At 38.4% G+C, this 66809-nt stretch overlaps 2 protein-coding genes across 4 annotated transcripts; one reads left to right on the top strand and one right to left on the bottom strand.

Moving 5' to 3' along the window:
* Positions 1-6573: 6573 nt before the first annotated feature.
* LOC107807669 (thiosulfate/3-mercaptopyruvate sulfurtransferase 2) lies at positions 6574-22317 on the top strand. Of its 2 annotated transcripts, none has more exons than XM_075219828.1 (12): positions 6574-6829; positions 7769-7954; positions 8543-8602; positions 8781-8843; positions 9080-9204; positions 9287-9449; positions 12511-12570; positions 13217-13275; positions 15104-15185; positions 20794-20857; positions 21818-21885; positions 22011-22317. In XM_075219828.1, the coding sequence occupies exons 1-12, from the start codon at positions 6722-6724 to the stop codon at positions 22104-22106; spliced, it is 1134 nt and encodes a 377-aa protein (XP_075075929.1). In that variant the 5' UTR covers positions 6574-6721; the 3' UTR covers positions 22107-22317. The 2 variants fall into 2 exon arrangements, with proteins under 2 accessions (XP_075075929.1, XP_075075930.1); XM_075219829.1 differs by having other exon boundaries at positions 7769-7958; positions 8550-8602.
* Positions 22318-29767: 7450 nt separating this feature from the next.
* On the bottom strand, positions 29768-33850 carry LOC107818768 (phosphoglycerate kinase, cytosolic-like). 2 transcript variants are annotated; one of them, XM_016644820.2, is made up of 6 exons: positions 33265-33850; positions 31563-31640; positions 31208-31468; positions 30574-30891; positions 30324-30482; positions 29768-30170 (listed from the first exon to the last, which is right to left on the bottom strand). In XM_016644820.2, exons 1-6 carry the CDS (start codon positions 33457-33459, stop codon positions 29976-29978), a joined length of 1206 nt encoding a protein of 401 aa, XP_016500306.1. In that variant the 5' UTR covers positions 33460-33850; the 3' UTR covers positions 29768-29975. The 2 variants fall into 2 exon arrangements, with proteins under 2 accessions (XP_016500306.1, XP_075075928.1); XM_075219827.1 differs by lacking the exon at positions 33265-33850 and adding an exon at positions 31819-31839.
* Between the last annotated feature and the right edge of the window lie 32959 nt (positions 33851-66809).

Genomic DNA, 66809 nt, shown 5'->3' with positions numbered 1-66809 from the left:
TTATAGATATGATCTTTTAGAATATAAATCGATTAATTATAAAAATTAAAATGACTCTTTTATTTCTAGATTACCCTTTCAAGTAAATAAGAACCTCGAAATTTCTTCTAATTCCAACACGTCCAAACACAACTTTTTTTATGCTCGGCAATCTTCATATCAATAATTATCTAAGAAAAGGCAATATTATATATATAGAAAGAAATCTCGATAGAAAATATTTTGATTGGAAAATTATCCATTTTTCTCTTAGACAAAAAGAAGATATTGAGGTCTGGGTTAAGATCGATACCAACAGTAATTGTTCCAGAGCAACTAGAAAGAGATTCTTTAACCAGAAAGAATTCGGTTTAGATGTAGGATACCTATCCAGAAGTTTTCGCAACTCAATCATAGATGATGGAATCATCAAAGATTTGACCTTTTCGAACTCTGTTTGTAACTCACTAGAGGCCCGGGAAACAAAGAGAAGATGTGTACAAACGAGATATCCAACAACAAGAAGAAGGAAAAGGATTGAATAGAGGAACTCCCGAGCATTTGGCGATCTCAGATGTGTCGATATTAATGGTGACTCATTATTTCGATGAATCATTTCTTCGGACATAAGAAGATTATGTAAACACTTACTCGAGATCTCACTTATCATATTCCACTGTGGAAGACACAATTTTTTCTGAAGAATTCGCCATGATATACCTGATCCATGCATAATATCATGAAAAATGGATACAAATTTTTGACTGCTACTTAGTATTGGCAATAGGTCTTAAAAAGGATCTAAAATTATCAAATTTAGATATTTGTACCCTGTCGAAGTAAGGAAGCATGGCATCTATGCCACTTTAGATGAAAAATTGATATTTCTATTCGAATACAAGGCCTTACGTCTTATGGCTTGAGGAGATTAATATAGTTGAGATTTTCTTAGAGAGAAAGATAAGATATCCCGACATATCGGCGTTTTAATACCACCAGGCGATGATCAGTAGCTGGTTCGAGAGGATGATCAATCACATTGGGACTGAGACACGACCTCACCCTCCGTGGACGAACCTTGCGGAGGAACCCTTAGGTTTTCCGAGCATTGGGTTCTCACCAATGTTTGCGTTACTCAAGCCGACATTCTTGCTTCCGCTTCGTCCATCACCGCTCACACGGAGGCTTCTTTCTAAGGCGAAATGCTCCCCTACCGATGTATTTTTACATTCCACAGCTTCGGCAGATCGAACGAGAAGTTCGAAGATGGAGATCAGGTTCGACACAAAATCATAAAGGTTTGAGGACCCGTTGGTGAAAGGAAATGGATAGGAGTACTCCGGGATGTAAACCAGGGCAACAAAAGTGGAGCATATAGTTTAGTGCCAACTCCGCTAGGTATAGGTAGGGAGTCTTCTACAAGTTGCATTACTGGTCGATGACCTAATTTTGGAAGCAGTCGAGTCACATAATAGGTTAAAAAAATCCTTATTAGAAAGAAGACTTAGACAAATCCCCGGTCTTATAGAAGTAGCTAGCAAGTCTAGTCCTCCCCTCTTCTTTGTTGAGTTCATCTCGTAGAGGGGAGCTATAGTTCAATAGTATGGGTATTTATCCTTAGAAGAGGAAGGGCGTGCTAAAGCCATAGGGGTAAGCTCCCACAAGGATTGATAATAAGGACCCTTTAATTTGAGTTGGTATTCACCTTGAGAACCATTTTAGATTCCCACCTCAAGCTCGGTAGGCACTGGGGGAGAAGTTATAGACACCTTTCCATACTTTGTATCTGGAGTACTTCATTTAATTTCTTATGCAGTATTGGGCTTTGGCGGCATTTATCATGCACTTCTGGGACCTGAGACACTTGAAGAATCTTTTCCCTTCTTTGGTTATGTCTGGAAAGATCGAAATAAAATGGCCAATCCCGTAATAAAATCAGTTATTGCTGATACCTTCTTCTCGGTTCCTTCTTCCATAACTTGGGGGAGAAGTTATAGACACCTTTCTATACTTTGTATCTGGAGTACTTTATTTAATTTTTTCTGCAGTATTGGGCTTCGACGACATTTATCATGCACTTTTGGGACCTGAGACACTTGAAGAATCTTTTTCCTTCTCTGGTTATGTCTGGAAAGATCAAATAAAATGACCACAATTTTAGGTATCACTTAATCTTGTTAGGTCTAGGTGTTTTTATTCTAGTATTCAAGGCTCTTTCAGTTGATTTTATTCAACGATTGACCAAAATATTAGTAATTAATAAATAAATTGATCATTTTTATTAATAAATTGCACGAACTTAGATCATTCAAATAATGATATTTCTATACATATGAAATTATTTGGCCTAATCAATTTGTCCATTTAGATTTATGTAGGTGGAATAATAAGAAAAGGTAAGGTTCAAAAGAATTTACAAAAAGGGTTTTTTTTCCTGAATGGGTTTGTTTCATCTTTTTAGGTTTATTCTCTACTCCGGGTAAAGATCCGCCCGATTTGGATTTGTACATATAGGACAAATGCTCTCATTACCATTTCTTTTTGTATTTTTTTCCAATTCATTTTATACAAGTATTTCTTAGAGCCATTATCTGTAACATCTATCCATCCCGCAATTCCAATTAACTGATTCATTGAGTAACTCTTGAGTAAACTATTAAACTAATAAGAGCTGTATCGTCTAACTTCATTCAAAAATGAAACTTGAATTTTTATAGATCTGATTTTCAAATTTGATCATTTCTTAGATTATGTTGAATTGTATCGACTCTTTCGGATTTAGGAAATAACCCTTAGAGATTTTTTTCCTTTGGGAAGATACAAGAGCGAAATAATCAACCTATTGATATTGCGTTCAAAATGATCGGTCCATAAGCGGTCAAATTAGCATATTATCAAATCACTCCCCTATTGCCATAGCTGTAGATATAAGGATTTTGAGAATACGTCTTAATGACCAATGGTTAACAAAGAATATCTTTTACATACCCTCCAAGTTTATCAACTTTTTGGAAAATGATAAAAAGAAGGATACACCTGCTTTGGGATACCTTTTCGAACCGCAGCATAGGGAATGTCCTCTCTCTGTCTAGGCTCTATTGGTCTGAGGATGCCCTTTCTTTACTAGACGAGGAGGAAAGACGCCTATGCCTGTTTGAACAGCCTCGGTTAATCCTGTCTTTCTTTCATCTTTTGTCTAGAACAACAGAATCAAGAGGAGCAGAGAGAACAAAATCTGCTTTGGGGTGTTTCTGCGGGTCTTAGTGTAGCTGGTTTGTCTGGAAATATACATACCCATATTTTTCCACCATGACTTGCATTTCGTGTCATTGCATTTTGTAAATACGTAATTATCTTGAATATATTAACCATTTCTTTATTTTTCGATCGCCTGGAAGGGACAAAAGAAAGATCTTATTGTTTCTTCAACAATTTATGATCCCTAGTGGACCTCTTAGTAGGATTCGAACCCAGATGAAGTTCTGACCATCTATCAAAGAAAAAAGAACGAACGGATCTTGTAGGATTCCCAAGAAATTCGATTAAGGTCTGAATAATCAGGAATCCTATCTTCTTTTTTACCAGAAAAATCCGAACTAAATAATTTCTACCTCGCGTGATCGTTGGTTATTGAGAGGTTAGAAGTATATCTTCGCTTGCCAGAAAGAGAATGCGCATTCATTTGATCCTGATCCTCGTGGATCGAAAGGTAGACTAGACTGGACATGCACACCCAAGTTGTTTATTTCCACAACGAAACACCCTAGCGGGCCTCCCACAGGGGGCTCGCTATGCCAAAAGCGAGAGAAACCCCATCCTTCTCTTTCCTTTTTTCGCCCCCATGTTGCCACATAGTAGGAACATGGAGACGTAAAAAAGGGGGTCCTATCAACTTATTCCAACGGAATGGTGGAATGCTGGAATGCTAACATGCGTCTATTATATTGAATTTACCCAATAATCTCCATTTTGGGAACGTCGCAAAATGCAATCATCTCCAAGAATAAAAAGTGTGTTATGCTTAATATCTTTAGTTTGATCGGTATCTGTCTTAATTCGAACCTTTTTTTCGAGTAGTTTTTTCTTCGGCAAATTGCCCGAGGCCTATGCTTTTTTGAATCCAATCGTAGATTTATGTCAGTCATGCCTCTGTTCTTTTTTCTCTTAGCCTTTGTTTGGCAGCAGCTTGCCAAAGGGAGAGATAATTGTAAATACACTGATAAAGGATGTATGGATTCTCGAGAAGAGAGGAGTCGTGGTGGTCCCTCCCCCGAACCGCCCGATCCCATGAGTGAATCGAAAGTTGGATCTACATTGGATCTCACCCGAATCGCCCCATCTATCCTCCTGAGGAGGAATTTGGTTTCAAATCCCGGTTCGAATAGGAGGAGTACGCCATGCTAACACCAAAGAAAAGTTCGACCCAATGCTTTATTCCTGTCCTAGTTGATCCTGATTCGACATAAGCGGACTCGAACTGCTGACATCCGCCACAGGGTAAACCACCGCCTCTCAGGTCCCCTGACTGATTCTACCATAGAGGCCAACCTTAGATAATAACTCCCCCCGAACACAGCTTACAACTTTCATCGTACTGTGCTCACCTTTAAATTTTAAATGTAAAATAATGTGATTTTCTAGGAAGTATCATTGCTTGGTCAAATTCGGTAAATGGCAGTAAGTAGTGGATAAAAGATAGTAATACTATTCCAATGGTATTTATATGTATGGTAATCTAACATTACGCACCACACCTGGCTCCTCTTGCTCAATATATAACAACACAATAAGCTCACAGGTATTCATATTTGTTTTGTTACTTATAAAATGTGATACACCACATATGAAGTTTTTTTGCTCAATTTTTTGAGATTTCTGTCTCCAGGTTGGAATATTAGAAATAAAAGAAGAAACAAATTTCACAGGCACAAAATAGATTGAACAAGATAAATTCTAAAAAAATATAATAAGTGGATTCTTATAAAAGAAGAAACAAATTTCACAGGCACAAAATAGATTGAACAAGATAAATTCTAAAAAAATATAATAAGTGGATTCTTAAGAAGAAAAACGAAGCTCAACGATAGCCGAACATAAGATAGCTGAACGCAGAAATAGAGGTAGAGGTAATGTAAAGGTTTAAGAAAGAAAGAGTGAAAAGAAATATATGAATTAGGGCTTGGTTTAGAAAGTTACTTTTGGAATATTAAAAAATCATAAGGGATAGAAAAATAATATACTCGGTCAAATATAGATAAGTTAAAAGCTATAAACAATAAGTTGGAGTTACCCAACTTTTAACGTTTAACTTGTTTTAAGCATTTTTTGAACTTTTTAAAACTCTTTTGCAATATTGTCCAACACTGAAAAAACCTTAAAAAGTGCTTAAAAATTGGTTCGACCAGCTCAAAAATCAATCCAAAGCTCAAGTCATGAACAAAAATATGACTCTACGAGTCAACTCACAGCTCCACTTGCCTATTTGGCTTCATATCGCAATCATCACTAATCACCTAATAATTTTAAACTTGTCAAGTTTATTTGGTCGTACATTAATCAAGAAAAATGAATTTTATTCTTCGGGGTGAGATGGATGAAAGGGAGGTTAGCGTCTAGAGTCCTGTGTGACAAGAAGGTGCCACCGAAACTTAAAGGTAAATTCTATAGAATGGTGATTAGACCAACCATGCTGTATGGGACCGAGTGTTGGCCAGTCAAGAATTCTCATGTCCAGAAGATAAAAGTAGCCGAAATGAGGATGTTGAGATGGATGTGGGGGCACACTAGGCTGAATAAGATTAGAAATGAAAAGATTCGGGAGAAGGTGGGCGTGGTTCCCATGGACGGCAAGATGCGGGAAGCGAGGTTTAGATGGTTCGAGCACGTGCGGAGGAGGAGTCTAGATATCCCGGTTAGGAGGTGTGAACGATTGACTTTGACTGGTACAAGGAGAGGTAGAGGGCGGCCTAAGAAATATTGGGGCGAGGTGATAAGGCAAGACATGGCGCAACTTCAGATTTCCGAGGACATGGCCCTGGATAGGGAGGTGTGGAGGTCGAGCATTAGGGTTGTATGTTAGGGTTTAGTTGAGCGTTTTTCTTCGTTGTTCTGGCTAGTCTGATAGTGTTTTATATAGGACTGATAGCGATTATTGTTCCATTGCCCTTTCTATATTTTATTTATTATTTTTACCTTTATTTATATTATATTTATAATTTTTATTATTGCCATAATTATTGTCCTTCCCACTTATTTGTTGTCACTTACGGTGGTGATCTTATTTGTATGGTTTCTGTTGTTGTTACAGATCTTTTGTTTTTGAGCCGAGGGTCTCCCGAAAATAGCCTCTTTACCCTTATGTATAGGGGTAAGGTCTGCGTACACTCTAACCTCCCATACCACACTAGTGAGATTATTACTGGGTGGTTGTTGTTGTTGAACTTTATTCTTAGTAGTTGAAAATTTATTGTTAATATAAATTGAATGTAATAATGAGTAAATCATTTTATCAATTATTTTTTTAATCTTTACATATGTTTATTGTTATAATACTAGAATAAATAAATTAATTTAAAGTCCTTGGCATCATCTATCATCACTTCTAAGAGCTGCAGCTGTTAGATCCTGCAATACGATCCCATCTACCTTTACTCAAACAAATTACTTATCAAACAAAAGTTGAGAAAAATTCCCAAAAAACGGAGCCCCTTTCACTTGGTAATATGTTGTGATATTCATTCCTATGGCTTCAGCCGTTTTATCCAAGAGTCTCTTTGCCAACCGCTTTCTCAAATCCTCCTCCACTTCCTTCCTCTGCCCAAACCCCCGATTTTCGCTCTCTGCCTTCACCGTGAGTTCTCCTATATTCATTCACTACTTGCTATTTGGTTTCCTTTATGTTTTTTGCTTCTAGTTGTATATGCAAATCTGGTTCATTTTGATGATGATGCATTTTCTTCAGTTGGTCATTGTTATCATCGTAGTAGCTATTTACTAAACCGGGTTTTTGTGAGATTATCTATTTAATAATCCCTTCTTGCAAATAAGATGTCAGTTAATTTTTTTTGTTATTGGTTCAGCAGAATCTAGTAGCTTTGGCTCACTCTTGTATAGACGTTAAGAAATCTACTAAATATATATAAATAATAAATTTGAACCCAATAACTTAAATGGTCAGGGTTTTAGTGGAATCCCGAAGTCATAAAATTCAAATCTTGAATCTGCCTAGTTGCAAATCTTCATCTTTATTACTGGAATGATTAAGAGTAATAGCTTGTTTAATCAAGCTTCCAAAATTTGCTTATTTTGAAAAGTATTTTTTTGTTAGAAGTTTTTTTCTGACATAGTACTTTTGGAGAATAGCAGTTTGTGTTTGGCTAATCAATTTGAAAAGTATTTTTGCTAATATTAGAGCATCCATTTGTGTTTGGCCAAGGTTCTAATAGTGCTTTTAGGGAAAAGCAACTTTTCCAATTTTTGAAAAGCAGCTTCTGGCTCTGCCACTACACAAAAGTATTTATTTTTTATTAAAAACTTGGCCAAATACCTCAACTCTCTAAAATAAGCATTTTTTCTTCTTCAAAAATAACCATTTTCGACTTCCTAGAAGCTTGGCCAAACAGGCTACAAGAGTTATTGGATAATTTTAGTTCTTGGGAAAAGTGTGATTTCTTTCATGTCATGTGGAAATTTGTTAGCAGCACAACAACTTTCTGGCTCTTATATATTCTTGTATTTATTTGCCATAAAAAGTTGACAACAGTGTTTATCATTTGCTTAATCCTTGCAGAGGAAACCATTTCATTTGCAAGCAGCTCCAATCTACTACTCTAACAAGGTTATTGATTCTTTTACTCGTATGGCTTCCTCAACTGTTGGGGCACAACCATCATTCTCAACACTAGCAATGTCAACCAATGAATCGGTTGTTTCAGTTGACTGGCTCCATGCAAACCTCAGAGATCCTGACTTAAAGGTGTGTGATTGATGTTTTTAATCTTACTGCAGCGCTAACCAGTCAAACGCTTGGTAAACAATAAAAATGGTGATAGTCTGTGGTGGAGCCATGAATTTATACAAGGGGATTCAAAAATGTCACATTTGGGATCTGAACTTATGACCTAAAGCAATTTGTGAACTCTTTTTGCCACTTATAGAACTTTCCCCTGTGTCAAGGGGATTCAACAACTTATCAATAGCTAACAAAACTAGTTTTACCTATTTGCACAGTATAGTGTTTCGACGAAGGGGCTTGATAAAAAAATGTTTCGACGAAGGAGATTCAATTGAACCCCCTTCCTTCAAGTATGGCTGTTATTACAACGGTCTAACTACATTTTCTGTTCTAAAGAGTAAACCTAAAGTTATGATATTTTTGCACTCAGCCCATGCCTTTCAAATGTACAATGATTTCCTTTTTCTTTTCAAATCTATTTAGCAATGCTTTTGCATGTGTTTTCTTCCCTTTTCAATTAGTTGGGTGAGGAGTGTGGTGCAGGTTGTATTATGTAAGGCATCTGTCATACAGAACTGAAATGTTGTTTCTTTTTCCTTTTTCCTAAAGGTGTTAGATGCATCTTGGTACTTGCCAGACGAGCAGAGAAATCCACTTCAGGAGTATCAGGTGGTGGCTCCTAAGAAATTTTTCTTTGGTGACACTGCTTTATCTTGATTCTTTGATTGCTTTGTAGTAAATATCTTCGTAGACAAGCAATTTTCATTTTCTCATTAGTTTCTTTTATGGTAATTTGTTCAACAGTCCCCTTGTTTCTGTTTTTTCTTTCTAACTTTGCTTTGAACAGGTCGCGCACATTCCTGGAGCACTGTTCTTTGATGTGGATGGAATATCTGATCGAACTACAAATGTGAGACATCTTCCCTGCTAAATTTTTTTCTCCTCTTCAAAGAATGATTTTGCTCTATGTAAAGGCAAGTTACTAACCTTCTCTGGCTTCAGTATTGTACCATCTTTGTTTCATTTTAGTCCCATCTGTTTCTACACTTGTAGTAGATGCTTTAGCTAGTCATCCAACATGCTTTTGAGATGGATGTCATCACCTTTTATGGTATAAAAAACTTCATTAATTGGTTGATTTATCAGTTGCCGCATATGTTGCCATCCGAAGAAGCATTTGCAGCTGCTGTATCTGCTCTTGGTATCAAAAACAAAGATGGTGTCGTCGTATACGATGGCAAGGGCATTTTCAGTGCGGCTCGTGTTTGGTGGTGAGTTATTCATTTGATGATAAAAGACAGATAAGCCCATGTCATCCAAAAGTGACTAATCAATAGCAAAATCGGTAATCAGGACGTTTCGAGCTTTTGGACATGACAAAGTTTGGGTTTTGGATGGTGGCTTGCCAAGATGGCGTGCTTCAGAATATGATGTCGAATCAAGTGCATCTGGCGACGCGATTCTGAAAGCTAGCGCTGCCAGTGAGGCAATAGAGAAAGTATATCGAGGACAGATGGTAAGATAAATATTGTTTCCCATGAGCTTATTGAATATCAGTTAAAAAAAAAGATTTCCGCAAAAAAGTTAATTTTTCTTTAACCATTCTAAAGCATAGCACCTTTTGATGCAATACTGTAATAGGACAATATTCTCTGAGATAGGCTGTATTCTTGGACTTTTGCTGCATCATACCAAATTTTGTTTAAGAATTGTCTTTCTTGGTGCTTCCTGAATATCCGGAGGGCTCAATGGACATGAGGGTGTCTACTTCTGGGTTTCATGTTTAACCTTCGTTATGTAAGGGATGTCAACTTTTGCTTAAAAGTCAAGTCAGACTGTCTTTTTAGATTCTTTTCTCCTTTGCTTTGTGTACAAGAGGTGGACTTAAAAACTCCTACTCTATGCTTAAGAAGTCAATTAAATCCATCATGTTTCCTATCTCCTTAATTCTATTCACTTTGTTTGAAAAATACAAATAGTGAAGATGACGATACTTTACAAATGTTATACATTCGTTTTCTCTTTAGCACCTATGATTCCCTTCTAACCATATAGTCCAGATTATACACAAAGGTATGTAGCACCAAATATGTTTCTTATTCTTTCCAGTCTTTTGTTCTTGTCAACTGTTGAGTGATTGCTTGAAATCTCTTGGCATGTCCCATATAAACCCAACTATAGTTAGAATCTTTTTCCATATCTGCCAGAATTATCTGCAATGAAAAAAGAGATGATTGACTTATTCTAAGGAATTCACACTAAAAGCATCTATTGCACAATGGATATTCTCTCTTCTGTAATTGTTTTTTCACTCTCTTCTGTAAATTGTTTCGAGTCAAGCGAGCAGCATGACTTATATCCACCCAAAGCATCTACTTTTGTGGGGTCTTTAACCTGTCGACAAGAGGGGGTTGCTCCGATGGTCAGCACCCCCCACGTACAACCCCAGGGTCGTGGGTTCGAGTCACCAAAGGAGCAATCAACTGTTGAGTGATTGCTTGAAATCTCTTGGCATGTCCCATATAAACCCAACTATAGTTAGAATCTTTTTCCATATCTGCCAGAATTATCTGCAATGAAAAAAGAGATGATTGACTTATTCTAAGGAATCTTCACACTAAAAGCATCTATTGCACAATGGATATTCTCTCTTCTGTAATTGTTTTTTCACTCTCTTCTGTAAATTGTTTCGAGTCAAGCGAGCAGCATGACTTATATCCACCCAAAGCATGCTACTTTTGTGGGGACTTTAACCTGTCGACAAGAGGGGGTTGCTCCGATGGTCAACACCCCCCACCTACAACCCCAGGGTCGTGGGTTCGAGTCACCAAAGGAGCAATAGCTCCAACAAAGGGGGATCAAAGGGGAATCAAAGGGGAGGGGAATAAAAAAAAAAGAACCTCCAATGTCACTGATTTTCCAGATCTGCCAGACTTGTCTGCAATGTAGAAAGAGATGATGCACTGATTCTAAGGGATCTTCACACGGAAAGCATCTACTGCATAATGGATACTCTCTCTTCTGTAAATTGTCTTGAGACTTCCTCTTCATATTTTGGAATCTTGTCGATACATATTTCAAGTTCTTGACTCCTGCTCCACATCGTTTTTCCATGGTGACCATATGACTAGATCTTTCTCGTCTTCTTAGAATTGCCTTCCTATAGAAAAATTACTTCTTATTTTATTCAATTTCTTTTCGACACTGGAAAGTATAGGCAGTAAGGACATCAAGTAGGTAAGGATGTCATCCAAAACGCTATCGGCCAGTGTAAGTCTTTCCCCTAAAGATAAGTATTGCTTCTTACAGGGAGTTGGCTTCTTCTCACATCTATTAATGAAACTTCACCAAGCACCAAGGTCTTTAAATTTTGCTCCCAAATACTGGGGAAGGTAGACAATAGGGAATGTTTCCACTTCGTAACCTAAAATCACTGCCAAATAGTGTATCACCTGATCAGCATCACGGGAAAAAATACATGCAAGTCATGAAACAAGGTTGGAGATGACATCATGGTCAAACTTAACCGACAACCAAAGCATTAAGAGTCATGGTCATGCCTCATAACTTGATCGGAAGGTACTAGGATCCACTGAGGATGGTCAATCTCATATTCGTGTACCCTCTTTAAGGTGATCCATGGAATGGAATAGGAGATCTCCAGTTAGGTTAGGGATTTGAAGCATGAGGGTTGTGAATTCCTTTACATAGTCTCTCGATGCTGTCAGTTTGCTTCGACTCCTTCAACTTCCGCCAAGCCTCATATATGACATTGACAGGATAGGATTGGTTTTTGAGCTGAGTCTTGAACTGGTCCCCAAGTGCCACTGTGACAAAGACCCTTCTCCATGTCAGCTTTCTTTCTGTGCCACGGGGTAGCAGTGTTGGTCAGATATAGGACTGCGTTACGTACTTTGCCACATATTCAATCGCGAAAGCAAACTGTCCAAGTGGTACAGTGAAAACAGCCGTCTTTGTGCTGAATCATTTATAAAATTTACCTAACCTTCCAAACGAAGGCAAACTGTCACAAGTGCTGCAAGCACGCTTAGTTTAAGACTTAGGCTGTGACAAGGTGGTATCAGAGAACCTTGTATTCCTACATTTGCTCTGACCAATAGATTGAGAGCATATATAGTGTTTCTGTAACATAATGATATCCAACTTTTACGGATTAATTGAATTTTAAAACTCTTGCATTCTATCTCGACATGTAAGTTTAACATCAAGGATTATAAATTGGAGCTTTTGGTAATTTCCTCTATTTACTGCAGTGCCAAAAGTTTCAACTAACTAATGTTGTTTTCCATAGCATGAAGCTTTTCGAAGCAAATGATATGATATTTGACAAGTTTCTATTTTCTTTCAAGCTTTGTCTTCTTGGGGCATGAATATGACGAATCTTTGCAAGTACCTTTTTTCCCGTTGGAATATATGTAAATAGTGTTGAAACATCAGTTTTTCTTGCCTTATAAAACTGTCGGTACATTTTCACTCTCCCTCTCTTTGTAGCTTCTGAAATTGTGCGTTTAATGTATATTGTTTTAATATTTCGGTTAGAATGTTTTTTTGTGCAGGTTGGACCTAATACCTTCGAGATCAAGTTTCAGCCGCATCTTGTCTGGAATCTCGATCAGGTTGGTTTCCTTGTTGTGCTTTCTGCCTATAGCACTTGCTGGGAGCAGCATCTATCCATGTGTCACTGAAGCTGGTGGTAATGGCAAGGAACTTTTCTGGATTATCAAGATCTAGGCTGTATTCAGATTCAAACTGCTTATAATTACATTATTTCTCGTTCCAGCTACAATTTAGAGCTGATGGATGGTAGGTCTAGATAAAAGGTACAACATGAACCGAACTAGTAATAGATTGTGATTAGTGGGTATTAAGCAGCTTGTTGATTCATATTTGTGACCCTTAGTGCAACTTTATTCTGCAAAAACCTGCTCCAGTTTCCTTGAGTGACTGGGAGAGCTCCACTGAGTTTCTGAAGAAAATCTAGGACTATGACCTTTATTGGTTGTTTTCTGCTGAATACTTAGGTCTGTTTCATTGTTTGGAGAAGCTGGTTATTGCCGCTCTTTGTGAATGTCAACAGTTGGATGACTGTATGATAGTCCAATATTGGAAAAAATGCGAACACAATCTTTGTCCTTATTTTTACATCTGTCAACAAGATTGATCTTTCAATATGCTATCCATATTTAACTATATTTTCTGATATTTTGTCATTAATTCTAGCTTAGTTATAGATTTGGAGATATAATTTGTTTATATTCTCAGGTTAAAAGGAACATTGAAGACAAAACATATCAGCATATAGATGCTCGGTCCAAAGCTAGGTACTTCATTATGTCTGCGAACTCATTTTTTTATACGTGATAGACTAATATGCTAAGGTATTTGCTCAACAATACATGTACCAAGATGAGAAAGTTATTTATATATTTTATTTTTGTCCATTAGTTCTTGAAGCAATTATTGCCTTTATGACCATTAGATTTTACTTCTCCCTCCTAATTTATGTGACACATTAAGTTTCAAAATGTTTCACATGTGCTACAAAAAGTAGTGATTTTTTATTGGACCATCCCATACCTCAAAGATTTCAACTTCATTAAAAGCACAAACTTAACTAATGAGGTGATGCTCTCCTTTTCAACAATTAGTTTAATATGCTAGTCAAATAGTTTTTGTGCCTTGCCAAATATGTCGTATGATTAGAGACGTGGGAGTAATATCTTTTGGCATGTCTTGTCATCTATAGGACGTTGCTGGATGCTCTCCTTTTGAATAATTACTTCAATATGCTAGTCAAAGAGTCTTTTGCTTTGTTGTATGATTAGAAAGGCCGGAGTAATATATTTTGGCATGTCTTGTCATCTAGATGGCCTTGATCGAATATATGAAAATTTTTCTTTCTTGCAATACATTATGTTTAGGACATGAGGGCAGAACCTGCTACTCCTGATGTGACTGTTGGCATAGCCAAATTAAACATTTAGCAATGGCTCCAATTAATGTGCCTTAGCTAGTAGGAAAAATCAGATAAACATTATCAGTGGTTACCCTAGGGAAATGGAATCCTGAAGATGTTGCAAATATATCCTTCTTTGATCTGCTCAAATTCGCCATAGTTATGGAGTAAGGAGTTATTAGTGTTATAAGACATCTTACATATCTACGGGTTCATGAATGGACCACTCATTATGTAATGTCTTAAATAGGTAAGGGGTGCTTATATATGTTTTCTTTACGGTTTTAGATTATTATAGCAACTTATTTCTTTAACTGATGTGAAAGGAGCATTCTCACATTGCCCCCGCGGGTTACTCACTTGGCAAAGGTTGAGGAAGTTGTGTCTAGGTCACAGGTTGGAGTCCTGTGCCGAGCAAACTAACTTTAGTTTTTAAGTGGAGAAGGGTAGAGGGGCGGGCCCATTGTCCCCGAGTTCCGAATGTTGCAGTTGGCCAAAGGGTCCGGTCCAAACGTATTTCTCGGTCATAAAAAAAGAGGGAGCATTCTCACATTATCTTTTACAGTAGGATTTCTTCCTTTATTGGCGCCATCACTTTGCTTAAAAATAAAAAAATGTTGATGGCTGCTGTCTTTTAGGTACTGTATCATGATGGTCTCGGAAAAATCATCTTAAGAATAGTTTTTACAGAGTAGGTCATATCCACATTTCAAGTTGTTTTGGTGAAGTTGCTTTCTTAGTCATTTTTATTCTCAAGAATTATTGTTTCTGCATAGTCATATCATGGAAGCTAGGCGCAATATTGCTTGTCCAAGAATAAGTAATTGTGTATATCTTCTCTTTTCATTTAGCTATAATACAGATGCTGCTCTCTTCTGTTTTAAGTTTAAAACAAAGCTACATCAACGTGGTACCCAAATACATACAAACATAAAATATGTTGGTGTGGAGCAATAGTTTATGTTTTTTGGATAATTAAATGTAAATGTTACCTGACATTAGATTAGGAAAGAAGCTTTTATTAAAAGGAGATAATAGAGGCCATAAACTCAAAATCTACTACACTTGACTGAAGCAACTGCAACTGTTTTAATGTGCAAATTTTCTAGAATTCATTTTACGCAAGCTTAATTTTTTCTAGAGTTAATCAATATTTGTTTATTTATCAAGAGTTCTGTTTTGCACCTTTTTAGGTTTGATGGTGTTGCACCAGAGCCTCGAAGAGGAATAAGAAGTGGACATGTACCTGGGAGCAAGTGTATTCCGTTTCCACAGGTGAGGATCGGTTTGTTGAAGAAAAATGATCTTTTCAATATTCTGAGGCAGTTATTCTATTTCATCTCTTGTATGAACCATTTCCTGCTTGAAATTGAGATATGCCGAAGTATTTTCACTTGAATAGGTTAAATTATTTGTATGCTATTTCCAAAATGTATTTGATGCTTTGATACCAAAATAATATCAAAGTAAGAAACAACTAATTAAGTAAGTTAACTTAATTATAGACATGAAAATTTTCGTACAAATGGGCTGGCTTCAACATCCATAGGATTGCTTACCAAGCCACACAAACAGTAAACTTGCTTATAGTCGCAAAAATTTTCTACCAATGGGCTGGCTTCAACATCTCGAGGATGGCTTGTCAAGCTACGCAACTCGGAAACCTTTTGTTTTACAACCAGCTTTAGCTGTTATAACTCAGAAAATGTTCGTACTACAACTAGCTAACTTTCGTAGAATATTCTTAGTCCATTTTCATATAAGGATAAGCCTTTTCATCCATTTCGAAAGAAAGAACAAGAGAGAAATTTAGAAGGAACACATATATAATATATCACAAAGATTTACAAAGGTTACTAGATGATCTTCTTAGTACTACATAGCCTCCTTTATATAGGGGATACGAGGTTATTACAAGACAAAAGTTATTACAAGACAAGCTTATCTACAAGTGGGTCCCCTTCGACATAGTGAAGGACTTTAGCTAAAATAACTATTATACATGACAAAGCTTGTGAAAGTATGTGAAAAAGGGGTAATATACATGTGGAAGCATGTGAAAGGAAGGTAATATATATGACAAAGCATGTGGAAACATGTGGAAGCATGTGAAAGTGGGGCCCAGAGAGTATGGAAATATGAGAATTTTTTTATTGATATGGATTGATGATTTCTAGGATTTTTTGGCCGGTAATGTGGGATTAAGGTGAGAATAGCATGGCTTAAGGTTCAAATCCTCATTATCGGTTGGCGTCGATTCTGCTCTGTATTTGGCCTTGTCTTCTAGGCTTCTTTTCAATTATCTTGTGTAGTACCGCTTGGTGCTTGATGATCTTGTTCTTGTGTTCCTTCTCCTTTGTAGGTGGAATTTGAGATGTAACATCAATTATGTAGTCTCAACCTGGCGACATCATGAGTGATCTTATATCGGATGCCTTCATAAAGTGTCTGGTGTTCCTCTGCTGCTTCTCGGACCCGTTCCCAATGGGGACGAGTGTTGGTATAATTTCAATTTGCCCATTCATTTGGCCATATTTCTCTTGGGATATACTTATTTTGTTGGAAGATAATTCTTTGTGCTTTGATGTGTTCTTCTTCCATGGATAAAATGGAGACGGAAAATTTCCACCAGAATGATATTTTTGCTTGTGCCGGGACCATTCTGTTAATAATCTTCAGCAGTCTATGGAACATAAATATCTTCGCTTTGCAGGAATCTTTGAAATATTTCATCCAATACCTACGAGTCTTGAACCATAATATGAACACTTTAAGAGCAGGTTCATATTTTCATGGAATTTAAGTGCAATGCGTTCAAGGACTTTGACAATTTTTTTTTTCCTTATCAAAAAATGTTGTCAAAGTCCTTGAACGCATTGCACTTGAATTCCATGAAAATATGAAAATATAATACTGGTGACATAAATAACAGAAAAACCATGAAAGTTCTTGGGGAAAATCTCTGGCTTGTGGTATAAATACATGACAAAATGGATATTGTGATCGACCCTAGATGGTTTAAGAATGGATCATCTGTGTTGCAGAAAAGCATGGAGCTCGTAGTAAGTTCTTTCCCTTATGATGGATGGATCAAATGGATTTATGAGGTTGAATAACTCTGGTGGATGATCTATTAGTTTTAATAAACTGGTTTCTGAGACATTTGTAAACACAAAAATCTGGCTGGTGGGCTTTTATTTTGACCTCATCTTCTTTGGTGAAAATCTTTTTGAGATTTTCTATCTCGACCAAAAGAATTCTCAAAAGGATTTTCGCTAGAGAAGAGGAAGTCGAAACATATGGCAACCAGCTAGATCTTTATTTTTACAAATGTACCAGTAACTAGTTTATTAAAATCGATAGATCACCCTCCAGAGTTCACAATGGAAGGAACTTATTCCGAGTTCCAGGCTTTTCGGCAACACAGAAGATCTATTCTTAAACCATATGGGATCAATCCAGAATATCCATTTTGTCACATATTCATAGCACAAGCTAGAGATTTTCCTCAAGAACCTTTATGGTTTTTCTTGTACTTATGTCACCAATATTATATTTTCATGGAATTCAAGTGCAATGCGTAAGGACTTTGACAACATTGAATCTGCTCTTAAAGTGTTTCTATTGTGGTTCAAGCCTCGAAGGTATTGGATGAAATGTTTCAAAGATTCCTGCAAAACGAAGATATTCATGTTCCATAGACCGGTGAAGATTATTAATAGAAAGGTCCAGGCACTAGTAGAAATATCATTCTGGAGGAAATATTTCGTCTCCATTTTATCCATGAAAGAAGAATACAACAAAGCACAGAGAATTATCTTCCAGCAAAATGAGTATATCCAGGAGAAATATGGGCAAGTTGGATTATTAACAGAAAGGTCCAGACACTAGTAGAAATATCATTCTGGTGGAAATATTTCGTCTCCATTTTATCCATGAAAGAAGAATACAACAAAGCACAAAGAATTATCTTCCAGCAAAATAAGTGTATCCAGGAGAAATATGGGCAAGTTGGAATTATACCACACTCATCCCCATTGGGAACGGGTTCGAGAAGCATCATAGGAGTACCAGATACTTTACGAAGTCATCTGATATAAAATCACCCATGACGTCGCCAGGTCGAGACTACATATTACACCTCACATTCCACCAAGAAAGGAGAAGGAACACAACAGGACAAGATCGTCAAACACCAAGTGGTACAACAAAAGATAACTGAAACGAAGACCAGGCCAGATATGAAGCAGAATCGACGCCATCCGATAATGAGAACTTGAATCTTAACCCATGCTATTCTTACCTTAATCCCACATTATCTGCCAAAAACCCTAGAAATCATCTTCCCATACCAAGAATAATTCTCATATTTTCATTCTCCCCGGGCCCCACTTCCACACACTTTGTCATATATATCATCCAACTTTCACATGCTTTGTGATGTATATTACCCCTCATTCACATCCTTTCACAAGTTGTATTTGCCCTGACGATAGATGTGCTGACGCGACACATTCAAAGGGAAGTGTCATGGTGTATGTTATTTGCAGATGACGCAATACTAATTGAAGTAGAAGTAAACGCGAAGCTTGATAGTCAAGTCTAACCCCAAGAGAAATAGTTCCAAGTATCTTGGGTTTTTATCCAAGGTAACGGGGAGATTGACGAGGATCTCACTCATCGTATTGGAGCGGGGTGGATGAAGTGGAGGCTCACATCTGATTTTTGTGGGATAAGAGCGCGCCATTAAGACTTAAAAGGGTAACTTTTACATAGTGTTGGTTTGACCGACTATGTTGTATGGGGCTGAGTATTGGCTAGACAAGAAATCCCATGTTTAGCAGATGGAAGTGGCAGAAATGAGGATGTTGAGATGGATGTGCGAGCATAACAGGAAAGATAATATTAGGAAGGAAGTTATTCGGGATAAGGTGGGAGTGGCCCCTAAGAACAACAAGATGCGGGAATCGAGGCTGAAGTGGTTTGGACATGTGAAGAGGTGTAGCATAGGTGCCCCGGTTAGGAGTTGTGAGAGGTGGACCACGTCGGATCTGAAGAAGGGTAGAGGTACGCCCAAGAAGTACGGGAGATAGGTGATTAGGCAGGACATGACATTGCTTCAACTTTTTGAGGACATGATCCTCGATAGGAAGGTGTGGATGTCGAGAATTAGGGTTGAAGGTTGACAGGTAGTCAAGAGTTTCTTATTCATAGATCTCTATTTCTATCTGCTATATTGTTCGATTCTGTTATCTTATTTCCTTGTTGTTTTTATTCTTTGTTGCTTCCTTTCCAATGTCCCTTGAGCCGAAGGTTCTAGTGGAAACAGCCTCTCTACCTTTACAAGGTAAGGGTAAGGTCTACATACATATTACCCTCCCCAGACCCTACTTGTGGGATTACACTAGGTTTGTCATTGTTGTTGTCATGTATAATAGTTGTTTTACCTAAGGTCTTTCACATGTATAAGGGGACCCACTTGTAGATAAGTTTGTCTTGTAATAACCTCCTAGCTCCTATATAAAGGAGGCTATGTAGTACTTGGAAGATCATCTAGTAATCATTGTAAATCTTTTTAATATATTATATATGAGTTCCTTCTAAATTTTTCTTTTATTCTTTTTTCCGAAATGGATGGAAAGGCCGATGCTTATATGAAAATGGAATAAGAATACTCTAAGAAAGTTAGCTGGTTGTATTACAAACGTTTTCTGAGTTATAACAGCTAACGATGGTTGTAGTGCAAAAGTTTTCCGAGTTGCGTAGCTTGGCAAGCCATCCTTTGGATGTTGAAGTCGGCCCATTGGTAGGAAAACTTTTGTGACTACAAGCAAATTTACTGTTTACGTATCTTGGCAAGTTATCCTCCCAATGTTGAAGCCATCCCATTTGTAGGAAAACTTTCGTATCTGTAATTAATAGCCTGTTTGGCCAAGCTTCTCCAAGTTGAAAAGCACTTATTTTTCAAAAAGTGTTTTTTTTTTTCAAAGTTGAAATGTTTGGCCAAGATTTAGAAAAAAAAAAGTACTTTTGAGGAGAAGCAGAAGCAGTTTTGGAGAAGCAGGAAAAAGTAGCTTCTTCCCAGAAGTACTTCTTTGAGAAAAATACATTTAAAAGTACTTTTTAAAAGCTTGGCCAAATACAAATTGATGCTTAGAAGTACTTTTCAAATTAATTAGCCAAACAGAAACTGCTTTTCACCAAAAGTACTTTTGAAAAAAAGCACTTCTCAAAATAAGCTGATTTTCCAGATTGGCCAAACAGGCTATAAGTTAACTTAGTTGTTTCTTACTTTGTTATTATTTTGACGGAGTATTGACTTTCAAGCATTGGTATCATTTGGATTATCGGGTGCATGACATTGTAGGTTTCTCACATTGACAATAAGGAAAACCATGAGCTTCTAAGTTTGATACATTTTGCTTAAAACCTTTTGAACGGAGTGTTAAAAGAAGAAATTTCAATAGTATGCCTCTCGTGTCAGCCATGAATCATTGTGGGCATATTGGGCTCTTGGATTCTACATTGATGCCCTTGTCTGTCTGCAAAGATTCTTGAAAGATGAGGCCTACCTTCTCTTTGCCCCACTAAGGTGCACCTAACATTGCACCTAATCCCTGGAAAAGCATTGTGTATAGCCACCTCTTCAATTTTCTTGCTTCTTTTCTTCGATGATTTATGTAAAGACCTATCTAGTTGAAGCTCTGAATCAACCTTGGATAGTCTCCAGCACTATGAGAGTTTGAACCAATGAAATGTGAGCTTCACACTGTTTTTGCTTGTAATTCCTTGTTTCCAAAAGCTTAATCCTAATTAATCCTAGACTAGATCAAGTTCTGTAGCTATATGATAAAATCTATCTGTTTGTGGTGATTCTTCTCAGATGCTGGATGGCTCGCAAACACTCTTATCCCATGAAGAGCTCAAGAAAAAATTTGATCAAGAAGGTAGCAATTGGTCTCGTGTTCTTAGCTTAGAGTTTGGGCATGTTTCATTTATGTAGTTTTGCTTTCCTGCTATTTTTAGTCTTATTGAATATTAGATCTCATAAAAACTGTGAGCCATATGTGAAAGAGGGCGTGCTTGTTTGAGGCGGGTTCAAGACCTGAGGCTACCATGAAGCTCAGGTTGGGTGCTTCAGTGTAAGCTCCTCATTGCAAAGGCTTGCCGCTCATTGCCTATAGGCAGTCCGGCACCTCCTTTAAGAGGGCAACACTACAATAAATATAGTCGGCAAAAATGGAACATTTATTGTTAACAACATTTTCCTTGGTTATTAGAAAAAAGATTTGCAAATTTAGTATATAAAACGTAATATTTACGAAAAGAACTTAACATTTACATGTAAATCAGAAAATATGAAATAGTATGTTAACTTAATTGACTTGATTTTTTCTTCATATATTTCTCTTAATTATAGTTTTTTTTTTAAATAATCTATTCTCCATATAACAACTGCGTGTATATTAGTTATTGTTTCTTGCATTAAATACATTTTTCTTTGTTTCTTAGCAATTTTTTCCCACTAAAACCATGCTTTAATTGTATTTTGTGCTTTAAGCCCCCGATATATTTTGGTGTTTTTCTATGCTTTTTGCCTCTAACAGTCATGGCAAAAAAAAAAAAAAAAAAAGCAAAAGAGCTTGGTTTACATATTTAGGTGTTCTTGAGTTTGCTCGTGTTGTTTTCTTCTTCCACTTGCGTTGATGCATTATCTGGCATTGGAGGAGTAAAATGTTATTGCATTTAATGCAATTATGGCACATTGAAAAGGTTCCCCTTTGAAATGAAGAGTTGGCACTTCTTCATTTGGTAATGTGATTTTTCTTTAATCATGGATTGTATATAATTTGGACATGCCGTGCCCTTTAGGTAAATATGCTTCAAATACTTGGTTCTTTTGGCAGGTATCTCTTTGGACAAGCCTGTTGGTACTTCTTGTGGCACCGGTGTAACTGCTTGCATACTTGCATTGGTTAGTTGAACACTCTCTCTCTCTCTCCCCCCCCCCCTCTCCCCCCGCAATATCCCCCCCTCCCCTCTTATGTGGTATTGAAGTCTCAAAAGAGGGGTGATCTCAATGTTTGTTCATCTCTTTAGGGCCTCCACCGATTAGGGAAGACTGACGTTCCAGTCTATGATGGTTCGTGGACAGAATGGGGAGCGCATCCAGATACCCCCGTCTCCACATCTTAAGCATGAAGAAAATGCTCTCAAGAGAGGTGTTCGTAAGGTCTGCTTTGTTTTTATTGGTGAACTTCGATGATTGTGAATCTAGATCCATTTCTTAATTGTTGGTGTAACAAACAGTCATTGTATTGTTGAATGACAGGGATAAGAAATATTCCTCAATTGTACGAACTACGTTAATTTTACCTTGTGTTATATTTTGGAGCAACTTGTCTCGTATTTTTCCCTGATCTTAATGAGGTCAAACGTGGATTGGAGAGCTTTGAGCCCGATCAAAATCTTTGCAATAGTTTAAATTATCCTTCCGTTATACCTCGGTTAAGTTTTTTTTAATCATTAAATCTTTTTGGAAAGTTTTGGAATTTTATCTACAAGTGGGAAACTCATGCATCATCTAGTATATGGCATAGGAGATGACGAGCTTTTGTTCTTAATTTGAAATTTGAATGATCCCCTATCTAGTTAGACGCTAATTAGTACTTGAGGGGGGAAGGTTTTTGTCTTCTTCAAATTGAGTAGTCTTGATTTTTTAATGCAGTGTTATCTAAGGCGCGCTTAAAGCACGCTTAAGCCCTAAAGCGAGGCTCAAAACATGTTGAGCGCGTTGCCTCGCTTAGCTGGCGCTTCAATGTTGTCTTCAAGGCTCTAAGGCATACTTTTCCTTGCCAATGAGCGTAATCCTGAAGAGGCAACACTAAACAATTGATATTTTACTTTATAATTTTTTTTTTTTTAATTTCTTTCTCCATATATTTGGTATTCATGCTTATAGATATTAATCTTAGACTACACATATATATTTGTAGTTTTTCTTCATTTGCGCCTTTCTTTATTAAAGCACACGCTTTATTTGCGATTTGAGCTTAAAGCCTCAATAGACCTTAGAATATTTTTGCGCTTTTCGCCTTTGATAACACTGTTTTAATGAATCCTAATTGTTAGGAGTACCATTTTCTATTATGGAGGTGTATACAAGTAGTTGTGAGTTCGACGCTAATTAGTACTTGAGGGGGTTGCTCTGATGGTACACACCCTCCACTTCCAACGAAGAGGTTGTGAGTTCGAGTCACCCCAAGAACAAGGTGGGGAGTTCTTGGAGGGAAGAATGCCGAGGGTCTATTGGAAATAATATCTCTATCCGAGGGTCTATGTGTAATCTGCGTACACATTACCCTTCCCAGATCCCACACATGTTTCTTTTGAGTTAACGACTGACTCGAGGAGAATGAGAAGACAGCTTTGGCAGAGCTTGAGTAAGTGATTTTGGGGACCAATACCGTAGAAAAAGCCAAGAAGATGAGGCCGTGAAGGCAAAGGAAGCCGATGCAAATGCGAAAGAAATGGATGTGTATGGGGTCTTTGGAAACAAATACATGGACCCCTAAAACCTTCTGAGTAGAAGAAAATCAGAAGGATTGAGGCTACATGTGATAACAAAGGAGATTCAGGAACTTGGCGATTCATTTACTTCAAACATAAATCTGACTACAGAGTACATGCCATATAGCTTCTGGCAGTGCAAGATGTTAGCAACATATTGTTATGGGACTTGACTGTTGGTTTGGAAGGTGAATTACAAAAAGGTAATGAAGGCTCTTACACCATAATTGTGAAGAGGAAAAGGAGATATATAGGTTGGAGGAGATTCTATTCGTAAATCTTATAGTAAGAACAAAGAACCTGGCAAGGGTGTCCTCATTAAGTACTTATACCATAGAGGAGTGGTGACGTGTCATAGTTACTTACGTTGTTTAGGCAGTTATAGAGTGAAATAAATACTGATTCTCTAACTACCTATCCACTTCCTCATTATTGTGTTACTAGTTCCTGTCACATGCAAGTAATATTGAAGGTATGGCATATGAATCATATAAACCTGTAGTGTACTGAGTAGCAGAAAATTTAGAGGGAAAAAATACAAGCTGAAATTAATGAGCAGTCGGCCTATTCTTTATTGAACGAGACAAATGATTTGATATTGTCAGAACCTACAAAATTGAACAGTTAAATTTGGTTAGGTAGGTAAAATATATAAAGATTTATATTTTGATATTATTAGGTGCCAACATGTAATATATTCGAATTCTACATAATACTTCCTACTAGACGATGTTCTTAGTATTCCAATAAAACTAATGCCCCGAGTTACACAAATACCCATTTTCGCGCTTGGAAGAGTAATTGCGTATTGATAAAGAAAGTAAATACAAGGATAAAGAGAAATGATATAAATCCCAATAACTGACCCTTGCATAAAATATAATGTAACAGTTACAGTTGTTATGCGTGACTAGGGCTGTATTTTGTCCCGGGCCCGGGCCTTAGTGGGCCTAACGGGCCGGGCCTCGCGGTCCCGGGCTTCGTGGTCCCGGGCTCTGGCGGTCCCGGGCCTGGCGGTCCCGGTCTTCGTGGGCCTAATGGGTGGAACCGGCCCGTGACGGGCCTAAGCCCACATGGTCCTGTGCTTAACGGGCCGGGCTCGTGGGCTTCGCGGGCCTAGCGGGTTTTTTTTTTTTTTTTAAAGACAATTTCTTGTAGTATCATGGCTATATTAATATGTAGTATATATGTATATCTAATTATTAAAGTGCTTGACGAAAAAGAAAATAACAAAACAATAGTAAAACACTAAATTGTCATGCATAAATATCACTTCTTGATATTATATTGTATCTTATGTATATATATTCTCTTATATATTTTCTTTTAGTATATATATTGTATCTTATGTATATATTGTAGCTTATAAATATATTTTCTTGTAGTATATATATTGTATATTATGTATATATTGTAGCATAATATATTTTCTTGTAGTATATTATATTGTATCTTATGTATATATATTCTCTTATATATTTTCTTGTAGTATATATATTGTATATTATGTATATATTGTAGCATAATATATTTTCTTGTAGTATATATATTGTATCTTATGTATATATATTCTCTTATATATTTTCTTGTAGTATATATATTGTATATTATGTATATATTGTAGCTTATAAATATATTTTCTTGTAGTATATATATTGTATATTATGTATATATTGTAGCATAATATATTTGCTTGTAGTATATTATATTGTATCTTATGTATATATATTCTCTTATATATTTGCTTGTAGTATATTATATTGTATCTTATGTATATATATTCTCTTATATATTTTCTTGTAGTATATATATTGTATCTTATGTATATATTGTAGCTTATAAATATATTTTCTTGTAGTATATATATTGTATATTATGTATATATTGTAGCATAATATATTTTCTTGTAGTATATTATATTGTATCTTATGTATATATATTCTCTTATATATTTTCTTGTAGTATATATATTGTATATTATGTATATATTGTAGCATAATATATTTTCTTGTAGTATATTATATTGTATCTTATGTATATATATTCTCTTATATATTTTCTTGTAGTATATATATTGTATCTTATGTATATATTGTATCTTATAAATATATTTTCTTGTAGTATATATATTGTATATTATGTATATATTGTAGCATATAAATAATTCTAAGTATAGACAAAGAAATATTGCGAAAAGAAGCTCATGGGTAGAAGCAATAAATTTTATTACCAAAAAATGACATATCTTTCTTAGTCATCCTTCCCCCAATGGAATGAGCACAACAAGGTACTAATACCACCATTAGAAGGAAAAAACTAAGGAAGATGTGCCAAAATACAAGTTACATATTATTCTATGTATTATCTCTAACAAATCTCATAAATCCTTCAAGGTTCGGAGGAGGTTGCGTTGGTGGTGGTGGAAAAGAAGCTTGTTCATCACCACTTCCGGGCGAAGCCGAATCCTCCGTAAGTTCCGCTATCATTTCTTCATAAGCTTCATCTATCGCCGGTTGTGCTTCTGCAATTCCAAAGTTTCTTCTTTCCGAGCGGATCCAATCTCTAAACAATACTGATTTTTCCAAGCTATCCCTCATAGACGCTCTATGATCACCTATTTGCAGTCTTGCTTGACTGAAAGCGCTCTCTGATGCAACAGTTGAAGCTTGAATTGATAAAATATCCCGAGCCATCCTTGCAAGAACAGGAAAATGTTTTTCCCTTGCCTTCCACCATTCCAAAAGATCAAAAGAGCCGTCTGGATTCTCCTTTTCAAGTCCCTGAGACAAATAAACTTGAAGCTCATTTAGATGTGAAGTTTCATCATAATTTTCACCTTGAGACCCCTGAACTCCGTCCAAGATTTAAGAGCTTTTAAGCCCGCAACTCTTTTAGAGGATTGTGAGCTAGACGAAGTAGGGGTTGGAATAGTTGGCCTAGCATGCTCTAAGGCAAGTTGATAAGCATTATAAACTGTTTGAGCGTTAATCTTAATTGAAGCTTTTGCATCTGCAAGTGTCGCAATTTCCTCATTTGAAAGATCTAAAGCCTTATAAATATTTGAATACCAAAAATGAGGACCTCCCAATTTCATTGTAGGATTTAGCATTGCAGCAAGACCATAAATAGGAGGGATAGGAAAAAAATATTTTTTAAACTTTTGTTTCATTTCATTTATAGCAAGTTCATAAATATCCCCACCCTCACTAAATTCAACAAACAAATCAGATAGTGCTGCAATATAAACTAAACAGTTTGAAATAGTAGGATAATATTGCCCAGAAAATGCATTTGTTGCAATTTGAAAATGTTCTAAAAAATCTAAAAGAATTTTAACATTAGTCCAATCTTGAGTGGTAAGCATTTCATCATCATCTTCACCACCTACCCGAGAATTAAACGTTGCATTAATTGGGTTTCTATATTCATATGCTACTACTAAACTTTCGTACATACAATTCCATCTAGTCGGGCAAGGTTTAGGAACCTTTCTTTCTCTAAGGCCATATTCATCACATTTTTTAAAATACTCTCTAAGTCTACTTCTACGGTTTGAATAAAAAAGCCAATTAAGAGCCATTCTAACCTTTTCAATTTCTATGTTTAATATTCGCATACCATCACCGACAATTAAATGATAAATATGACAAATACATCTAACATGGAAAATATTAGTAAATGCAGGATTTAGTGTTGTTGTAAGCATGCCTATAGCACTGGTGTTACTAGAAGCATTATCCATTGAAATTGCCATTATTTTATCGCTAAAGCAAAAATATCTACAAATATCTGCAACAGTGTTAGCTATAAATTTACCTGTGTGACGCGAATTAATTATTCTATATGCAATTATGCGTTTTTGCATTATCCATTCTTCATCTATCCAATGACTTGTAACAGTTAGGTAATCACAATCATTACCACTTCTACCAATATCAGTAGTAATAGAAATCCGATTAGGTATATGAGTAAATAAATAACGCAAATATTGTTCATATTCATGTTTGAATTTATAAATATCACTCTTAACTGTTGCGCGAGGCCAACCTTTATAAGTAGGATTAAACACTCTTCTAATATAATGAACCCAATTAGGATTAGAAGCAAAAGTATAAGGTAAGCACATAACAGTAATCATCTTTGCTAATTCTTCACGATCTCTATTTGGATCGTAATATAAAATACCTCCAGTGACAGTGTTAATTCCTGGTTGAACTAGATTTGAACCTGTACTAGGGTTAATCGCAGAATCTACACTTGTCCCCTCTAGATGCGCTTTCATTTGAAAAAATCTAGCCTTATCTCTAGGGTGTGTTTTTATGTGCCTAGTCAAACTACCTGTGCCGCTACGGTCTCCTACATATTTATGCGACATTAATTTCCCACAAGTTTTACACTTAGCCTTATTTTTTTCTCTTACTTGAGTAAAAAAATTCCAAACTAATGATGTTTCTAAGCGTTTAGCAGGTTCTCTATTAAAAGTAGGAGTTTCTACAGGTGGGTCGACCGGTGCATCACTTGGGTTATTAAGAGGACTAGTAGGTGTATCATCTAAATCCGGTGCTTGAGTTTCATCATCATCCTCATTTTCCTCATTATTTTCTAAGATGGTTTCATTAGGATAAAGAGCATTCATAATTTCATCATCTAATCTATCACCTGGTGCAACATTATGATAAAATTCACTATCGGTAAATTGAAAACAAGGGTGATCACTATCAAGAATTACGGAAGGAGGAGGACGTCTAGGTTGGCGACTACTTTCAACTTGCTTATCTTTTCTAGGTCGGGGAGCCGGGGGAAGGGTAGTTGGTTGGCCACTACTTTCACCGGTTTTATCTTTTCCTTTACCAAACATTTTTTTCAAAGTAAATGCCATATTAATTATAATTATGCAAACTAAACCACACAAAAATATATTATAAAAACGTAAGAGTTGAAACGAGTTTACCGGATTGCCGAACAACTTCTTGAAAATTGAAAATCGTTGAACACTTGAAAACTTCAATTCAACAACTTCACAATTTTTCACGAAATTTCAACAATAAATTAAGTAATTGTAGTAGAGAGATTGAGAGAGATTGAGAGATATTGAGAGATATTGATGAATTGGTGAATAAAAATGAAAGAATGAGGGGGTATTTATAGTTGAGAAATGGGGAAAAGTGTAATTATATAAAGTTTGGGGTTAAAATAAAGTTTGAGGGCCAAATGACCATTTTTTTAACTTAAAAAACGGTCATATTTTTAGCCCAAACGGCTAGATTTTAAATATGGCCGTTTGATTTTTTTTTTTTTTTTTTTTTTTTTTTTAAAATAGCCGTTGGGCCCGCCAGGCCCGCCAGGACCGGCCCAGGCCCGCCTGCCGGTCCCGGGCCAAACGGTCCCGGGCTCGTGGGCTCAACCATGGAGACCAGCCCGTGACGGGCTCAGAGGCCCACCAAGACCGGCCCACCCAGGACCGGCCCACCAGGCCCACCAGGCCCGTTAGGACCGCGGGCCCGGTCCGGTCCGGTTCAGGCCCGGCCCACCGAGCAGCATTATGCGTGACCACTGACTGCATCGTTTTAGAATGCCAGGAATCAACTCATTCATTAACCATTAACAAAGCAAACTCTCTGATTATTTCTTTAGTTTTCTTTTGCCAAGAGAGGAGTACTGGGGAAACATAAACACCTAATGGAAGTCAATCCAAAAAATTAGATCAAAGAGAAAGGTAACAATCAATGAAAAAGAATTGACTAAAACAATTTGCACATCCCATTCTTGTAGCATGCACATCCCAAGTTTGAAGTTTTACTTAGCAAAATCAAAATAATAATAATAATAATAATTCTGGAACTTTTAATAAAACCCATTATTATCCAAAGACTAGATTTCAAATACTCACAAGTTAGTCAATTTGCTTGATTATAATAAAGTTGATATTTCTACAATTCATTGTCCGATATGATTAATAACAGTAAAGAGAATTTGGATAAATAAGGGTATGCAGTTTCATGAATACTCATAGGAAGTAACACGGAAAATGAACACTTGTTAATCTGCAGCTTTCCTCCGCATGCCAAAAATTATAAACTTACAAAATGTACGTATAAATTTGAAAAGCCAAGCGTGAAAAAAAGAAAAGAATAAAGATGTTCAAACAAGAAAACTAATTGAAAGGTTCCCCTCGAATACATGATACATGTATTGGAACTTCAAACGTTGATTCTTAAATCTGCAAAGACTATACGTTGCCAACTCCTTCATAACAAACCAGTAATTAATCAGTAACTAAAGCAATAGACATCAACCACTGGAAAGATCTGTATTATTATCAAAAAGCAGAGTACCCTTGCCCTGTACTGCCACAAAATGAGAGCCCAGCATACGCTTATTACAGTTTGATCCACCTCGCTACACCACTCTTTAACACTCATCTTAATCCGCTAGTATCAAAATTCAAACAGAACAATTACAAAAAGCGAAAAGAGGGAAGAGCATAAATATTGCTTAAGCATCATCGAGGGCAAGGACCCCAGGAAGCTGCTTCCCCTCCAAAAGCTCCAAGCTGGCACCCCCTCCAGTTGAAATGTGACTCATCTTGTCTGCAAGTCCCACCTTTTCAACGGCGGCAACAGAATCACCACCCCCTATGATTGTTGTTACTCCTTTTCCACTAAGCTCTGCCAGTTTTTTCGCAATAGCCTGGATTATATATGCCAAAAGAGATTATACATGCAGTCAACATCAATTAACGAAAGGAAGCATTCTACGCTGCCTCAAAACTCTACACCAGAAAAATAATCCTATTGGCACATAACCTCATTGGCACAACTAAACGAGATCTTCGATTTATACCTCTGTTCCAGCAGCAAAATTTTCAAACTCAAATACTCCCATAGGTCCATTCCATATGATAGTTTTGGTGGTATCCAAAGCTTCGCCAAAAGACTTGATAGCATCAGGTCCAATATCTAACCCCATCCAGCCATCAGGAATTTCAGATGCTGGAACAATCTGAAAGGCCAAAGAAAAAAGGATCAGTCATAAACAGTTAAGACAGTGACTATAAGTAGAATAAGATACCATTGCCAAAAAAGCCGTTTACCTTGCTGTTGGCATCAGCAGAAAACTTGTCTGCTATCACTACATCAGCAGGAAGCAATAAAGATACACCTTTTGCCTTTGCCTTTTCAATAAGTGATGTTGCTAGATCAAGCTTGTCCTCCTCCACAAGTGAGGATCCAACAGAGTATCCTTGGGCCTTGTAGAAAGTAAAGATCATACCTCCACCAAGCAATAACACGTTAACCTTCTCCAAAAGTGACTCTATCACGCCAATCTTACTTGAAACCTTTGAACCACCAACAATGGCAGCAAATGGCTTCTGTGGGTTTGATACAGCTCCGACAAGATAGTCGAGTTCCTAAAAGCATCATGATTCGGGGTAAGAAATAAAGATAAAAGAAAATTAAGACACCTACAAAGCAGTAAAAGAGTTCCAGCCTAATACACAAAACTGTGTTAACCACTATTGACTATTCAATATTGTGCTAGAAAGGTCAACATACTGATTTCGATAACTGTTATGTCTTTTATGACTTATTCGTGATACTTCTGTATTTTATAATTAACTGAGCAAGAAAAATATTGTGCTGGACGATTGAGCTAATCTTAGTGCATGCTTGTTCCCGACCTGCCAAATTTTCTTCTTACATTTCACGGTCCAAAGTAATTTGTACCTTTTGCATAAGGAATCCAGCAACTGCCGGTTTCAAGTACTTAGCAACCCCTTCTGTGGAAGCATGTGCTCTGTGTGCAGTCCCAAAGGCATCATTGACATACAAATCTGCAAGAGACGCCAGCTTCTTTGCAAACTCGGGTTCATTCTTCTCCTCTTCTTTATAGAATCTCACATTTTCCAGTAGCAGAACTCCTCCTTCTGGTATTTCGGCAACCAACTTCTCAACTTCTGGACCAATGCAATCATCTGCCATCTTGACCTGTGGGTAAAATTGGAGTACGACAACCTCTTTAGACAGCCCTAGAAGAAACAATTACCAAGAAAGATAACCAGAAACAGAACGTGAAACAGACCTCAAGTCCCAATAGCTCTGACAGTCTTGGTACAAGTGGCTTCAAGCTGTATTTTGGAGTGACACCTTTTGGACGACCCTGGAACCAGCAATTCAATAATCAGAAAACAGATACACGGAGAACTAAAAGATAGAGAAACTTCACTAACAGGAGATGGTAAAAATAATTTACAATAAAAATGCAGAATTATCACAAACAAAGTCCAAATAGAACTTTCAACTACTGAAACGAGCAAAGCTTGGATGTCCTTTTGTACCTCCATATTGGTTAGCTAGACCTTTTATCTACGTTGCGTCCCATTCAAGTGACCTCCAGATTACTTTGTTTCTCTTTTCCCTTGAGATAACATTCTCTTCACGACCTTTTCCTTTCTATCTTCCCACATGATTATAACCTCTTTACCAGCTTTCCTTTAGGCCAAGACTGAGTCCCTCTTTTGCATTCCTTAAATTTTCTCTTGTAGTAACTTTTTTATAAATAGATTTTTATTCTTAGACACTTTTAAGTTGAAGCTTAGAGATAGAAGAAAGGGGAAGGCATGTATACACTGGAAGTGAGCTAAAAACAATTTTAACCAGATGTTGGTATGCCGACAAAAGTAAGACGGTGGGGTTCATTTTATCGTGTTTGATTGCAATTATTTGCTTGAAGCTTTGCCGGTAACGTAAATACTAACCAAACTAATGTAAGACCCCTTTCCTTTTTATCCTTCCAATCCTATCCCAACACCAAATACCCTCTAATCTATTTCTTTCTTTTCTATGCCAAACTAGACATGAGCAAGAGAAAGGCTTTCTCTTTCCTCTTGTTCCATTCTTTCTCTAACCTCCAAACCATAAGACAATGAGGAAACATTTACCAAAGAGAAAAATCTATTAGAAAATACCCATTAACCAACAGGTCCTGATCAAAATATGAAACTCACACATACTATAAACACTCGACATGCATAAGTGACAATACACAAGTAATTACAAAATAAACTTGACAATATAGAGAAAAAGGGAATTTAGAAACCGAAAATCTACTATGGATTTAAGTCATATATACTGACAATATAAAGATTTTTTACACTATTAGTATATTTTTAATCTAAGATAGCAGCCAGCAGGTTAGTTGTCCTTTTAACCATGTTATTAATTAATACTTATCATTTAGATTTATCTGTAGCTACCTAAGAAATGACAATCTTACATAGATTTACCTGTAACTACCTTAAAAGCAATGCAGAGGTAAAACCTTAATTAAAGGGGTTCAAAATAAAGAAATAAACACACGAGGAATCCTAGGTAATTCAACATCTACTATATATAGAAAAAATAATTTTGACCTTGTATATAAAATGCAATTTCCGGAGTTTGGATGAACCCCTTGCACCCCCCCCCTAGTTCCACCCCTTCTTATAAGTGACAATATCATATAATTTACCCGTACCTATCTCATAAAGGACAATCTCATATAGATTAAATGACGTGATCGTGTAAATACTGTTACACCGCCAGTCCATAACTTAAACTCATCTATGACATATATTGACAAATATCAACAATAACATCTCTAAATTGGTACTACTAGAATCGGAGGCTAATGGTAGGAACAGTAGCTCGGATTCTGGTGTCATCAGTAATAAAGCGTAGTAATATTGGAATAATCAAACTAAAAGAAAAGCAAAAGGCATTTGGTTTATAATAGCAAAGCTTACAAGATGAGAGGCAAGAATAACATGAGATCCATGTTGCATCAAATACTTAATGGTAGGAACAGCAGCTCGGATTCTGGTGTCATCAGTAATATTGAAGTTGTCATCCAATGGAACATTCAAATCAACTCTCACGAATACTCTCTTCCCTTTCAGATCTGCTTCTTTCAGTGATCCCACACTCTTCTTCACTGCCATTTCGTGAGAATGAAAAACTCAAAATTATGTGATGTTCGTTCGTCGGAGAAACCGATGTGTTTGTGATCAGGGGGAGGATGGAAAGGCTTTTAAACTGTGGGAAAGCGCAGAAGAGGCGGATAGGCTGCTCAAAAGTAGAGGCGGTGGGCTTGGGTTGGGCCACAAGTTATTGGGTTTCTCGAAGTGATGAGGCGTCCTTCTAGAACCTTCTCCAGTTAGTGCCTCAGTGGTCTCCTGGCAGAAATTCAGAAACAGCCATATTTTGAGCTGGTAATTGGAAATAAGCCACACTTTCAAAATTATAATAAAATCTGTTGGGAAGGAAATAAATAGACATGCATAGCTAAGTAGTAAAGGAGTACTCTATGTGCTGCGGATCGGATCAAGTATAGCAGAGCATCACAAATCTCCAAATATGCTCCTACTCAATTGTTTGGGTACCGCTAGTACCTGCCTCAAAACTTGTACGAAAATATGCAGAAGTGTAGTATGAATACAAATACACTGTACTCAGTAAGCATCAAGTTTAGCCTCAGAGAAGTAGTGGCAAGGGATCGATATCGATACTTACTAACGGTCCAATAATCAGGTGAAAACATAAATAAAATATGAAGCAAAGCATGGTATCATCAAATAGGCATAAAAGTAAGAGACACACTACATAAGGAATTTAAGCACGCTTTTCATATAAAAAAGATCAAATCATTTATCAAATACCACAATACTTGCATAAATGCATGATGTATGTCAACCAACATTTATATAAAATCCACTATATAAGTCAAAATATACAAATATGCATGCTCGGGGATCTCTTCTCAATACCTCACAACACAAATCCATATGCCTAACATAGGCCATGTGTCCAAATCAAGCGCCAAATTCGAGTGTTTACGCTCACAGGTCCCAAAGTAACATAGATAATCACCTGACTCCGGAGGGACAAATCCATATCGAAGCGTCTATCATTTTACAATGAATGATCTTTTAGTGCCAAAATTCCCAACTTTTCTCAATACTCAACTTTCCAACTCATGCATATGTGTATGAAATAATATAATTTAAAAAGTACCGTAAACATGAGAAGATATATGGATAAAAAGCTCACATGGCTAAAAGATTGTTATGAGTAATCACGTAATTTTAATTTATCATAACAATTCAATGAGCAATTTCAACATTGATGTGTCTAATTATAATATTTAACATAAGTAAATTAAGTCATTTAACCACTAAATCATGAGTCAAATAAGAAAAGTGTATGACTATAACGTAAAAAGAAAGTTCAATATGAAACTATAAACATTTATCCCCAATTTAACAAGTCATACCCTTAAACATGCTTCTAAGTCATAATTGTGCCTTATCATGTAGTCAAATATTCAATAAAACATGGATAATAAATTCATATAGTCCAAATAAGGCATAATCATAAGCCAAACTCTACTGATAAAGTCATAACCTAGCTACGCATAAGGGCTCGTCACTTCGCATATAGGTGGCTCCTAAATCAAGCAACAAGTAGCAAATACATCACTATGATGAAAATTTCCTCTTACAAATATAGACAAGAGACTAACCTCAACTGGAGAACACCTTCAACCTTCAAAAATCACTTTCCTTTTAAATCCACCTCCAAACGACTCGACTCTGGTCAAATATTACTTAAATGAGTCATATAGTGCTATAAAAATCAATCTCAAACAATAAAGCTTCATTCTTTAATCAATTTTCAAAAAGTAAACAAAAGTCAATCCCGACCCACATGATCAAAATCTGAGTCTAGGGATAGATCACGACTATCCATAAGCCCACGAGTCCAAATATGTGATTAGATTTCAAAATCGAGTACAAATCGGCCCTCAAATCTCCAAAATATACTCTCTTAAGTTGTAGAGAAAAATTTCAAATTTTTCTTTGAAATTTCAAGTTTTAGGTGTAGAGATCCATGTGGAAGCAAGATATATAATTAAATACAAGTAGGAATTACTTATCCTCAAATATTCCCTCTTCCCATGCTCTAAATCTCAAAACAATGTAAGAATGAGCTAAACTCAAAATATAAGCCTTATTAGGTATCATTGCATCTGCGGAAATATTAACTGGTGGTGCAACATTGCTTATTTCACAAAATAGCACTTCTGCGCACTATCAGCTCAAGGCCCAACCTCGCATTTGTGAACCAAGCTCCGCATATGCGGTCTCGCAGGTGCGATCTTAACCTCGCACCTGTGACCTCCCCATCCTGGCCAACATCATATCCGCGACCCATCTTCCGCAGTTACGGTCTTGCATGTGTGACAACAACTCGCATCTGCGACATCCCCCAGCCTGACCAACATGTGCATCTGCGCAAAATACATCATAATTGCGGACTTCATGGGCCATCTCCTCCATCGCTTATGCGCACCCATCCTTGAAAATGCGATTCCGTAGGTGCGAAGCCCCTGGCCGCAGGTACGAAGCCCCTGGCTACAGATGCGACTGCACCAGATCCCTGCCAAACCGGCCATTCCTCAACAAGTTTCAGATGGTCTAAAACTCACCCAAGTTGCACCCGAGTCCCTCGAACCCCCATTGAACCATACCAACAAGTCCACATACTAATCCAAACTTATCCAACTCTCAAAACACTACATATAATATCAAAACCAAGAATTGAAGTCAAATTCATCTCTTAACTTCTAAACTTTCCAACTTCGCTAAACATGGTTGAATCATACTTAAACATTCTGGATTACAATCGAATTTTGCACACAAGTTCCAAATCACCATAAGGACCTATCCAATGTATCAAAATCACAATTAGAGTATGATAATACCAATTTCAACTTTTGGTCAAACTATGGACTCTTTGATTCTTCAAATTGCTAACTTTTAGCAAATAGAACCAAAATCTTCTAGGAACATTCAAATCGAAATCCGAACATACCCCAAGTCCAAAATTACTATACGAACCTATTGGAATTATCAAATTACAAATTTAAGATCGTCTACTCAAAAGTAAAACCTTGGTTAACTCTTATATCTTAAGCTTCCAAAAATAAACTAAGTGTTCTAATTCACTCTCAAGCCTTCTCGAAACCAAATCATTCATCCCCGCAAGTTAAAAAATATCTAACAAACATATGAAAAGTATCAAATTGGGGAATGAGACTCTAATACACAAAACAAACGGTCGTATCATTATAGTAGGTTTTAGTGCATCATTGGTTCAGGTACTAAAAAAATAGCCCTGGTACGACATCAGAACACGAGTATGCTAAAATCTTAAACTGTGCAACACCACAGGGATAGGGCCTAGGTGAAGGGGCTAGGATCGTTCTTGACCTCTATAAGAATTAGAATTATGTCGGAGTCTTTGGTACTCCGCAGAAAGTAAAAGTGAAAAAAAGAAGAGTTATTTTAAAATAAAATAAAATAAAGAAGGTTGTTTTGAAAAGGAAACATGAGATGTTCTTTTCGATTGTTGATAAGAAGTTTTTATTTAGAATAATACATGATCATATATGTATATTTCTTTTAGTCTTGTTCTAGCTTTAGGGGGAGGAATATTTTGCTTATTAAGTACTGCTGTGGTGTAATGACATTTCAGTATCTTTTTTGGAACTTACATTAGCATATATAAATGTAGGCACGAGTTTTGTCGACGAGTAAGCTATGCGTCAGGACCTCCTCTCATTCCAGCAGATTTTTGGTGAGCTCCATTTCAGGCCATGAAGTTCATTACTTTGATTTCAGTTCTCTATTTTAATTTTATTATTTCCAGTTGAGGATTAGTAGGTTAGTCATGTCTTCGAGCAATCTGCCTAGATTCTTTAAAGGTTTCATAGACATTTCAGAGTCAGAATCAAAGTTAAATGTTATTACATTTATCAGCATTACCGAGGACTTCGTTTTAAAAAAAATACGCCACCTGGGGACTTTACTAGGACTAAATAATAAAAAGCCTAAGACTGGAAGAAGTTTTACATTGAATTTACAAAGAATATTTTCGACGACGTTTGTTCATTTTTAGAAGAAACTAGAGAGATTTTCTTTGTTTAAAATATCTTTACCCACGTGATAGAATAAAAAAAATAGATTAGAAGGTTCGCTCGGCCAAGTTAAAGCAGTATAGGGTAAAATATGATATGACACGTGGTCATCTAAAGGAAAAACACATGGAACCCAAGATGGGGATGGCCGAAGATCGAACACAGCTATTCTGCTTGTCAACGGAAGGGATAACGTTCATAAATGTGTATTAAATGCTTTGCGCCCGGTAGCATTTGATAAAAAATATTATGCAGCATTAAGGACGACGACCCGTTACAAAGAATTTGACATTTATGTTCACCGTTACATCTTCATTAATGACCCTCATAATTGACATTAAATGAGGGCACGATCCTAGGACCTTCTTCCCTAGACACAACTATAAATAGCGAGCCCAGTTATCATTGTAAGGGACACGAATTTTCTAACTAACTTACACTACATTCTATACAAAGCCTAATATAATTTTACTTTCTCTATTTTTGATCTCATCATTTCTATGCCCGGAACCTTGTTTCGGAACTGATATTTCTGCCATTTAATCTACATTCTGAGGCTAAGTATTTCATAGTTTTTCAATTATTTCAGGATCAAATTAGTTCACTTGTCTAGAAACCACGTATAAATTCAACTATACTATTTTATGGGTAAATAGTTTGGCGCCCACCGTGGGGCTTAGACAGTCGTGTAATTAAGTTGATCCTTGCCTTTTTACTAACGTGCTTTCATAATTTTGTCTTAAAGAAAATCATAAGAAATGGCAGATAACACCATTAATAATGCACTGTCGCGCCCCTTTTTCTCGCAAAATCGATTTGACATGTGACAACTCTGTAAAGAAGTGTTAAAAGAGGGAGTCGCCACCTAATGGGTTTAAGGTGCGCTAAGGCACCTATTTGCAGATAACTCTGGTTTAACTAGTTTGCATCACCAAAGATCGGGTAAGGGCTCAAATTACCTCGAAAAGAAGGTGCTAGACACTCTTCGAGGTCCACAACTGTGGGTTCCGATCGAACTTGAATTATATGAATTAGTCAGATAAACAAAGACAAAGTGAAGCAAAAAGTTTGGGCAGTTTTATTATCAAAAGACTTAGATTAAATACAAAAACTTGATTTAAAGACAACATGGAGGGTCCTAAGTATTTTAGCCTAAAGGATCACCCCGTGCAACATAAATAATACTTCGTAACTCCTTCGAGATGGGGTGTTATTCATACTATTCAGCGGGCACAGACTATCATCTCCTGCTACCCGATTACTATCTTTAAGTTTATTATCTAGAGCACACTAATTGATTCTAAATCGTGCCTTATGCATGCACTACCCGTCCCATGCTTATGGCCCAGGAGGCTTTGGACCTACTATTTGGATAGTTCTAGACTTCACTCAGGTTGCTCAAAAATGATAAATCTAAGCGACATTCAAACATGTAGGACTACACATAAGGGCAATAAATGGCTCAAGTTAGCCTCCACATGTACACAACAAATGCACGCCAACAGGTTCGTAGTGAGGCAATAGACAATTCCAGAATCAAGATAAAATAGAGTCTTTAGATCCTAAAGTCATGGCTTCCATGTGATTCTAAATTTTAAGTATGCAAATCCTAGTCCCTAAATGAGAGCTTAAGGCAGAATCAAGATGAAATAGAGTCTAGAATCAACATGTGCTTTCTAATTTTGTTCGCGAAATAAGGCAGTGAATGTGACGGCCCAGCCGGTCGTCTTAAGAATTAACGACCCAATCCCCTATTAACTGCTTTCCCTGTCTTTATTTATGCTATTTTAATTTGTCGGGATGTTCGGTTTTGAGTTTCGGAGAGTTTTGGAATACTTAGTCCCTAAATGAGAGCTTAAATGTTAGAAATTTGACCGTAGTTGGAACAGTGTGAAAACGGGCTCGGAATGAAAATCTGATGGTTCCGTTAGCTCCGTTGGGTGATTTCGGGCTTAGGCATATTCAGATTGTATTTTGGAGGTCCGTAGCTAATTTAGGCTTGAAATGCCGAAAGTTGAATTTTTAAAGTTTCCGATTCAATAGTGAGATTTTGATCCGAGGGTTGGAATGGAATTCTGGAAGTTGGAGTAGCTCCGTAGTGTTTAATGTGACGTGTGTGCAAAATTTCAGGTTATTCGGACGAGGTTTGATAGACTTTTTGATCGAAAGCGTATTTTTAGAGTTTTTGGAATTCTTAGGCTTGAATCCGATGGAAAATAGGTGTTTTGATGTAGTTTTGAGCGTTCCGAAGGTTGGAACAAGTTTGAATGAAGTTATGAGATATGTTGGTAGGTTTGGTTGAGGTCCCAGGGGCCTCAGGATTATTTCGGATGGTTGACGGAAGGATTTTGGAGTTTGAAGTTTGCAGCTTCAGCTGATATCTGTCATAACTGCACCCGCGGTTTGGGTTCCGCAGGTGCGGAGCCGCTGAAGCGGCGGATCAACCACAGAAGCAGAATTAGGGGAGTTCAGCACAGATCGCAGAAGCGGTAGAGTTTCCGCAGGAGCGATACCACATCTGCGGAAGGGGAGTCGCATATGCGGAAGATGGGTTTAAGTGAAGAGTTGCAAATGCGATAAATGTTCCACAAAAGTGGGACCGCAGATGCGGTAACAGCTGGGCAGAAATATGAAATTTCGAGGGTTTGGTTTCAAAAGTTGGAAATTCGATTTGGAGCTCGGGAGAGGGCGATTTTGGGAAGAAATTGAAGAGGAGATCAGTGGGTAGCAATTCTTTAACCCTTTCTAGTTATATCCATCAATCTAAACATGAATTCATCATTTAATTTTGGATTGGAGATGAAAATTTGGGAAAAATTGGAAGAAAGTTCTTAGACCTAGAATTCGACTTTTGATTGGGAATTTTACCTTGGATTTTTGGATAATTTTGGTATGTATGAACTCGTGAGAGCGTAAGGATTCTAAAAATATAAATTTTACCCGATTCCGAGACGTGGGTCCGAGGGGCGTTTTGGTCATTTTACCTAATTTCGCATATTAGCTTAGAATTTCTTTGTAGAATTAGTTACTTGAAGTGTTATTTATATTATGCAATTGAATTGAATAGATTTAGGCCATTTGGAGTCGAGTACTCGTGGCAAGAGCATGATTTCGGGTTGATTTTGAGCCGGTTCGAGGTAAGTGGCTTGTCTAACCTTGTGTGGGGGACCTTCCCCTTTGGATTTGGTATTATTGTTAATTGAAATGCCTTGTACGTGAGGTGACGAGCGAGTACTTATGCTAATTGTTGAAAATCTGGTTTTCACCAAGTAACTACTAGTAGGTTTCCTTTCCTGTTTATATTACTTGCACTTTAAGCCTGTTGTTAGCTTAGGAAAACATGTCTAAGTGATTTAATTGCTTTATTTGCTCAAACTGTTTTACCTGAATTCTGTGCAGTATGCTAGACTAGAATTACCTATTTGCCTTAATATGAAACTAACATTTGCTGAATATATTTCCATGTTGCTGCTGTGTATTTACATTTGGGACTACGGATGTGGGATTCCGGTAGTTCCCCCTTGCCTGTTTATTTGGGACTACGGATGTGGGATTCCGGTAGATCCCCCTTGTCTGTTTATTTGGGTCTACGGATGTGGGATTCCGGTAAATCACCCTGCACAGTTATATGGAACTACGTGATTGCACCCAGTAGATTCCCCCAATACTAGGTATTTACATTTGGGGACTACGGAACGAGATTCCGGTAGATCCCCAGTGCATTATGAGTTGGATTACGGGACGACACCCGGGAGATCCACTGGACATTTACATTTGGGGGCTACAGGACGGTATCTTGGTAGATCCCCGGTTGCTATCTCTGTGTTGACCTGTGTTCCTTCGGTGATTATTTTGCCTCTATTCTAGTTGTTGTTGCCCTTTAGATCTTGTGTTACTTTTATTGCTGTACTTATTTATACTGTCCTGTTCTACACTGTTGAACTTTATATTTTATTTAACCTTAGTAGGGCCCTGACCTTCCTCGTCACTACCCGACCGAGGTTAGGCTTGACACTTACTTTGTACCGCTGTGGTGTACTCATAACCCTTATGTGCATGTTTTTCATGTGCAGATACAGGTACTGCGACTCATCCTATCACCCTTGAGGCGAGGTGACTGTTCTAGCGACTTCGGGGTATATCTGCCGCGTTCGCAGACCGAGGAGTTCCTTTCTATTCTAGCTTTTAAACATTTGCCCTTCTGTATTCTTTTCCTTGTTAGATATTCTGGAATTAGAGTACTGTGTAGTGATCCTTAGCTTGTGATTCATGGGTTTCCAGGTCTTGGAAGTATGTATTGGTTTGAGAGTTAAATATTGTGTATGCCGAGCGGCACTTTTAAACACTATTTTATCACTCTTCATTCTGTTTTAATTTGTTTTTATTCCGCACTTTGGTTATCTTCCGCAATTTTGGCTTACCTAATCGTAGAGGACTAGGTGCCATCACAATGGTTCATGGAGGGCGAACCGGGGTCGTGACAGTGAAGCAGTTTGATAGATCAAATTGCCAGCGTTTGATCTTATCAACACACTTTTTAGGCGAGCAATAGGGTCCTATAGGCAGGATTTCTAATAATTGGCAATTGAAACCGGTTATTTATTCTTTCATTTCTATAGGCACGCTTTCTAGGCGAGCAATACGATAGGAATACCAATAATAGTAGCTAATTTGATTATATTCCTATAGGCATGCTATCTACGTGACTATTGCAGATAATAACGTGAGAGTGGAACATGTGAGATTATTTATGTCCTATAGGCATGTTATCTAACAAACACATAGAAGCAGAGCATGTTGAACAAATTAAACACTCAGATCCTATAGGCAGGATTTCTACCCTTTTATGCAAACATTAGAATAGACCCCAAAGAACCTTAGGCCCTAATGTGTTAGAGTTTACAAGGGTCTCAAAGTGGACCCCGAGTAGTGCTCACACTAGGGAGGTTAATAGAGAAGTTTTAGGGGGCCTTGGCTTTCAGCCGGCCAAGAATTAGAGACTCAGAATAGGGAAGCAACCAATGAAAATAGTAGTAAAGTAATAAGGTTTGGAAAACTGCATTTGCAAACATTACAAAGTGATCACATAATGAACATGGCAACACAGAGGGTGCATAAATTCAAGAAAACAAGTTAATGCTTCAAGATTTCACTTAATATATTGGGGCAGGGTTACATATTAATAAGAAGCGAGGAGCCTGAAGCTTATGGGGTTACAAAGTTAATAGGCAAGGAGCATTAGGCTAGTAAGACAAATAGTTATCACTAATACAACAAGTTCAAAACCTAAAGGATCAAATCATGCTAAACACATGGATTATACAATATAACTTATACTGGCAAGGCAGATAGAATCACATATTATAGGGGAAAACAAGTCAGGAAAGACTAATCTAAGATAATTAGCTGTTAGGGGCAGGGTAAGATCATACTAAGTGACAAATATAGTCATAGGAGTAAATTACAATTAGAGTGAGGGTTTCAATACATATTAGGGCATAAATTAATCACTATAGATATTTAGAATAAAGCAGGAAACAGGATGAAGCCATATAGCCAATGCAAACACTCAAATTATCAATACATTAAGCTAAGCATGCTTCGAACTGTCCAAATTACCTAAGTTAAATACAAATAGATTTTTAGGACCAACAATTTAGCCGTGAGACAATGCTGGAGAAGTTCATGCTATAGGCAGAATCACACTTGAAGAGAGTCAAGGAATTATATCAAGTCATGCAATTTCAGAAAAACACAGATATGCTAATTAGAACATAATGGAATAAACATTTTGAAGGATAAGAACTAACCAGTTATTTCTCAACAAACAAGAAAAGAACAACAATATGACCCAGAATCCCAGATGCGTCAAGTTCCCAAGGGTTTCAAAGAACCTAGGGCATCACTCACACCCAAGGAAGGTCGGAAAACAAGAATTCCGGTGGCCTTGACTTTCAGCCGGCCAAAAGCCAAAATATAACAAGAGAATAAATGAACACAGAGTAAAAACCTTAGTTTTTTAGTAGGAAATTTAGCGATTGAAGTCTGTCTAAAAATGAATGGAGGAGGGGTTTATATAGTAGTAAAATCGAACAGTAAATAGGGGAGGCAGAGTAATTTAAGCAACAACTAAAGTAAATAAACATGCAAATAAGTCTAAAAATCAATTTAAGAGATCTGTAAACCCTAGTTCTTAGGGAAAGTGAAAATCAATAGAATATAAACAAATAATCGAACTTACAGTAGCATAGGACAAATATAGACAGAATAATACTCAAAATCAGGGATTTGAACCAATTTTGGTTCGATTTCGGAATAGATCTACTTCCCATGTTTAGGCAAGCACTTAGGTAATACTATAAGAGAACAGCCGATACCAAAAAGGGGTCGAATATGACAAAAAATAACACTCAAATCCCATATTCAGTGGGATTAGGAGAAGATTTGGGGGGCAGAGGTTTTAGAGTTCTTCAGAGAGGGAGGGGAGGTTGAGAGAATGTGAGGGCAGCGGGTTAGGGGGATAATAGGTTAGGGTTTCTGGGAGGGTAATTAAAAGGGAGAGAATAAACAAGGGCCGTTGATCTTGAGAGATCAATGACCATGATTTAAAAATGAGTGGGGCAGGTCGAGTATAATGGGTACCAATCAGATTTTGGGTTAGGGGTTGTTTTGTTTGGGTTGGGGTTATTGGGCTAGAGTATTGGGAGTTTTGGGCCATTCATTTGATCCGAAATTGTTTAGAAATTAGGTTAGTTCTTAAATACCCATTATTTATCAGAAATCATTTATAAAAATAATTATTAAATAACAAAATATAATTTCTGCACTAAAATAATTAAAAATAATAACTAACATTATAGAAAATATAAAAAATTATTTTGGCACAAGTAATGTAATTATACATGAATATAGGCTATTATTGCAAAAAATATTCAGTTCGCCTAAAAATGTAGATGTATTATGAAAAATGAAGTAAAATATTTAAAATATACATGTTGGTATAAATAATAATTTGAAGGATAATTATTGGATATTTACACAATAAAATGCAGAAAGATAGTAATTTAAAGCTTTTAAAAATTATGAAAAATTATGAAAAATGCTTGTATAGGTTTATAAACTAAATGATGATGCAAATATACTATTTTGAAAGTATATATATACATTTTAAAAAAAATGAGGGAAATATTGGGTATCAATAGCTGCCCCTCTTTACTCGGGAATGATGAAAGAGTTGTCGGGTAAAGAAATGATGACCGATTTTGACCGAATGGGATGATTTGAGAAATAGATGATGACCAATTTTGACTGAACGGGGTGATCTGAAAAATGGAGGCTGAACTTTGGTTCCTGAGTTGCCTATATATCCCTGGTATTACGGGAATCAGGCTGTGTGTAGTTCTGGATCCAGCGGTGAACTAAGCTGATGAAGTTGTTATAGGAATGGATATACTCTTCTAGATAGGACGATATCATATGAGTTTATATGGAATTGTGAATGGATGTATCTTAGAACAAGTATGGATGAGAATTTGAACAGTTATCAAGTGGAAGTAGGTAACGGATGGTGGTTGGTTGTATTTGGGGTAGTTTTAGGATGTGAGCATCAAACGGAAACCTGAGCGAAGATTGCTCCCGTTAAAAGAACGGTTACCTCCTGGATTACCTGCAAAACTTAAACGCAATGCATGCGAGAATTTAAACATGATGCAAATTCCTTTTGGACCATGAAAGTTGTCTTTGGACGACGAGGATAATGTCTTTAAACCATGATGTCATGGGCCATGAATCGGGTGATAAGTGATTCGTAGGCCATGAAATGATGTTCTCGGGCCATGAGAATGGTGCCTCTGAACTATGACGCCTTTGAATAATGATGTGCAATATTGAGAGATCCTCAGGCCATGACATGGTGCCTTCAGGCTATGAGGATGATGCCTTCGGACTATGACGCCTTTGGACAAGAAGGCGATGTTTCAGCGCATGAGATGTAAAGACATGATGTTGGGTCATGTAAGAAGCAAAACAAGACAGAGCTTAATCTTGTATAAGATTGGGGCAGAGCTTAGCCCCGGGAAAGCAAAAAATAGTGCTAGATTTCAAGTAGCATAGCATTTGGTATTACGCAAGGAAAGGTAAAGCTTATGCAGTTGAGGAGCCAGAGCTTAGCCTCATGCAAGAAAGGGAGACAGTGCTTAGTCTCATGCTTAGCCTTATGCAGTTGAGGAGGCAGGGCTTAGCCTCATGCAAAATAGGCGAAAATGCTCAGTCTCATGCAATTAGGAGATAGTGCTTAGTCTCATGCAAGGAAAGGCAATGCTTAGCCTTATGCAATTAGGGAGGCAATGCTTAGCCTCATGCAAAATAGGAGACATGGCTTAGTCTCATGCAAGAAAAAGAGACAGGTCTTAGTCTCATGCAATGGAAGATAATACTTAACCTTATGCAAGGAAAGGCAATGCTTAGCCTTATGCAGTTGAGGAGGCAAGGCTTAGCCTTATGCAAAATAGGAGACAATGCTTAGTCTCATGCAATTAGGAGACAATGCTTAGTCTCATGCAAGGAAAGACAACGGTTAGCCTTATGCAATTAGGGAGACAATTCTTATCCTCATGCAAAATAGGAGACATGGCTTAGCCTCATGTAAGAAAAGGAGATAGGACTTAGTCTCATGCAGTGGAAGACAATGCTTAGCCTTATGCCATTAGAGAGGCAATGATTAGCCTCATGCAATGGAAGGCAATGCTTAGCCTTATGCAATTAGGGAGTCAATGCTTAGCCTCATGCAAGAAAAGACAATGAGTGATAGCCAAGCATTTCTTATCTGGAGACATGTTTGCGTTTGGCAACTTGCCATTATGATTTTTAATGTGTGTGTGTATTTGCGAGTATTACTTGTTCCTGCATCCAAATAAAAATCATGAGTTTTGCAGGGAAGGTTGGTTCATGCCTTCACTTGTCTGCTTTGCTTCGCTTTTGCCCTGTATCAAGATCCTGCTCAAGTTATCCTGGGTAGCATCTGACTGTTTATAAAATAAAGGTTTCGAGAAATATATGCGTTCATTTGATGAATGTAGTTATTTAAAAACATAATAGTATGTAACATTAAGTAAATTTGATGAACTAATGACTGTGACACTTTAGAGACATTGCGACTTCTTTGCATTAGAATTTTGAGGGTCCTCCTCAAAATTCTGCCCCAGTTTAATAAGCGATTCTTTGACCGTTCTGCATATGATGAAATTGGCTGGACTTGCTCAGGAATTTTGAGGATCCTCAAAATTCTGCCCCAGTTTCTGACCATGGTGAAAATGAAGATATTATTGAGTTGTCGCCGAATCTACCTGGCTGCCTACGTATCCCCTCTTAAACATGAATCAGGTCAAGCGTAGTTTAGTTACATCAGATCAAAAAATGTAAACAATCTAAACGTAGTATCTTTTGACTGTGTCTGAATTGATAGGCTTTGGCCAAATCTCTCCATCCATTTCTGCAAGTATGAGTGATCCTCCTATTAGTACTCTATGAACCAAGTAGGGCCCTTGCTAATTAGGTGAAAATTTTCCTTTGGCTTCATCTTGATACTGGAAGATCCGCTTCAGCACCAGCTGCCCCGGTGTGAACTGTCTAGGTCTGACCTTTTTGTTGAAAGCTCTGGACATTCTGTTCTGGTAAAGTTTACCATGGCATACGACATTCATTCTTTTCCCGTCAATAAGAGCTAATTGTTCATAATGACTTCGTATCCATTCTATGTCGCTGAGTTCAACCTCTTGTATGATTCTTAAAGAAGGAATTTCGACTTCGGCGGGAATTACAGCTTTAGTACCGTAGACTAGCAAGTAGGGGGTTGCTCCGACTGATGTGCACACAGTGGTATAATACTCCAATAAGGCAAATGGTAATTTCTTGTGCCATTGTTTGTGGTTGTCTACCATTTTTCTCAATATTTTCTTGATATTCTTGTTTGCGGCCTCCACGACTCCATTCATTTGAGGCCTGTAGGTTATGGAATTCTTATGTTTGATTTTGAAGGTTTCATACATAGACTTCATTAAGTCACTATTGAGGTTGGAGGCATTGTCGGTGATGATGGATTCTAGCACCATAAATCGGCAAACAATACGGTCCCTGACAAAATCTACGATGACTTTCTTGGTTATAACCTTGTAAGATGCAGCCTCAACCCATTTTGTGAAGTAGTCTATGGCTACTAAAATGAACCTGTGTCCATTTGAAGCGGTGGGCTCGATCAGACCGATGGCATCCATTCCCCAAGAGGCAAAAGGCCATGGTGCGCTCGTTGCATTGAGCTCATTTGGTGGAACCTGTATCATATCTGCATGTATTTGGCACTGATGACACTTTTGGACATACCTGATGCAGTCCGTTTCCATAGTCATCCAAAAATATCTTGCTCTCAATATCTTCATGGCTAAAACGAAATCGTTCATGTGTGGTTCGCAAGTTCCGACATGTATCTCTTCAAGCAATTTGGAAGCTTCCTTGGCGTCAACACACCGTAATAATCTTAGGTCTGGAGTCCTTCTATATAGAATTCCTCCACTTTGGAAGAAATGATTGGATAATCTTTGAAGTGTGCGTTTCTGAGTATGATTCGCATGCTACGGGTATTCTCCTTTTACCAAGTATTCCTTGATGTCATGGAACCAAGGATTCCCATCCGTTTCTTCTTCAACATGAGCGCAATAAGCTAGCCGATTATGGATTCTTGCTAGAATAGGGTCGATGAAATTCTTGTCTGGGTGCTATATCATGGAAGACAAAGTGGCCAATGCGTCTGCGAACTCATTCTGGATTCTCGGAACATGTTTGCACTCTATCTGTGAACCTCTTCATCACCTCTTTCACATGATACAAATATGGTAATATTTTGGTATTCTTTGTAGCCCACTCTCCTAGGACCTGATGTACCAGAAGGCCCGAATCACCAATTACCAGCAATTCCTGAATATTCATGTCAATGGCCAAATTGAGCCCCAAGATGCGAGCCTCATATTTTGCCATATTGTTGATGCACGAAAATCTGAGTTTTGCGAATACCAAGTAATGCTGACCTATATCTGACACCAAAACAACTCCAATACCCACTCATTTGAAATTTGCAGCCCCATCAAAAAACATTCTCCAATCGACGTAGGTTTTGGCGATATCTTCTCCTACAAATGATACTTCTTCATCTGGAAAATACGTTTTCAGCGGTTTGTATTCTCCTCCTACAGGACTTTCTGCCAGATGATCTACTAATTCCTGTCCCTTGACCACCTTCTGGGATACGTAGACGATGTCAAATTCACTCAATAGTATTTGCCATTTTTCCAACTTCCCTATAGGCATGGATTTTTGGAAAATGTATTTTAGAGAATCCATCCTTGATATGATATATGTGGTATAGTCATAGAAGTAGTGCCTCAATTTCTGAGCTATCCACGTCAAAGCACATTAGGTGCGTTCCATCAAAGAATACCGTGCTTCATAGGGTGTGAACTTCTTACTCAGATAGTATATGGCCTCCCTTTTCTTCCCATCTCATCGTTCTATCCCAAGACACAACCGAAAGCCCCATCTAGTACGAACAGATAGAGTAATAGAGGTCTACCAGGTTCTGGCGGGACCAGAACAGGTGGTTTAGACAAATACTCCTTGATTTTGTCGAAGGCTTTCTGACATTCTTCAGTCCAGCTTGTTGCAACATCTTTCTTCAGCATTTTGAAAATCGGCTCACAGATCAAGGTTTATTGTGCTATAAAACGGCTGATGTAGTTGAGATGCCCTAAAAAGCTCATCACATCTTTCTTGTTCTTCGGAGGTGGCAAGTCCTAGATAACTTTTACCTTTGACGGGTCCAATTCAATCCCTCAGCGACTGACGATGAATCCTAGCAATTTTCTGGCAGGGACTCCAAAAGCATATTTTGTGGGATTCAATTTCAAATAATACCTTCGAAGTTGATCAAATAATTTCCTCAAGTCTGCTATGTGATCTGTACCCTTCTTAGATTTGATTATAACGTCGTCCACGTACACTTCTATCTCCTTGTGTATCATGTCGTGGAAAATGGTTGTCATGGCTCTCATAAAGTGGCCCCAGCGTTCTTCATACCAAATGACATCATTTTATAGCAATACACTCCCCATGACATAATAAAGGCGATCTTCTCGGCATCTTCTTCATCCATCCAGATCTGATGATATCCCACGAAGCAATCAACAAAGGATTAGAGTTCATGCTTGGCACAGTTGCCGATAAGCATGTGTATATTGGCAATGGGAAATCATCTTTAGGATTGCTCTATTTAAATCCCAATAGTTGACACATACTCTGACCTTCCTATCCTTCTTCAGAACTGACACGATATTAGCCAACCAGGTAGGATATTCAACCACTTTGAGAACCTTAGCTTTGATCTGCTTGGTGAGTTCCTCTTTTATTTTCAGACTCATATCCGTCTTGAACTTTCTGAGTTTCTACTTTACAGGCGGACACATCGGATTGGTAGGTAGTTTATGAGCCACTATAGACGTGCTCAAACCAATCATACATCATAAGCCCATGCGAAAATATATTCATACTCTTTCAGGAAACGAGTGTACTCTTCTTTCTCTGATGATGATAGGTGAATGCTTATGCGAGTTTCTTTGACTGTTTTGGAATCTCCCAAATTGACTATCTCGGTTTTGTCCAAATTGGACTTAGGCTTGTTCTCAAAATTTTCCACTTCTCTGACAATTTCTTCAGGTATTATATCTTCTTCGTCTTTTTCCTCTGAATCACTATCCTTATGTTGTGTTGTCTCATTACATATCATAGTCATCGGTTCATCAGGATAAGTAATAATGTTGTAGAGAGAAAATGTAAAGGATAATAATAAATAGCAATGCATTAAATAAATCTTGAAAACATCAAACAAGTACGACTCGATGACTCGAGCAATTATTTCAAAACAAAAAATGTTCAAAATAAAATACTGAAAATGTCTTAAATGCTTAAAATAGATCGTACTAATTGCCAGGCTACCCAGGAACTCGACGGGCCTGGGAGGGTGCAGCAGTCCAATTCTTAAGAACAACTCCTTTTCCCACGGTCTGAATAGTAAGGTCTTCCTTCTCCTCCTCTACTATTGCACTGCAATCCATGTCTTTATCGTCCAGAAATAGGTTCCTTAGGCCAGCTAAAGCTTCATCTTCTTCAGATCCCCATATCACGTCAATTTGTTGAAATGTCTGGTGCAAATACAGTATTGGCTGCTCAAGAGGGTAATAAGGACAGCGCCATGACGGTGACCAATCGTTATACTCCTGCTAGATGTACTGATATCCAAGTCCAAAGGTTGTACTGTGACACTTTAGTTGCATTGGTTTAGTGATACCCTGGAGATTCTTACCGAGACACTTGCCAGGCTCATACCCTATCCATACCAATATGCTTTCTATCTTGCTGCTCCACCATTTATCTTTCTAAATTGCATTGACACGCTCCATGTGATGATATGTTTCTCCACCCAAATTCCTTCTATTCTTAACAACCGGAACAATTTGATTGGTGTAAATGGGATTACTTCTGTCCCCGTGGATAATTACTTCCTGATGATTCCATTCAAACTTCACGGCCTGGTGTAGAGTAGAAGCTACGGCCCCAGCAGCATGTATCCACGGTCGTCCCAATATCAGATTGTATGTGGTGGATATGTCCAATACTTGAAATTCAACATCAAACCAAGTCGGGCCCATCTGCAAATAAAGGTTGGCCTCCTTAATTGTGGCCCTTTGCGACCCATCGAATGCTTTCACGTTTATAGTTCCTGCTCTTATCTCATGCAAACCTTTACCAAACCTCTTCAAAGTGGTCAACGGTCATATGTTGAGACTCGAACCCAAATCAATCAGGACCCTGGCAATGAATTTGTCCTCAAATTGCACTATGATATGTAGTGCCCTGTAGTGACTCAGTCCTTCCGGTGGTAGCTCGTCTTCATGAAAAGTGATCTTGTGGCTTTCCAGCACTTGTCCTACCATATTGGCATTTCTCCACTAGTGATGTTATTAGGTACATAGGCTTCATTCAACACTTTCACCAATGCATTCCTATGCGCTTCGAAGTTCTGTAGTAGTGATAGAATGGATATTGAGCAATGGTTTTGTTCAGATGATCAACTACAGAATACTCTCTCGCCTGCATTTTTCTCCAAAGAACGTCTGCGCCTGTCTCAATGACGGGTGGCTTAAAAGCGGCTTCTTTGCTTGTTACCCCTAAATGTTCAGGTGTATATACCCTACCAGTTCTGGTCATGCCTTGTGCTGCACCTGTTTCCTCCATTTTTGCTTTTCCTTTCCTTCTTGCTTCCGCAGCATAGTCCCAAGGTATAGCATTAGACTTAAAGGATGGTGTAGGTGCTACTACCATGGTGAAGGGTGTGGTCACTTCCACCTCAAATGGAGTTGGCATGGCTGAGGGCGTTGTTACTTTAACCTCAAACAGAGTCGGTGCGGCTAACCTCAGTCTTTGACTGAATCTGCACCACAATAGGTATGAGAGTGACTGGAGGTGTTTTAGGTTCATCCCATTCACGAATGAGTCCAATTGACCCTTCCAAATCCCATTTTCATCGGTTTCTATCACATTTACTCCCTCACCCTTGTGATCCGAGAGAGGATTGGTGCGGACATTAGGTGAAACCTCTTTTGCTTGTATAACCTTGGTGTCAATAAACATCTAGATCTTATCCTTCAAAGTGCGACATTCATCAATAGTATGACCCTTCATGCCCGAGTGGTAGGCACATGCCTTGTTTGGATTGACCCACTGAGAGGAGTTTTCCATGGTAACGGCAGGAATGTGAGTGACATAACTGGCAGCCTTTAGTCTCTCATACAATTGGTCGATGGGTTCAACAATTGGGGTGTATTGTCTGGGCGATCTGTGGTCGAAATTTGGTCTAGGTTTTTGGTAATTTTGGCAGGTTGGTGGGGAGTGGTAGTATGCTAGCTGGGTGTTATAAGTATGGTAAGTGGCGGCAGGTTTTTGGTATCTAGGAGGTGAAGGCTGATATGTGGATGGGGGTGTTTGGTACGTGAGAGGAGACTTTGGACCTTGGACCACCATCACTGCCCCTACTTCCTTCTTTTTAGAAATACCGCCCGACTACAAGGCTTTGTTTGTAGCCTGGAGTGACTCAAAATTTGTTACCATTCCGATCTTAATCTACTATTCTATTCTTTATCCCAATTTGATGTTGTCAGAAAATTTATGGTTCTCAATAACCATCAGTCTCTTATAATACTGCAGATCCTGAGCTAGGATAAATAACTTGTTCATTTGTTCTTCTTCTAGTGTTGGCCTCACTTTCCTAGCTTCTGAACTCCACTGAGTAGCATACTCGTGGAAAGTTTCAGTCGGCTTCTTTTTAAGATTCTGAATGTAGAAGACATCTGGAGCATTTTTGTATTGAACCTGAACCGATCCATAAAATCTGACGCCATACTCACCCAGTTAACCTATTTCTTTGGGTGTTGATTGATGTACCAGGATAGGGCGTCTCTAGTGAGGCTCCTCATGAATAACTTCATGCGGATTCTTTCATCTTTACCAACCCCTACGAGCTTATCACAATATGTCCTCAAATGTACCTTCAGATCACCTGTCCCATCGAACATTTCGAACTTAGGAGGTTCGTAAACCTCTGGTAGTTCTACGTCTGGTTGAATACACTAATCCTCATAGTTCAAACCTTCGACGCCTTTATTGTCTTCAACACCTTGGACTCGACTAGTAAGTTTCTTGAGTTCCTCTACCATGTTCTTGATAAGCAGGTCCTTCTCGGTGGACTCCGTTATGTATAGGGTCTGTTGTGGAGTGTGGGGTAAGGTTTCCACGTATATGGGGTTGTTTTTATGGACTCCAGCAATTGGGTATAATGGTGGTTGTTGGTTGAGTTTTGGGGATCAGGGGTAGGTTGTGGTGCGTTTTGATGAGTGTGATAGGTGGTGGTTTGTGGATACTGGGTTGGATAATGATGATGTTGTGGATGGATCGGTAATGGCGGAGGATTAGGATTTTGAGGAGGTGTGGCATACTGATGAGGTACGGGAGGATTTTGTTGGTTTTGTGTGTTATGGGGTGGTGCTGGATTTTGGGCATTTTGTTGGTTTATGTCGGGTGTCACACCTCCTTTTTTACTACACCCCGTAAAGGGTATAAATACAAGGGAGTTTTTCCAATTAAAGACAATCGAAACGGGATTTGTTTATTTAAAGATTCAGAGTCCCAACTTGGGAGTTTTATGGTGTCCCAAGTCACCGGTTTTAATCCCGAATCGAGGAAAAGTTTGACTCTGTTTAACAATCCGCGAACCAGAAATCCGAGTAAGGAATTCTGTTAACCCGGGAGAAGGTGTTAGGCATTCCTAAGTTCCGTGGTTCTAGCACGGTCTCTCAACTGTTATATTCGGCTTAATAATTTGATTTTAGGATATTTTGAACCTATGTACAAATTTAACCTTTTGGCCGCTTTTAATTATTTTTAAAGAAGATGAACCTCATTTAAAACACATCTTTGGATCGCGCCACATGAAATGCACCCGCAATCCTAAACATATTTTATTCAACGTTTCAAGATTTGATTTGGGTCACATGAAATGCGCACCCGAGTTTATGAAAGTAAAATTATTAAAATAGCGTGCCTAAAGCAACTACGCGCTTTAACTTTACGAGGGCCATGAAAAATTTGCTAAATAGCACGCCTCAATTTATTTGAACTTGATTAAGGAAATGAAAGACCTAACAATAATCTAAAATACCTTATTGAAATCCTAATATCTATTTTTAGAAAAAGTCCAAAGCCTACTATATTTAATCATTAGTGGACCAGTTACTAATTCAATTCATAAACCCAAAGGAGCCCAGTCCATAAGATGCGTACAAGATAGAGGCCCCCTAATAGCTGAAGACGGTCAGGCCTTAGCACGCCAGGCCGGAATTGATATTGGGCTTGAGGTAGGCCCAATTCAAGCAAAAGCATGCCCAAGTCGAATAAGGAAGAGATCAGAGGATCAAGTCCCGACAGCCGCAAGACGAAAGTTTTCAAACTAAAGAAACGCATGAACGACTGAACTTTAAAAATCTGCAGATTTCCACACTCGAATCGAATGACCACAAAACTGAAGCTATGGTAACTGATTACTGAATCATTCATTCACCACAGGGTTGATACTTGTACCAAACACACATTGATCACATAATATTTCAAACTTTTAAATCTAAACTAACATTTAAACATGAAGCAACCTTGAAAACACTTGACCGAAAACAATACCCTTATAAATCGAACCACTGATGACTTCCATACTTTGTGAACAACGTAGCTCAATTATTAAGGTTCGTCCAAATTGCTATATGAATTTCAAGCTTACACTTCTACATGCAGATAACAAGGATTGGAAAATGGACCTATAACATTAAAACTAAATAAATAGCAAGATCCAAATATGTCTTAGTCTCCACAGTTCACAACTAATTATAGCATGAGAATTCGATTATTTAAAGAGAATTTAACTATGACCATACTATGAATAAATGAAGGAATATAAACATCAAGCAAAGAAACAAAGAACTAAAGCATAATGGTGCTTCCATTTCATCCTTGAATCAAGCCTTACATCATGAAGGTCCAGAACTTGTACCTTGAATTCGAAAATAAAAGCAGAAAATCGAGAATCAACAACAGAACAGTAGCAGGCCAATACCAGCAACACCAGCTCAACCAAGATGAACTTGAAAACAAAATGAAGACAATCCCACTCGAACAATACCCAAAACAACTTCAAAATTAAACCTCAAACACCCAATCTCAGTCCATTTTAAGACTATATCAATCAGAAACTCTTTTCAGGATTTGAAAACTAAAGGAATTACAGAGTGAATTTCAATGAAACAGTAATTTTTTACTCTAATTTTCAGCCGTTTTGCTTTTCTGAATTTCAGCTCTTAGGTCTTGCCTTGAAAGGCAAGAAATGATGCCTTTATAGTCAAGAAAACAGGGCAGCCTTAAGGGTTCAGCTTTTTATTTTAGTCTTTTTCTAATTTTTGTTTTTGCTAATTAGTCCCTTATTTTCTGACTTGGTATCCAAGCCAGGCTATTTCAGCTTTCTAGGAAGCTTCTTGGGTGGTTACTTGAGAGATTCTCTCAGTGTATTGCCCCAATTACCCCTAAGTGCCCTGAAATTTACCTTGGACCAAATAGGGTCAAATGAACAAAGACCCAAACCCAATCTTGTCCAACGGGCAGACTTCCAAATTTGGGCCTTCACTCAATGAGTTGAAACTTACCAAACCCCAAACCCAATCCGAAACAAATTTAAAGAGAAGGCAACCCAAATCAAAACTGAGACGGCCCAATTAGCAATTATCTGACTACCAAATAACACATAACGATTAAACTTCAGACTAAATGGTTCATTAACTAAGAATTTTGACAACTAACCTAACAGGACTTCGACTACTCATGCATGAATGAATAGATTCCGGAACCAAATGAGAATGATTCGAGACGAGGAGAAGAAACAGAAAATCTGAAAATAAATTAGTGGCAGATTAAATCAAAAGAAAGAAATAAATACTTGAGAAAAATTCAAAAAATAGAAGGGAAGCCTGGGTCTTCAGATCCTTGGATTTTCCGGCCAAATCTGAGGTTAATCATGTGCTCTTACGAAGAACACACGAATAAACTCAGATTCGGTACGAAATTTTGCCAAATCTCGACTTGGGATTTCTGGGCTCGTTTCTGATCTGAGATTCGAGGGGCTGGGGCAACATTCGAGGGAAACGGAGTGGGGATTCGGAATGAGCGGGTTAGGGTGGTTCAGTGGTGTGATTTTGGTGGCGTTTGGAGGTGGCGCTGCCACCAGACGGTGGTGGATTTAGGGGCGGCTCAGCTAGGGTTTCGGGGTGTTCTGATGGGGTGTTGAGCAGAAGGGTTCTGAAGGGGGGGGGGGGACAGATTTGGACACTTAAATATTCCCAAGGCTTCAGTTCCGAGCCGTTCGATCAAGGGGAGATCAACGGCTCAGATCAATATTGATCGAAACGACGTCGTTTTGTTTGGGGGGGGGATCCGGACTGGGTCAGGCGTGAGTTGGGCCGGGTATTGGGTGGTTTCCGTTTGGGCTGGGACGGTTGGATTGGGTTTGAGCCCAAATTTAAACCTTCTTTATTTCCTTCTTTTTCCTTTCAATTCACAATTCTTTTCTTTTTCCAAATTAAAATAAATCCTAAATTAATTAATAATTATTTTTAAACTAAATTATCCTACCCAATGGTATTTTTAATAATTAATTAAATCCTAAATTTAAAGAACAATTACACAATTCAAAATTAAAAATGTAAAAATGGCAAATGAATTATTTTTGTGATTTTCATTTTTATAAAACAAACTAATTTGTTAATTAATCTAAAAATATAAAATTAAATCCTAAATGTAGATGCAACATATTTTTGTATTTTTCATGAATTAACTGAAATAAACATGCACAAACAAATGCAACTAATTAATAGAAAATGCCACGAAATCCAACAAAATTGCAAACACTGAAAGAAATTATTTTGTTTTGAATTTGTTGGAGTAACACATATAGGACAAAAATCACGTGCTCACAGCTGCCCCTCTTTGCTTGGAAACACGAAGAGTTTTCGTGCAAAGATAAGTGAGCGGATACGAGCGATTTTTGCCCGTTTGAATACTCCGTGTGAAGCATTTTTGAAAGATTTGACTGCACCTTGCTTCCGAGGTTGCCTACATATCCTTGGCTAAAAAGGAATTAGGTCAGTGTAGTTCAGGAATGTTTGGTAGCTGGGACTAGCATGAAGCTGGGCTTCCACTGTTGCTGTTGCTGCTACTACTGCTTACTGAACCTCCTTATTACACCATGTCAAAACAAAACAAAAGCTAGACTAGACTATGATCTATCGATTACAAAAGTCCTATCTATATCTTCAAACTTGCTATTGTGTTTCTTGTTGCCTTGTTGTTCTCTATTCTCTCAGGGACATCCATTTGTTGCCAACTTGAATTGTAAACTGAGATGTTTTCCCGTCTCCAGGTGGGTGCCTGACTGCTGAACTTGATATGTATTCCCGTGTTATCCAAGCGGGCTCCTAACTTCAAATCGTGAATGTATTCCCATGCTATTCAGGCGGGCTCCTAACTGCTGACTTGAAATGTATTCCCGGCTCTTCAGGCGGGCTCCCGACTTCAACATAAACAAAGCAATGAATTTGAAAGCTAAACTTAAATGGTACTCCCTTGTTCTCCAGACGGACTCCTGACTGCTGCATTTGAAAGTATTCCCTGCTCTCCAGGCGGGCTCCTGACTTCAACATAAACAAAGCAAAGAATTTGAAAGCTAAAATTTAAATTGTACTCCCTTGTTATCCAGGCGGGCTCCTGACTGCTGCGCTTGAAAGTATTCCATGCTCTCCAGGCGGGCTCCTGACTTCAACAAAACAAACAAAAACAAAGAAAATTTTCTGCCCCAGTTTGGTGGCTGGGGACAGATGTGATTGTAAAAGTAAATCATATTACCAAGTATTACTAAGAATTTGCAAGCTAGGTCCCATTATTCAGGGGGGTCCTGACAACTCTTAACTAAACGACAACTTAAAATCTAAGTTATATCTTCTACAGGTGTGACTTCTGCTAAATCTTGCTATCTAAAAAGATCTTTAAACTACTCCCCATTATCCAGGAGGGTCCTGACAACTCTTAACTAAACGACAATTTTAAATCTAAGTTATATCTTCTAAAGGTGTTACTTCCGTTAAATCTTGTTATGCAAGCCAGTTTTATACTACGTCCCATTATCCAGGAGGGTCCTGAAAATCAAAAGTCAAGTTTTATCTTAAGAGTAACAATTTCACAGCTAAATTATATTACCCTACAACAAAACTTACTCTAAACCTTGTTGTCCAATGGAAATCCTAAAGCTAGGTCCCGTTATTCAGGAGGGTCCCGAAAACTCCTAATTGAATCCTATCTCAAACATGTAAACTTTGAAGCCTACTTATGTTCCTTTGGGATGCATTTATGCTAGATTATGTTATTTCTGAATATTTAAACTAGGTCCCATTTTTCAGGAGGGTCCTGAAAGTTTTACGGTCAAACCTGTTTTGATGCTTGCTCTTTCCCTTGCGGAGAGTTTCTCCGAAGCGAACGAATTTTCTGCCCCTGTTTCAATCAAAGAAAATTTTGTCAATTTAAAGTGGTGGTTAGCTGATGGCATTCTTGCTGAAGATCTTTCTGCTGCACTGTTTTGTTCTGACTGGCTTCTCCGAACTGGCCCTGAACCACTTTGACTTTCTGACTGACTTTCAAACCCTATGACCTTTGACGAGCCGATTGTTCTATACCCCGCTGTTGTTTTACCTCTGACCCCTTTATCTGAACTTTTTCATCTCCCATGACATGACCAAATCATTCCACCGATGAAACTTCCGGTGATTCCTTGTACCCCACCTTACATCATGCTGTCTTTAGTATGCTCTGACCACATTGTGATTTGCAATTTTGGGAGTTGGTAGTGAGCTTTAAAACTCTTTTCCACTTACTTGGGACAAGACTGACATTAAAACCTTTTAGACAAATAAACCCAAAGGAAAGTGAAATGCAATGACTTTGCGGGTTAAGGATAAGAAAAATCCAAAACCAGATAACTGCTACAAAGAGAAAAAGAAAAAGAAAAAGAAAAAGAAAAAGAAAAAGAAACTTATCTGAGTGGAACAGCTGGTACCAATGATCATGACATGCATTTCGGATTAATCGGCCCAATCTGTCCAACCAATCAACTTTCGATCGCCGTACTGTGTTGCCTCAGAATTTCCATGATCTGATTACTTCACCCAAACCTTGACCTTGTTCATCCTGCGGTGCCCTGAAAAGTTTCACCAGCAGACCTCTTTCATTCGTTCATCTCTCAACTCACTTTCGCCTTACGGTGCCCGTGAGGGTTTTCACCAATAAGACTCTCTCATTCTTTGCTTTCTCTCAGCTCTCGTCGCCTCATGGTGCCCGCGAGGGTTTTCACCAATAAGACTCTCTCTTTTTATTTCTCTCAACTCCCATCGCCTTACGGTGCTTGTGAAGGTTTTCACCAATAAGACTCTCTCATTTTTATTTTTCCTGCTTGAGCCAGAATGTTTCCCCTGACATGAATTACATTTACCTGCTCGACTTGGCATTTCTCAAAGACTGATCAGAAGGTCTTTCTTTGGACCGTAATGTAGGCTTCTGAGCAGGGTTGAAAAGAAAGGGTATAAAAGGCTCAAAACAATACAAATGGGTTAAAATTACAACTTTCGGAATCACGTTTCTCACAACAACCACAACTTCTACCCTAGTTTCTTGCATGGGGATTTTTGGATTTTTATTTTGATGAGACCAAACCGTGAGGCTGCCTACGTATCCTTAAAAGGAATCAGGTCGAACGTAGTTCGTGTCATAGGAATTATTTTGTTGTTGTGATTTTATTTTCTTTCTTTATTTTCTTTCTCTCTTTTTCTTCTATTGTTCTTCTCTTTTTTTTCTTTTTTTCTCCTTTTTTTCTTTTTGTTTTTCTCTTTTCTTTTCTTTCTCTTTCTTTTCTCTTTTCGTTTTTCTTTTCCCTCTTCCTTTCCTGTTCATCCTTTCTTTTTCTTTTCACTTACTTATCCTCTGCACTTGCGTTTCTGAATCGTACCGTTGATCCCGAAAGATGGGTATGAAAGAAGATAAATAAGGCTCAAAAGGGAGTCACAAAGGATAAAGTGTTTAGATAGCAGAACAAAATGCCCTCGTCATTTCAATCTTCAAAATATGCCAAATACAAACATGTACAATCAAAGAAAGAAATCATACATAGTATCTTTTGACTGCATCAGAATTGATAGCCATTTCAACACATTTACCTTCTACATCTGTCAAATATAACGCGCCATTGGACAACACTCTAGTTACGATAAATGGCCCCTGCCAATTTGGGGCGAACTTTCCTTTTGCTTCAGCCTGATGAGGCAAGATACGTCTCAACACTAACTGACCCACTTCGAACTTCCGTGGACGTACCTTCTTGTTATATGCTCTTGCCATTCTCTATCGGTATAATTGGCCGTGACATACCGCTGCCAATATCTTTCAATCAATCAGACTTAATTGCTCCAAGCGGGTTTTGACCCATTCAACGTCATCGATTTCTGCCTCAGCGACAATCCGAAAGGATGGGATTTCAATTTCTGCGGGTATCACCGCCTCCGTGCCATACACCAACAAATAAGGAGTGGCCCCTACCAAAATGCGGATAGTAGTGCGATAACCCAACAATGCAAACGACAACTTTTCATGCCACTATCTAGAACCTTCCACCATTTTTTGAAGTATCTTCTTTATATTATTGTTGGCTGCCTCGACTGCTCCATTCGCCTTAGGGCGGTATAGGGTGGAATTACGTTGTATAATCTTAAACTGCTGACATGTCTCTGTCATCAGATGACTATTGAGATTAGCGCTATTGTCCGTGATGATTACCTTCAGAATCCCAAACCGACAGATTTGAATGCACAAAGTCGACCACTGCTTTCTTGGTCACAGATTTGAATGTTTTTGCTTCAACCCACTTAGTGAAATAATCAATGGCTACCAGGATAAACTTGTGTCCGTTCAATGCTGCTGGCTCGATTGGCCCAATGACATCCATGCCCCAAGCAACAAAAGGCCATGGTGCAGACATTGTATGTAATTCAGATGGTGGAGAATGAATCAAATCTCCATGCACTTGGCACTGATGACATTTATGCACAAAACTGATGCAATCCTGCTCCATAGTGAGCCAATAGTAACCTGCTCGGAGAATCTTCTTTGCCAGAACGTACCCACTCATATGCGGTCCACAAATTCCGGAGTGTACCTCAGTCATGATTGTTGTGGCCTGTCTAGCATCTATGCATCTTAGCAATCCCAGATATGGAGTTATTTTGTACAATACCCCTCCACTAAAGAAAAATCCACTTGCCAATCGTCAAATTGGTCTTTTCTGATCACCAGTGGCCTGTACCGGATATACCCCCATCCTAATGTATTTTTTGATATCATGGAACCATGGCTCCCTATCCAATTCTTCTTCCTCCATATTACAGTAAGCACGCTGATCACGGACCTGAATCTGCAAAGGGTCCACATAAGCCTTATTTGGATGATGTAACATTGATGCCAGAGTGGCCAAAGCATCGACGACTTCATTATGGATCCTTGGGATATGCCTGAATTCTATCGACTTAAATTGCTAACAAAGATCATGCAAACATTGTCTGTACGGTATGAGTTTCAAATCCCGTGTTTCCCATTCTCCCTGAATTTGGTGCACTAGTAGGTCCGAGTCACCCAAGACCAAGACTTCCTGGACACCCATATCCACAGCTAACCTTAAACCCAGAATACATGCCTCGTACTCAGCCATGTTGTTGGTACAGTAAAAACGAAGCTGAGCCGTAACAGGGTAGTGCTGTCCTGTTTCAGAAATAAGTACTGCTCCTATCCCCACGCCCTTCATGTTTGCAGCTCCATCAAAGAAAAGTTTCCATCCAGGCTTCTCGACTTGTTCCAACTCATCAATGTGCATCACCTCTTCATCAGGGAAATAAGTTTTCAAAGGTTCATAATCTTCATCAACTGGGTTCTCGGCCAAATGGTCCGCCAAGGCCTGTGCTTTCATTGCAGTTCGAGTCACGTAGACAATGTCAAACTCTGTGAGCAAGATCTGCCACTTTGCAAGCCTCCCTGTGGGCATAGGCTTCTGAAATATATACTTCAATGGATCCAAGCGAGATATGAGATAGGTAGTGTAAGATGACAAATAATGTTTCAGCTTCTGCGCCACCCAGGTTAGGGCGCAACATGTCCTCTCGAGCTGAGTGTACTTGACCTCGTACGGTGTGAATTTCTTACTGAGATAATATATGGCCTGCTCCTTCCTGCCAGTGATATCATATTGACCCAATACACAGCCGAATGAATTGTCCAATACCGTCAAATATAGAATCAACGGTCGCCCTGGTTCTGGCGGGACCAACACGGGTGGATTTGACAAATACCCTTTTATCTTATCAAACGCCTCCTGACATTCTTCTGTCCACTTCACCAAAACGTCTTTCTTTAACAGCTTGAAGATACGCTCACAAGTTGTCATGAGCTGAGCGATGAACCTGCTGATATAATTCAATCTCCCCAACAAACTCATCACCTCGGTCTTGTTCTTCGGAGGTGGCAATTTCTGGATGGCCTTGACTTTCGATGGGTCCAATTCAATACCCCGGCGGCTGACTACGAACCCCAACAACTTTCCAGATGGCACCCCAAAAGCACACTTTGCAAGATTAAGCTTGAGATTATACCTGTGAAGCCTTCGGAAGAACTTCTTCAGATCCCTGACATGGTCAGACTACTTTCTAGACTTCACGATCACATCATCCACGTACACCTCGATTTCCTGGTGTATCATATCGTGGAATATTGTTGTCATTGCCCTTATGTAGGTTGCCCCAACATTTTTCAAACCAAATGGCATGACCCGATAGCAATACATTCCCCATGGCGTGATGAATGCCATCTTTTCTGCGTCTTCCTCGTCCATCAAGATCTGATGATAACCTGCGTAACAATCCATAAAAGAACCAATCTCATGTTTGGCACAATTGTCAATCAATATATGGATGTTTGGCAGGGGAAAATAATCCTTCGGACTTGCTTTGTTGAGATGCTGCTAATCAACGCACACCCTGGTCTTGCCATCCTTTTTTGGCACAGGCACAACATTGGCTAACCAGGTGGGATACCGGGTGACCCGAATGACTTTGGCATCGAACTGCTTGGTGACCTCTTCTTTGATCTTTACACTCATATCCGTTCTGAACTTTCTCAGCTTTTGTTTGATAGGAGGGAATACCGGGTTAGTGGGCAACTTGTGAACCACTAAATCAGTGCTCAGACCCGGCATGTCGTCATAGGACCATGCAAAAATGTCTTTGTATTCGAACAGTGCTTTAATTATCTCCTCCCTGAGTTGAGGTTCCAGATGCACACTTATTTTAGTTTCACGGACATTTTCTTGGTCCCCTAGATCAACTGCTTCTGTGTCATTCAAATTAGGTTTGGGATTTTCCTCTAATTGACTTAGTTCCTTGCTAATTTCTTCATAGGCCTCATCATCCTCAAATTCCAACTCGTCATCACACTCAATTTCTTGTATTATTATTTCAGAGTTAGATTGGCTTTTAAAACTGGGCCAAAGATTCCTCATGCATGTCATGTCATTGATATCAGCATAAAAAGAACTGTACAAAAGAAGAAAACAAAAATAAAATTAGAAGAAATGAAGGAAAAGGAACAATTGCATTTCATTGAATATAAAGATAACAGGGTTTTAACACATCCAACTAGACGAAACATAATATTTGAATTACAGACCCTGGAATAATCCAGACAACTAAAAGAAAATCAAAACCCACTACCAAGACTCCCTCCGGGTAGGAAGAGGAGTAGCTTCCTAGTTGTTGACTTTTGCACGTGGTCCCACAAATTGCACATCTGCCTTGCTGGACCCTTCCCCAGCCTGAACCATATTGACCTCGACGAATAACCTTTCGAACCCCTTCTCCAAGTCTCCATCGACACCAATCAGTGGTCCAGGGACCTTTGACAACAGTTGCTTTCTGATACCCGGCCTGACGAATGACCTAGACAGACGTGTGATTGGCTTTGGCAATTCCCATGCTTTCTGTTTCATTTTTCTAGCTCTTCTCATGTCTGCAACGGTAGGCTTGAACCCCAGACCAAAAGTATCCAGATTCTTTGGAAGAGAAACTGGCTGCACAATACCTTGCAGAGACGCACCCAAACCCTTGCCCGGTACGAAACCATTTTTCAACATTTCAACAACTACCATAAGTGATGCCGCAACCATCTTTGGAGTTGGAACGCACTTTCCTTCTGGAATTTTCTCTACCGATACTATGTCGGAAACCTGATAAACCCATGGTCCCTTGTCATCTTCAACCTCTATGAACGGAACGATGGCACCATTGGGCACACACAAATTATCTTCGCCGTGTACAACAATTTCCTGTCGATCCCATTCAAACTTGACCACTTGATGTAGAGTAGACGGGACTGCTTTGGCCGTATGGATCCATGGTCGTCCCAACAGAAGATTGTACGAAACAGCCACATCGAGCACCTGAAATTCCATAGTAAATTCAATTGGCCCTATTGTGAGCTCAAGCACTATATCCCCGACTGAATCTTTCCCTCCACCGTCGAATCCCCGAACGCAAATACTGTTCTTGTGAATTCTTTCATCATCCACTTGCAGCTTGTTCAATGTGGAGAGAGGACAGATGTTCGTGCTAGACCCGTTGTCAACCAGTACTCGAGTAACCACGGAGTCTTTGCAATTCACCGTCAGATAAAGGGCTCTATTGTGCTCGGTACCCTCCACGGGCAACTCATCATCGAAAAACGTGACTCGGTTTACCTCAAATATCTTGTTAGCTATCTTTTCCAAGTGGTTTACTGAGATTTTGTTAGGAACGTGAGCCTCATTCAAGATCTTCATCAAAGCACGATGGTGTTCTCTGAATGGATCAATAATGACAAGAGCGAGATCTGAGCTGGTGTCTTCCTTAACTGTTCCACAATGGAATAGTCTTGCGCTTTCATCTTTCTCAGAAATTCTTCTGCTTCTTCCTCAGTCACTGCTTTATTCACCAACACTGGATTATCTTTTGAGGTCTTAGCTTTTCTCAACTTTTCGGGGGCAAAGCACCTCCCCGATCGACTTAAACCATGGGTCTCACACACTTCTTCTTTGACCTCTTTCCCCTGGTAAGTTACTGTCACTCGTTCATAATTCCACGGGACTGCCTTGCTGTTGATCACTAGAAGCTGAGTTGTTGGTTTTATAATAATAGGCTCTGTGCGAGCACCCTTCACGACCACAACAGGTTTACTTGTAACCCCTGATACCACCACTTTATCTTTCTCGGGTTTCACTGCAACAGTGCTTGAAGACCAGTTCTCGGCTACCACAGCTGGCTTATTGTCTACCCCTTTCAACTGGACCACTGATTTCCTACTGGTTACCTTTTCCTGTGAACTGGTTTCACTGGAGCGGATCATCATCACCATCTGCGAGAGTTTCTTATCCTCCCCTCCCTTGTGTATCAACTCAATCATATGGGTCTTATGGTGAGCTGGTAGCGGATTCTGGTTGATATTTGGTGTTTCTAGGTCCTGAACCTCGATCTGATGAGTATCAATGAGCTCTTGTATAGTTGTTTTTAGTTTCCAGCATTTCTCTGTGTCATGGCCCAGGGCCCCTGAACAATACTCACAACTCACCGAGCGATCAAGATTCTAGGAAGGAGATTCGACATTTTGGCCTCGATCGGATTCAACATACCCAACTATCTCAGTCTGTGGAATAGGCAGATATATGATTCTCCCAATGGAGTGAAAGTCTTCTGCTTCTGCAACCTTTCATTCTTAAAGGCTTGATTGGGTCAAAAACCTATTCCAGGAGGGGTTTTGTAGGCTTTTGGGGGTGGATGGGTATTTTGTGGGGCTTGGTAGGGACTCTGTGGAGCTGGCGTACACTATTGTACGTGAGCGGGAGGTTGGGTATAGGTTTGTGCATGATAGATAGAAAAATGGGGATCTGGCGGTGGGTATTAGTGTTGTGGTGGTATATATGGAGTGTGGGGGTATGTTTGGGGATAAGGTCGAGGCTAGTTATAGTAACGGGGAAGGTTCTTGGATCCGGCCCAAGCTGGCGACTCGATCATCGCAACATCCTCTTTCTTCTTCTTCCCGAGAACACCCCCAGTACCGTTTTGAATGGCCTGAGTGGTTGCTTTGATCGTTGAATAACTCATGATCTTATTGGACTTGAGTCCCTCCTCAACCATGCCTCCCATTTTCACAACTTCATTAAAGGACTTGCCCACTACTGACACCAAATAACCAAAATAAGTGGGCTCCAAAGCCTGTAAGAAATAATCAACCATCTCACTCTCTTTCATCGGGGGGTCAACCCTCGCTGCTTGGTCTCTCCAACGGAACCCATATTCTCGGAAACTCTCACTGGGCTTCTTCTCAATCTTTGTCAGTGACAGACGGTTTGGGATGATTTCAAGATTATACTAAAAATGACAGGCGAAGACTTGGGCCAAATCGTCCTATGTGTACCACCTGCTATGATCTTGTCTGGTGTACCATTCT

Source organism: Nicotiana tabacum, chromosome 8 (assembly GCF_000715075.1).
Source record: "Nicotiana tabacum cultivar K326 chromosome 8, ASM71507v2, whole genome shotgun sequence".
In the NCBI taxonomy this organism is placed as follows: domain Eukaryota; kingdom Viridiplantae; phylum Streptophyta; class Magnoliopsida; order Solanales; family Solanaceae; genus Nicotiana; species Nicotiana tabacum.
The sequence above is the reverse complement of the archived record's forward strand: the minus strand, read 5'-3'. Positions and strand labels throughout refer to the sequence as shown.

Coding starts and splice junctions, on each gene's coding strand:
- LOC107818768 (XM_016644820.2), bottom strand. CDS start 33,459: ATGGCAGTGAAGAAGAGTGTGGGATCACTGAAAGAAGCAGATCTGAAA. Junction 31,469..31,562: donor CAGAGCTATTGGGACTTGAG/GTCTGTTTCACG, acceptor TTTTACCCACAG/GTCAAGATGGCAGATGATTG. Junction 30,892..31,207: donor CTGGATTCCTTATGCAAAAG/GTACAAATTACT, acceptor TGATGCTTTTAG/GAACTCGACTATCTTGTCGG.
- LOC107807669 (XM_075219828.1), top strand. CDS start 6,722: ATGGCTTCAGCCGTTTTATCCAAGAGTCTCTTTGCCAACCGCTTTCTC. Junction 8,844..9,079: donor TATCTGATCGAACTACAAAT/GTGAGACATCTT, acceptor TTGATTTATCAG/TTGCCGCATATGTTGCCATC. Junction 12,571..13,216: donor TTGTCTGGAATCTCGATCAG/GTTGGTTTCCTT, acceptor TTATATTCTCAG/GTTAAAAGGAACATTGAAGA.